The sequence below is a fragment of a genome, unplaced genomic scaffold, assembly GCF_019419815.1.
Source record: "Pyrus x bretschneideri cultivar Hongxiangsu unplaced genomic scaffold, Pyrus_bretschneideri_v1 Contig81, whole genome shotgun sequence".
Lineage (NCBI taxonomy): Eukaryota > Viridiplantae > Streptophyta > Magnoliopsida > Rosales > Rosaceae > Pyrus > Pyrus x bretschneideri.
The window spans coordinates 648934-719349 of record NW_025999822.1 but is presented as its reverse complement, the minus strand read 5'-3'; the positions used below and the strand labels follow the sequence as shown (position 1 = coordinate 719349).

Sequence of the window (70416 nt, the reverse complement as noted above, 5' to 3'; positions counted from 1 at the left end):
AGGCTCGTCATTTAACGCAAGCTCCAACCTTTGCATGTTACAATTAATCCTAAGACTAGGAATAACCAACATATAGACTCTTTACATTTGCTAGGAAATAACCAACTTAATTACACTTTCATTTTTCCTTATAATTTGCCGCCTTGGAAATGCATGAAGAAAGAATATATGATGATGACTCTTTTGATCACTGAGGATCCTGGTAAGTCTATTGATGTTTATTTGCATTCGTTGGTTGATGAGTTAAAAGAATTATGGGAAAATGGTGTATGCACAAACGATAAGTCCACTGGGAAGATGTTCACAATGCGAGCAGCAATGATGTGGATAGTACATGATTTTCTAGCATATACCATGGTCTCTGGGTGGAGCACTAAATGTTATTTTGCATGTTCAGTTTCTAAAGATGACGTCACGTCTGGTTGGCACGCTAAAAAAGTTTGCTATCTTGGTCATCGGAGGTGGTTGCTTGGACCATTAGTGGCGTGAGAAGGACAAAGAGTTTGACGGCAAATTAGAGCCTCGGCTTAGACCCAGAAAGTGGTCCCGTGACCAAATTTTAGAACAACTTAAACCGTTTGGATTTCGATCCTTTTGGGAAAACAATAACTAGGCCCTGACCAACAACAAGGTTCTAAAAAATGCTAGGAGCTAGTCAAGCGGCTTGGTGGGGTCTAGGCGGGCGCCTAGGTGGATTTAGGTAAATTTCTTGTATATCCTATAAATAAGTGCATATTGACACTTACAAAAAAATTATACTTGTATCAAATCCATGGATAAGATAATGAAAAAATGAAAAAAATGCAAAAAGAGTATCCAACAAGTCCAAAATTTAAAAACACATTAGGCATAAATGTCATATAACAATAGTGAGGAGTATTGTAGGATAACACATGTACAACAAGTTCACAATTTAAAACCACATAAAATGAAAAATAGGAGGAAAAGGAAATATAATAATGTAGACATGATTTTTTTTTTTTTAATTTCAAAAAAAAAAAAAAAAAAAAAAAAAAAAAAAAAAAACACCACCTAGCTGCCTAGCATTGCCTAGCCCACCTAGGGCTGCCTAAACGGCCACCTAGAGCCTAACCAATTTTTCCAACCGATTTGCAAGAAAACGCCTCGAGTTAAAACACTGATCAGCAACCTATCTGAATTGGACCCACAAGTCTATATTTTTTTAGCTCCCGTACTAGTCCAAGCTATAACTGAGAAATAACCTCGATGTTATGCATGTTGAGAAAAATGTGTTTGACACATTGGTGGGCACAATTCTAAATATTAAGGGCAAGATGAAAGACACTGTTAAAAGCCTATCTCGACTTGGGGAAAATGGGAATACGGCCTTGTTTATGGATGAATAGGGATGGAGACACAACAAGAAGGTTCCTTGCATTTTTTTCACTCAAATGGAAAGACATAAAAGAATTTTTAAAGTTTCTATCTTCAGTCAAGTTTCTAGATTGGTATGCTTCAAATATTGGTCGTTGCGTGAACGTTGACGGCGGAAAACTTTCAGGACTAAAGAGTCATGATTGCCATGTCATTCTACAACAACGCCTACTTCCATTTGGTATTCGACACCTGTTACCCAATGATGTCGTGAAGCCAATTTTATTGTTGTCCGTATTTTTTTCCCAATTGACTGCAAGGTCGTTGCAAAAATCAGACATTATTTAGTTGCACCACGACATTGTCCAAGTCTTTTGCATGTTCGAACAAATATTTCCTCCAGCTTTCTTCACAAGTATAATCCACATTATGATTTACTTGCTAAATGAGTCATTGCTTGATGGACCATTTAACTATCAATTGATGGACCCAATAGAAAGGTATAAACTCGTTATTCAAATGTTTATTCATCATCATACAACGTGTTTATCTAGTTTATTTGCTAACGGTGTTTTGTATTTTTCCAGGCTTCTCGGTGACCTAAAAAAAAGTGTACGAAATAGGGCTAAGCCTGAATTATCCATTATAGAGGTTTGGGTCGCATACGAGTCCTTTACATTTTGTGAAATGCATCTAAAATATTATCAGACAACTTTTAATTGTCCTCTCTTTTTGCCCAAGTCGCACGACCCTTTGGCGAACCTGTTCGAGGGGAGGCATGTACCAAAAATGACATGGAAGTTGCGCATTGGTTCATACTAAATAATTGTGATGAGACATTGATTTACCTAGAGAAGCATGAACAAATGATGAAGTGGGATTCTCCTTCACATCTATATGTGAAGAAGCACCGTGAATTGTTTCCTCGATGGTTTCTCGAATATGTAAGTTTTTTGCATTTGTATTGAATACGTTGTAGTAATTTCATCAATATATTCGAAGTGGGTAAAGCAAGAAGTTATTTTTTGCTATCGTGTCAGGTAAATCAGTTAAAATCATCTAATTCACTCGCTTACACTGAAGAGTTATATAACATGGCATGTGGTCTTATTCAAGCAGAATTGTACTCTGATTGCCATGTTAATGGCGTCAAGTTTTTGGGGGCTGAGCATGATAACAAGTTGTGTACGCAAAACAGCAATGTCCATGTCCTGGGTGGTGGCAAAAGTACAGTCATTAGGTTTTATGGCAAACTATCCAGTGTCATACCAGTGATGTACAAAGACCGTTACCAAGTTATCGTTTTTAAATGCCGATGGTTTGATACAAACCTACATAGGTAGGGAAGTGTTAAGAGGGACCATGGCTTACTCTCAGTCAACACTACCAGAACTTAGTACAATGACGACCCTTACATTTTGGCAAGTATGGCAAAAAAGGTTTTTTATGTAGATGACCCTAAGGTTGGAAGGGGTTGGAAAGTTGTTCAAAGGATTGAGCATAGGAATGTGTATGCTATACCGGACCGAGATTCTAGTTCTGATGGGGACGACATCAACATTGTAGACCAACGTCTTGAGTCTTCGATAAAAATTGGTGGAGAAACAATATGGGATAATAATCTTGTCCAATAACCATTTAAGATACCAGGCATTGCTGGTATCGAAATACCGATTAACTTAATTTCAATTGACCTCGATGATCTTCCCCGATACTATCCACCAGAGGCTGCGAACAAGGACGGTGACGAATCTATCGACAAGGAGGAATGGGACACTGAAGATGATGACACCAACGATAGTGAAGTTATTATAGTTCAGACGAGGATTAATTAATATAATTTTGAATTGATTTGTAAATTAAATGCAATTGTATTTATCATAAAATAATTTTAGTGAAATATATGTAAATTCATGTATTTATTTAAATGTTGGGTTTACCAAAAAAATCCCTTTTTTTTAATTCACACACTTATGCAACGAAATATATAAATTCACTGCGCAAGGTTTTTAATTTTACGTAGGGACACCATGTTGGGTTCTATAAATTCAAATTTTTATAAAAAATTTGAATTTTTTAAAATTATTACACATTCTTGCGCAACGAATACCAAAAAAATCGTCGCGAGAAGCCTACTTAGGCGACAAACTTTCATGTTTGGTCAAGCAATTTCTAATATTTGGCGTGCCGTTAAATTTTGTCTAGAAAAATTTAAATTTCCAGAAAAATTCAAAAAAAGCGCAACGACTTTAGGGTTTGTGTGACGGATGCCTTTGTCATGTGGAAAACTGAACGATGTCTACGCAACAAACCGTACGTCGCGCAAAGGTGTTCATTTTAATTATTTCAAACAACCTTCCTCATTTCCCCTCACTTTCTTCTTTCTCTTGCCCATGCACTCCCTCTCTCTGCCGCTTTCTCCCCCTCGCAAACGCACTCTCCTTCCCTCCCAGCCACTGTCCTCCTCTCTCCCACCCACCCTCCCCTTTTCTCACTTGCTTTCTCCCTCACTCAGGCCCAATCTCCCTGTCTCTCTCCCGCGCAACCCACTTTGTGTGTCCCTCCCTCTATCACTGTCCATCAATCCAGTCGTCGTCCTCCATTCTCAAGTATCTTGCTTTTCTTTTTCTTTTTTTAATTCCATTTTAATTTACCATTTAGGCTTATTAGATTAGGGGATTAAGGTTTGCCGAATAGGATTTCAATTTGGGATAAGGGTTTGCTGATTAGGTTTTCGATTTGGGGATTAAGGTTTAGAATATGGGATTAAGGTTCGACATTAGGGTTTCCAGATTTGGGAATTTTATAATTTGGCCTTAATTTGTAATTAGGGGGAATTTAATTAGAAAATGTAATTTGGGGGATTAGGGTCGGGGGTAGGCACGGATTAGATTAGAAAATGTAATTAGGGGTAATTTGTAATTAGGGTTAATTTTATAATTAGGGCTCAATTGAAATTAGGGCTAATTTGTAATTAGGGCTCAATCGACGATGTGGGATCTTATAATCCACCCCCCTTAGGGGCCTGAGGTCTTCGTCGGCACACCACGGCCAGGGTTAGGCTCTGATACTAAATTGTCACATCCCAGCCAGGGGTTCACCACATCCCAAGCCCGCTCCACCACTATAGCACGATATTATCCACTTTGGGCCCCAACCACGCACTCACGGTTTTGTTTCTCGGAACTCACACGAGAACTTCCCAGTGGATCACCCATCATGGGATTGCTCTCACTCGCTACTTGCTTAACTTTGGAGTTCCGAAGGAATCCGAAGCCAATGAGCTCCCAGAAGGCCTCATGCTAGGTAGAGATGGGAATATACATATAAGGTTTACAGGATCCACACCCCTGCGCGACATGGGATGTTACAATCCACCCCCCTTAGGGGCTCGACATCCTCGTGCACACATCACGGCCAGGGTTAGGCTCTGATACCAAATTGACACATCCCGGCCCAGGCCCCCACCACATCCTGGCCTCGACTCCACCATAGCACGATATTGTCCGCTTTAGGCCCCGACCACACTCTCACGGTTTTGTTTCTGAGAACTCACATGAGAACTTCCTAGTGGGTCATCCATCATGGGATTAATCTCGCGCACTACTCGCTTAACTTCGAAGTTCCTACAAAACTCGAAGCCAGTGAGCTCCCAAAAGGCCTTGTACTAGGTAGAGATGGGAATATACATATAAGGCTTACATGATCCACACCCCTAGGCGATGTGAGATCTTACAATCCACCCCCCTTAGGGGCCCGACGTCCTCGTTAGCACACCACGGCCAGGGTTAGGCTCTGATACCAAATTGTCACATCCCGGCCCGAGGTCCACCACATCCCGGGCCCGCTCCACCATCGTAGCACGATATTGTCCACTTTAGGCCCCGACCACACCCTCACGGTTTTGTTTCTGAGAACTCACACGAGAACTTCCCAGTGGGTCACCCATCATAGGATTGCTCTCGCGCTCTACTCGCTTAACTTCGGAGTTCCGATGGAACCCAAAGCCAGTAAGCTCCCAAAAGGCCCCGTGCTAGGTAGAGATGGGAATATACATATAAGACTTACAGGATCCACACCCCTGGTCGATGTGGGATCTTACAACCTGCCCAGGAAATATAACAAAATTCATTTAATTTAGGTAATTCAAATGTTGTTATTTGCTACTTTAACAAAAAAAAATGGAGAAGAAAAATCTAAACCTAGCTAAATGACTAATTAAATATATTTACAAAACTTGATTTTTATCTTAAAAAAGATGCGTTTTAGATTTTTGATCCCTTAAAAAATTGTTCACAATGCTGCTTACCTATGTGCTTTATTGTATATTACGGTTTGCAAGTTTTGGGATTTGGTATAAATGTAGAGGAGGTTTTGTTGAAATTTCGGTAAATTTTTAACTTAATGTTTGACGTTTGTTTTGTTGTTTTGCAGCTAAGAAAAACACCTAGGGACCTTGCCGATAGCTGAAGACGGGGCAAGTCACCCGGGTGGCAAACGATTGTATCATGATAGGATACGACGAGAGGCATCAAGCTACACCTACAACGGAGCAGCATAATGCATTGGCCCACCACATAGGACATGTCGTTAAGATCAAGTGCCCTATGCTATGGAAATTGTGGCGCGAGATCTCGACAAAGACGAAGAACCTGGTCCGCAACTGTTTATCTGTAAGTTCCTAACTTTGTTTTATTCAATTATATATCAAGTTCATATTTTTATATTAATTTTTTTTCCTTTTTCAATTTTAACTTTAATTTTAATTATGTTTTTTTATTTATTTTAATTTAATACTCGGTAAATTGTAGACAAACTACAATTTTGACGACATAAACGAGTCGATGGACAACTACCTGGACAGGTTGTTTTACGAGTGGTACAAGTTGTGGAAGAGCGACCTCCACAAACATGATGAGTTATTTGATGATCTGGAGGTCGCTCTAGATGAGGGTTGCCCACTGGAGTTGGAGGATTGGCTGGACGAGTGGGCGTGGCTCTACGGCCATTTTTGGGAGCCCGCCTATGTGGTACGTTTTTATATATGTATTACTTATTTAATTTTAATTGTTTTAAAAATTATTCCTACTTTGGGTTATGAATTTGTTTCATTATCTTTAAATATTACACTAATACTTTATTTTATGTTAATAGAAGAAGGCGAAGGCGAACAAGATCAACTGGGAGAAAAAAAACTCTTCTTCACCATTCTAGTTTGAGACCCTTCTCCTATAGGATGAAGGTGCGACGACAAGTAATGAGAGTTTAATATTCGCACTTCCAATTTCTTATAAATATTTAATTTATTTTCCGCTATCTTTATATTTTTTTTGTTGCTTTTATTCCTAGAGGGTTCTAAATTCCCCAAGATAGACATCTTTAAGGACGTTTATGTTCAGCTCGGGATGAGCTTGCCGAGTAGCTACACGTATGTACTTCTTTTCAATTTCCGATTTTAAGCTTCCAAAAATTACAAAATTGAATTTAATACTAATTCTTACCAATCCACTTCTATCGTATTTTCATAGTCGACGATGGTAGAGAGGAGCTAGACCGTCCTTCAGGAGTCTGACTCCCAGGTTCCCTCGGACACTCCTATCGAGTTCCTGGCTCCGTCCGAGGATGCGGGGTTTCAAATCTTGAATGAGACCTTGGATGCGACCCTTGGGCGAAGGTTGGGAAGTATTGTCGAGGGATGAGTCAAGCTCGTTAGCACGCTACTGGGGCCTTATCATCATCGCAACCATAAAGCCCTAGCGTCACTGAACTAACGTATGAAATGGCCGACCTAAAGAGTAAGCTCACGTTGATCGCTGAAGCTCTCAGCTCGAATGGCATCCGTCTCCCACCCAGAGTTACGATCCCCTCCACCTCTGAGCCATATAACCCATCAACCTCCGAGCCCGTCCACCAGCCCGACTTCTAGCTCGACCCGCACCTCAACTCGTAGATGACCCCATTTAATGACCAAATAAATTATAGGTTTTTTTTTTTCTTAGTTTTAAACTTTTTACTTGTACGTACATTTGTATTTGATATATAAATATCATTTTTTTTTCCTCCATTCATTATAGTTGCAATTTTAATAAATAAATAAATAAGTAATTATTATTTAAATAAATTATGGGAAAGAAAAAGAATAAATTAAATTAAATTAACAAAAATAAATAAATAAATTTGTCGCGCAAACTTATAGGCCACCAGACCTACCGTCCCATGTATTGTATCCCATCCATCTCACTTTGTTGCATCAGGTTACGCGCGACAAACTCATTTTGTTCCCTTAAATTCTGCGCGATAACATCTCTATCGTTGCGCATGTTCATTCTTGCGCAACAAATTTTTTTTTCTCATCACGCAAGGTCTGCTTTCACGACCCTTGCGCGACTGCGCAACGAACTTTTTGTCGCATAAATTCCATTGCGATGCTATGCCACTTTACGCAACGAATTGCCCTTCGTCGCGAAAAGTGTTAGATGTAGTAGTGTCAGTACAAATACCCCGAATGATTAACATATAGGCATTTGTTTGGTACGGTGAATTGGATTGTAATGGATAAGTAATTTATTTTTAAGGTATGCTAACAGAAGAAATGAAAAATTTATGACTAACTTGGAGATAGAAGATGGATTACTTAAGAAAAGTTATCTCTTGCAATTCTCTTCAAAATAGGAGAATTAGAGTGCGATACCGTCATTTTCTCGCCTACAACCCCTTAACATTTCACATAGGTTGCGAATCTAACGTCAAATTTACCCTCAAAGTTAAGTTCATACACAATTTCTTTATTGGTAAACCCTCCAATGTGTATCACATACAAGTAACGTGACTTAAATTGACATAAAATTGAATATAGTAACTTCAAATCTAATATTAGGGATGTAATTGGCAAATTTTTATAATTCAAAGATTGATTTTTCTAATAAAATAGTTTAGGAACATAATTTTCACTTAGGTGATAATTCAGGGATTAAAGTAGCAGTTCACCCAATAATAAAAGAAGAGAGAAATTTAAGAGAAGCAAAAAAAATGATGACATACGAAACTTAAAACAAACTATTTATTAACATCTAAAACTGAAGATAAAAGATATTACGTGTGCAAAAATCTAATCAAAATACGAAGAATTGCTCTTGAACCGGCATGTGGGACTCGAAATTCATATTCAAAAGAATTGTTAAGACTGAATTACGTTCCCTTCAGTTTTAAGCATGCAATAAAAGTGATGCGTTTATACTTTAACTGCCTTGTCATTTGCATCAGGTTCACTATTTTCAGTTTTCTAACATCATTTACTTTGAGTGATGCAGTCGTCTTTTTTCATTGCTTATGTCGTCACGTCAGGATGGACAAGTACTTCATCAGAACTCTTTCGCATAATTCCTCTGATATGGAGTCTGTTAAAAAGACCTTTTACCGACAGTAAAGATGATGAATTTGAAGTTCCAGCAATGAATTACCATAATCACATGCCAAGAGTTCTTTTCTTTGTACTTCTCGGCATCACATACTTCTTTCTAGCTCCACTGATTCTTCCCTTCCTCTTAGTGTACCTCTGTCTTGGATTCATCATCTTTCGCAACCAGGTCAGTAGATTTCAATTCACAAGTTAGAGGATTTGATTTGAATGTAGCGTATTGATACTCGGCAAAAATCGTTGTGCAGTTCATAAACGTATATGCTCCTAGGTTTGAAAAAATTTATGCGAATAATTGCTAAATGTATCAACCTCCACATGTCATACTGAAAATCTTATATTTAAATATGGATATTTTATCTTCAAAAGTTTTAGAAATTGGAAAATGATCATTTTCCTAAGGATCCCGCGATCATGACAGTTCATCATATATCGTGCGGTCAAAAATCATTTCAAAATTTAAAATTAAATATAAATAGCACATTACGAAAACTGACCGCATGATATACAATGAACGGTTACGATTGCAAGATCCCTAAAAAAAGGATCCGACAAGGATCCTTGTCCTTAGAAATAGGACAAGGTATAAATGGTAGTTTAACTAATATAAACAATATACTAAAAATCATACAAGACGTTGAAGAAAAAGTAAGAAAGGTTCAAACAAAATGGTTTGTGATAGGGAGGAAAAGTAAAGTTCAAAACCCACCAAACCTCAACTCTGATCAGTTTGGATAAGGGATCCTCGCCGGATCCTTTTTATGAGAATCCGGGGAATCCTGTGATCGTGTCCGTTCATCGTAAATTGTGCAGTCAATTTTCATTAGGTACTATTTATATTTATTTTAAATTTTAAATTTCAAATAATTTATGACCGTATGATATATAATAAATAGACACGATCATAGGATCCTCCGGATCCCTAAGAACAGATCCGGCGAGGCATCCTTTTCAGCCCATTTTGTCTGATTAAACCCTGGATTTGTTGGTCTTTTTCTTTTGGGTCTGGATCTCCAGACATCTTTGGGCCTTATTCTACTACTCTTGGACTTTATCAATGTACTTCTAAAATGCATGCTGCTTTCTACGGCCCCAAACTAGCCCAACTTAACTTTGGTTTAGAATCTGACCCAATATGAATATGTAATTGGGCTCCAGCTCAACATACTTTAGACCAATTTATCAGAAATCCATCACAAATAATTGTTGAAGTCAAAATATCTTGGGGTTTTTTGAAATGGGTCCAAAGTAACTAAAAATTTGACCTATTTCAAAAGTTAAAAGTCACTAAAAATTGGACCTATTTCAAAAGGTAGTCTATAAAATTGGACCTATTTCAAATTTTCCCAAATATCTTTAACTTCTCAAGTATGTTTACATTTTTTAGTCATGGAATTAAAGAGACTAGGTGTCTCTCGTCTACTACTGATGTAGTTCTTTGTATTCATCCAACTTTTTTATAAGGAAACTTTAACGAAAAGCTCTAGTACTGTTTACTTTAACGAAAAATCATATTTTTATGTTAAAAAGTCAATCTTTATACTATTCATTTTACCATTTATTTTGTTCTTATCGTTAAAACTCAAAATTTTCAAATCATTTTCATTAGTAGTATATTTTTTTTTTAAAGGATAACTAATTGTAAGTGTCGTTACACTATGATCGGTTTATTTTTTAAAGATGAATGTCACGTCCAGAATATCTCATATGCGTGACAGCAGCACGTTCCTCAAGAATCCTAAGAATACAAGGCTCACCTATCCAAGCATTGTATTCCCGAGTGTTTTCAAGATACGTTGAACCTTTTTTTGTTTATATTTGATCAAAGTATTTCAACAGCAGCAGAAAGTTTAAACAATAAAATAATACATGTTTAGGTTCAACAAACCTCAAGCCAGAAGCCTCGTTTATGTTTTACAAAGTACAAGAGAAGTGATCAAGTCTCAAAAGTTGATACACAACCAGATTTCCGAAAGAAAAAATAAATACTAAGAAGCTTATTGATCTGCATTTAGTATTATGGTCTAATCGTATTCATTTTCACTTATAAGTGAAAATGTTTTAGATTCGATTCTCGTCAAAGGTGAATTTGAATCACATTATTGCTAGCACATTATGAGGCTTAGCTCATTTCCTCATCCTCTATGATAGATAAATCGTTTTCTCCAAACAAAAAAAAACAAAAAAAAACACTCCTTGATCTGCTCGAAAACATGAAGACAGTGTAGTATCACACTAGTATGGGGGATTGGGATTATAGTTCCATAATGGTCCATTACTCACGAAAACAAACTTAAGACATTTTGTTGTAAATAAAGAAAAGATGAATGTTAAGGAGATTATTTATCATCTTATAGTTTCACGTTAACTTTTATGCCATCATTATAAATTAGGTTTTTTAATCAAAGTAGTTCTTGAGATTTGCATAACTCATCACTTTAGTTTCTGAAATTTGCAATCAATATAAGTGGTCTCTGAGTTTGTCCACAATCAATTATTTTGGTCCCTTCATGAAAAATAATATTAAATAAGGACCAAAATAACAAAAACACCCTCAATTTAATAAACAATGGGCCAAATGATTTGACAAAATTTGAGGGCATTTTTGTCATTTTAGCCTTATTGAATGGAGATTTTTCATGGAATGACCAAAATTATTGATAGCAGACAAACTCAAGAACTATTTCTATTAGTTTCAAATCTCAGAAACCAAAATAAAGAGTTATACAAATCTCTGAGACTATTTTGGTTAAAAAAACCTTATAAATTATTGTGCCAAAAGCATAAAATCTTAGGAAACAATGAAGAATTTCATTTTTAAAAGAGTCTCATTAGCACTTTTCATGAAAAAAAATGTAACTAATTAGTATTAAATGACGGAAACAACTTCAATTCCCATGTATCTGAATAACTGTAGTAGTTATGTCTTGGATAAGATAAGGATGATAAGGAGGAAGTATTAACATTGGACAAAACATTGAAATGCATAGTTTTACTCCACTAGTTAGTACCCAACCCCATGATTGATGACACGTATTTGATTCCTTTCTCATTATGTAGTGAGTATTTTTGTTTACCACCTTAAGTGTTTATTATACAACTAATTATCTATCATGTGTCATTTTATTTAGCTTTGGTTATTTTTTTTAAATCGAAAATGTAACATTTAATGTGAAAGTTAGCTAGAATTAAGTGAAATGATACATGACAAATAATTAGATGTATGGTGAGCCTACACTATAGCTATGACGGTGAGCCAAAATGCTCTCATACAAGTTTAAACTGATTTTCCTATTGTTATTATTGGACTATTTTTTTGTACCAAATTAGGTAAGATATGGTGTATAATGAAGGAGACTTTATGCTTTAATTACACGTCTTAGAGACGTTTTAATTGATTTTTTTAAATACTGTTTGCAACAAAAGGTCTGAATATAAACAGTAATGTTAAGGAAACTAAAATTTTAAACTAAATTTTACAAATTAAATGATGTAATTGTTGTTTATTAAATTATTACTTAAATGTTGATTAACATACTTATTTTTTATTAATGATACATCATTTGATTTAAAATTTTGATTTCTTTAACATTATTAGAATATAGAACCTTTGACTGTGTCATACAAAAGCTTTAGTTCTTCCAAGCGGAATGAGAAACTGAGAAAAGCAGCAGCCCCACCACGAAGTGTTTTTTCTAATTATGTACCGATCAAACGTCACTAAGGACTAAGCACAACAAAACATGAGTACCATATTTTTCAACCGCTACCGTACAAACAATTGTTCAGACGAGTCTACACGACCACAAGTCCATATACTTTTTAGCCAACTCGCTTAGACTTTTGAAAAATCATTCTGCCACCCTAGATACATTCATTGGTTTCCACTTTGATGCGTCAGGATTTGAATTGGAGCGCTCTTCAATTATCAAATTAAGACTTAATTTTACTAACGTTATCATATCAAGAGTTCGTTAGTGCATAATATTGAAGGATAGAATTTTAACACTACTTATATTGTTGTCGTCCTCTTCAAGAGCTAGTGCTCAAACTCCGTCAAGTGGTTAAAATTCTAAAGTGGTTAAAATTGGTTAAAATTTTAATAACTTTCAAAAGACCCCATAATTGTGGTTTTGAATCAAGCAATGTCACAACAAGGTTAGTCAGACAAAGTAGTCAGACAAAGTTGGCATAAACATGCAGACTGACTGATGAACAGAAAATGCAAAAACAAAAGCTAAAAGCAAATTGGAGGGAAGTTTCCTCTGAACTCTGAAGGGAATTGTTGGCTGGATTTCTCTATACTCACTGCCTCTTTTTTTTCTTCATCAAATTCCAGAAGGTTGGAATTTTCTGCACCAAAACCAAAGTCTCCTCTCAACAAATGGGTCTTTAAGGAACACTATTTTCTCTGGTCAGATGCTTCAAATAGTGGTTAATATCCACCCAAATCACATACAGTTTCTTAATATTTAATTCTTACTAATCTGGATCATTTTTCATTTGTTTATGTTTTTGGTCTTCAAATTTGCTTTTTGGGTTGTCTTCTCTACCTTGTTTATTGCTTCTCAACCTAACTACCTTCCTCACAACAATCTAAAAATTGTTTAATTATTTATATTATATTACCAATAACTACAAGGAGGAATTTTGGCCCCTTTCCTTTGTCTTAATCCCAAGGTCAAATCCTCAACTCTTTCCTCTTTCTTCAGAGTTCAGACCAAACCCTCAGCTTCCACTTCATTTTTGTGTTCTTCATCTTTCACTTGCAGCAAGCAGAGCAGGTACATCTCTCTTTTTTTTCCCTCCTATTTTTTATACTTATTTACTTTTGTTTCTTAAATCTCTCCTCTTATATGTGAACTTAATTGTCATGAATTATATTTGCATATATATTATTGTATTTACAGGTAGTTAATTGTTTATGAAATCATTGGTTCAGGCAGGCATGGATCTCTCTCTCTCTCTCTCTCTCTCTCTCTCTCTCTCTCTGATGACGATGACGTTTATGCATGTTGTTGTAATCTCAGAAAATTTCTGTCATGATGTTTTGACAACTTTGTTCCTCTGCAATTGCCAGCTGCCATGAAACAACAATTTTGTTTGTTTTTTGGGTTCCTTTGGAGTTCCCATGTTGTTTAAAAGTTTTCTTATTTCAGAATCCGTTCAGCTTATGTCAGAATTTGTTCAGCTCGTTCAAGGTTTTCTTAATTGCAGCTTGTAATTGTTTAGGCTCATACAATTTCAACAGTTTGATACAAGCGATATTGGGGGAGGGGGAATTGAGCTTGGGACCTCGAGCGCAAGGGTGAATGCTCATACAAGTCCATTGATTTTTCTTTCTTGCACAACTTTTTATACCTGCTATTATTGTTCTATATGTATGCCTTCAAAACGGTTTGGTAGACATTACTAATTTGATGTAGTATTACTTGTGTTTATGTCTGCGCGTAATTTCTATCTGTTGGGTCAATTTTGCTAGTTTCCAGGTTTAATGATTGTTTGAAAGTAATTTGCCCTCTACAAATTGTGATACAGAACTCGAATTGTGTGATAGAACTTGTCTTCCTCAACGACCGAAGAAGTAACCAAAAACCATGTCTTTAGTTCGGCCAGCAGAGCTCTCCACATCGTACAGAAATCCCAATTTCTACTCTCTAAAGGGCAGCAATGAAAGTTCCAGCTTGTCAGCTCAAATATTTGGCTCTGATAAGCCCAAGGTGGTGTATTCAGATGATCCCTACAGCACTGAGAGTTACGAGAAGTACTTCCTTGACTCCCCAATGGAAGAAGTTACACATCCATCCAGCTCCGGCGTTTCTGGGAGTTCAACTAACCCACAAGGTGCCTCATCTTACCAGCTAACAGCTGGATCAGTTTCCTCCTTGAATACTCAAAATCCATTTAGCACTTCTTTAATGTCCAATTTTGAATCAGATTACTTTGAGAGTCAAAGCCCCGATGCGGATAGCTTTGATGAAGATAAGATGAGATTGAAGCTTCAAGAATTGGAGAGAGCACTCCTTAATGACAATGCAGATGAAGACGATGGGGAGAGAAATTGCAGTAGTCAAAGCATGGAAGTGGATGGTGAATGGATTGATCCAATCCAGAATGAATTGCTCCATGACTCACCCAAGGAGTCTTCGTCCTCTGACTCTAATGCGAGCAGTACCAGCAGCAACAAAGGAATATCACAGGTTTCTCCACGGACACCCAAGCAGCTGCTTTTTGAGTGCGCTGGTGCACTCTCGGAGGGATATGTCGAAGAAGCATCAACAATGATAAATGAGCTCCGACAGATGGTATCAATTCAAGGAGATCCTACACAGAGGATTGCGGCTTACATGGTGGAAGGCCTAGCAGCTCGTGTGGCTTCCTCTGGAAAATTTCTTTACAAGTCTTTGAAATGCAAGGAACCCCCGTCCTCTTATCGCCTTGCAGCCATGCAAATCCTTTTTGAGGTGTGTCCGTGCTTTAAATTTGGATTTATGGCAGCAAATGGAGCCATCATAGAGGCATGCAAAGATGAAAAGAGAGTTCACATCATAGATTTTGACATAAACCAGGGGAACCAATACATAACCCTCATACAAACACTTTCGAGTCTGCCAGGCAAGCCACCACACTTGAAGTTAACAGGGGTGGATGATCCCGAGACAGTTCAGCGTCATGTTGGAGGCCTAAAGATCATTGGACAAAGGCTTGAGAAGCTAGCAGAAGCGCTGAAAGTTCCATTCGAGTTTCATGCAGTAGCCTCAAGGACTTCAATCGTCAATACCTCAATGCTTGGCTGCAGGCCTGGGGAAGCACTTGTGGTTAACTTTGCTTTTCAGCTTCACCACATGCCAGACGAAAGTGTTTCAACGGTTAACCAGAGGGACCAGCTTCTTCGGATGGTGAAGAGCTTGAGGCCAAAACTTGTTACAGTTGTAGAACAAGACATGAACACCAATACGACCCCTTTTCTCCCAAGATTTGTTGAAGCCTACAACTATTACTCTGCTGTTTTTGATTCCCTTGATGCAGCTCTCCCCCGGGAGAGTCAGGATAGGATGAATGTCGAAAGGCAGTGTCTGGCACGGGACATAGTGAACATTGTGGCGTGCGAAGGAGAGGAAAGAATAGAGCGGTATGAGGTAGCTGGAAAGTGGAGGGCAAGGATGACCATGGCAGGATTTACTTCATGTCCTATGAGCACCAGTGTGACTGACTCGATTCGGGATCTTAGCAGACAGTACAGTGAGAGGTACAAGGTGAAGGAGGAGGCGGGGGCTCTTCTTTTCGGGTGGGAAGAGAAAAACTTGATTGTTGCTTCAGCGTGGAGGTGATGATCTTCGGCTCCTAACTACTGCTATGCTTTCATTCAGTTTTGTACTTTGATTTTGTGTGGGGATCAAGACTTATGGCTATATATCGGTAATTTCGGAGTGTTTATAAATAAGGAACGTAGGGAGCTGCTAGTTTTCTAACACTGATAAACGATCTGGATGCTTGTAATAGAATAACTTTATATAATCTCCTATAAAATTTTGTGTGGACATGTCGCCAATGTGTCGATACTGTTTGATATTGCATTAGATTGACGGGGATTCTCAAATTTTGCAAAATAAAATGTGATTAAGATGGGATAGAAACAAAGACTTCAGATATAAATTTGCTTTTAACCAACTTAGCTACAAGTCTACAATCCCTCGCATCATTTGGTCGTTCTTAAGGAGTCATTTGACCAAATGACGATGCAAGGGTTGTTAGCTTGTAGCTAATTTGGTTAAGAACAATTTTACATCCGAGGCCCTGAGTTCAATTCTCGTGCCCCAAGATTGCTTCTATAAAAAAGAATGACCAAAAACTAGAAAAAAGTATATATACCATGAGTTTCCGAAAACCCCTGGAATGGGTATGCTAATAGGAGAACACTATTAATCATTTCTTTCTTCGTATATCAAACAATTAACTTCAAATATGATGGATCATCAAGATTCAAATTGTGAACACTAAATAAATTACAAGATCAGAAAATACAATTAGGACTTCCCTCTGGCAAGTAAGCGAGTTAAATGCTCCGACATTTCTACAACTTTCTCGTCCCCTCTTTTAAGAGATATGCTTGTTTTCTTCCCATGCATTCCTACTTACGTTTGGCGGGTTTTTGTTATCTGTCCAAGCCTCCCAACTAATCATTCCGACAATAATGCTGTTTGAAAATTGTAAGACACCAAACCGCCTTGCTCTTGCGAGCGAAGTGGTAAAAGCAGCCGGAAAGCTCAATTTAGTCCAGCTCTCCTCACCTAATGCTTGCTGGAAGTCACCCCTACTAGCCCTTGAGATTACTCAACTCTTCACACCAACAAAACACAATGCTACCTCAGCTTGGGCTTGGAGCTCTTCCAATACCTTTACAATGCTCTCACGGCACATTGTTGTTTCACTACGATCCATAAGCATTTTCTTTAATCTTTGTCCATGTACAAGAAAAGTTAACAGGGTCAGATGTGAATCGACTCTAATTAAGCAACTTGGCATGCAACAATCCAGATAAATCCATATTATTCTATAACATGTCAACCAAATAGCTTCTATCAAAGCTTTAAACTCCCTTGTAATAAGATGTCCTAACGACGTTTGAGTTTTCGAAAATTCACACTCACGTTTCATATAACAAATTACTTCTTATAAGTAATACCAACATTCAAAATCACTAACAATCTGACAGTGGCAATAGGTAAATTCCACAAGCAGAGTCAACTAGTCATCCATTGCCCTATAAATATATTTTCAAGGAACAAAAGAACAATAACAATGTAAATAATTAATAATTATCGAAGTGAAATGTAGTACATACCTAGAGACAGTTGCTATATCTCCATGACCAGTGCAGACAATAAGCATGGCATTAGTGGGCAATGCGGCATACAAGGTACGTATTCTAGTATCCAGTCGCATAAGAATTTCCTTTAGTTCAGACGTTAAGCTGCATCTAATACCTTTTTTTTTTCCAGAATTCTTATGACATGTAAGCAAGGATATCAACTCCGCAATTTTTCCATTCAATTTCTCTGCATCCTCTGCTTGTTTAGTGAAATAACGATTCAATTCAGAAAACTGGGTCCAGATGAATTGCACTTTCTCATTCCTTGCCTACAATCAAAAGTAAATGTTACATAGCCAAGCCAAATGATAAAGACGAGAAAATAAGTGAACACAGCAGTTACAAGTCTACCTCCTTTTGAGCTTTGGAAAGAGCTTCATCATCAGAGAACACAGGCACTGCATGGGATAATTCAGAGGCATGACGCTTCACAATGGAAATATCATCAATGATAGAAGAGGTATTTCCGCTCTCACTCAAAACAGTTAGGAGCCTTTTCCGTACCAGTGATGGTGCTGTACCAAAGTCAGGTCCTAATCCAGCAAAAGAAGCATTCTTATAACAGACATCAACAGATTTAAGGACATAGTAATTATCAGATGCAGAACTATACCTATTTACTATTAGTTATTTAATTACTCTTTCCACCTCAGGCTCAGACAAGGTATAAAATTCTGACATCTGGAAGCCACTAAACTTTTGAAACAACAGTGTTCTATTTTCCATATAAATTAAGAATAAATGTATGCTGGCAATGACAAGGTTCAATATAAGTTGTACATTAAGGAGGTGATAGATACCACAATAGTTGAGTTCCACTATTTTCCATAAATTGGTCAATCATACAATGTAAATGCAAAAGATAGTCACGTACCATGTCTAATCTTTAAAAGTGCCAGGTCCATAGCAGCTCTTGCATCTTCAATACTGTCATGGCCAAGCCCTGACTGCTGTATCTCTTTAGAAAGAAATTTCTGGGCAAGATCTCGAAGTTTAGATTTGTAAGACCTACCACGGGGGTACTTGTACAACACTGCAGTATCGATCACTAGATTGTGGGAGATTTTTAATGCTAACAAGTCATTTTCCAAGGAATGCCCCACTAGCACGGTCTCTTTGTGAACCAGCTTTAGAAAGTCCTCCTGAGCATGGAAAGCAACTGTTATAAATTAGAATCAAAGAATTTCTAAACGGGAAATGATGAAATTAATAGTGAAGCAGCATCTCACGAGTCACAACTATGGAAAACACGAAGCGCAAATGTAACACATTTATATATATACAAATAGCAAACAAGACCCAAGGATTAACCTGAATTTCTTTAAGACTTGTAGTCACCCCATCTAACATCTCACTTGTGATTCCGCTAAACCTGAACAGGAAATTGATTATTATTCTTTTAATCTTTTTAAAAGAAGCCTCTTGTCGTTCATACCGCAACAAATTCAAATATTAAATCTGCAATCAAATTACAGGGATGAAGCTTATCCAGAGAAAGCATCAACACTAAGAATCACCTTTATCCAGAAATAAATCATGAAAAGTGATGATTTCTTAAAGATTTACAACTTTCCCAGAAATGTTTTATTTCTCATAAAGTAGAAAACTACTAAAAGCCCAAGTGTGGTTGAGTTATTTACGTTTAAACTCACTCCACTTCGGGATTCCAACCTTGCAAAGAAACTAAAATTGATTTCGAGCCTGCTGCTAGGGTTGGGTCTTGTTGTAGAAGACACCTAGGGGATCATCATTTTAGGTTTTTGAGTTGAGATGTACTGGTGGGACTCAGTTGGAGAAAGAGGGGGTTTTTCTGGAAGAAACTTAAGGCTGCAGTATTGGATGGGATTTGAGTAGAGATGGAAGAAAAGATATGGACACAAACCCAGCATGTGATAGAGGGGTTTTTTTTTTTTTTTTTTTTTTTTAAACACTAAAATTGAGTTGCTTTAAAATATCCTTGGGCAGCTAAGGCAAATCGATGTAGGTTGCATAAAAATATATTAAAAGAAGAAAAAAAAAAAAGCAGAGCTGCCACTGCAGCGCCCCAGATCACGTGACAATAAGTATGAATTCCAAGAAGCAGCTCTAACTGCTTCAACACATAGAGCAACATATCAAAGGAAGGACTAATGAAAGCTAAAATGATAACATACCTGGTATTATAATCAGTGATAGGATTTGTTGGTTTAACCAATTTATCTAGCACAACCTGAGATTCATTAAAAGAAAAGTTCAAACAATGAGAAGAAAAGTTCTTTAGGTGGTAACACAGTCATTTATACAAAACCATGTAGAAGAAATTTAAGACTCTAGGGGTCGCATAAAAGTTTCAAAGCATTCAGAATCCCAAACACTAGTAAAAAATTCAGACAAAATCTTGATAAGCGAGAATTTGATATCATAGATACGAGGATTCAAAAAAAACCTATATGATTCAGATGTGGATAATATGTTGACCCTAGTGAACCAGAGATTTCTAGCTTCAAGATTGTGTCATTAGCGGGATGGGATAAGGTGCAAATTAGAAAGGATGCTGAAGCCCTGATATTTGGAAATGATAATCTAGCAACACTAGGAATGAGCATCTCCAGCAGTTTCTTTAAAAAAAAATATTTAGTTTAGCTAGTGTAAGCAAAAACCATTTTAGCTTAGCCCATAATTTAGTATCTCCAACACTACAAGCTCTAAATATTTTTATCTTTAAACAACCCATCTTTCTCATCATTCTTATCCTTTGACACCTCTCTCCAAAATTAATAAATTTTTATGTTTAGCTAGCTCTCCAAATTCTCTCTCCTCTTTAAAGTTAAGAGCAAACATTCACAAAAACTAAAATAAAGAGTGGGATATAGAGTCTCTTGCAGCTTGATTTCATTGGTTTGGCTCTTTAAAATAGCTATCCAAAGAAGTTTAAAAGTCTATCAGAGATGCTCTACAAGTGGACCAGAGAAAACCTAATGTTCAGGGATATTGAAAATGGTTTAGGGACTAAAATGAGACAAAACCTAAGTTCAGAGACATTAGCAAGATTTTCTCAAACAAGAAAGTTATGCATAAATCACTCAGATATTAAGTTTTATTCAACTGAACTTACAAGTTTTGAAACATTCAAGTATAAATAAGACCACTAAACCATTGCCAAGTCAGAAAACAAATGCAACTTGTCCTTTAAATAAATTCATAGAGAAAAAAATTGCATGAAACTTGTGCATCCTTACAGATTAACATCCAGTTCCTTTTGCACAATTAGGAAACAAAATAGTTAAAACTTACATCTCCTTTCATAGTCACCAGCGTTGCTCTTGTTAGCTCAAAACCCTCACTTGTGACACACTAACAAAACAAAATGGATCAACCAAGATGATATCAGTACATGGCTACTCTGTGAGAACAGAATAACAAAAATGAACTAAATTTACCACTATCCGAACAATTCAGCTGACATGTATAAAACAAGTTGAAAGGACGAATACACCTCAACAATGAACTTCCCACAAGATAACAGTTATCTAGTACTATATGTCAAGTTGTTAACAAACTTCTTTCTTATCTTCCGAAATTGATATTTAAGGATTACCATCTCGCAATCAAGTGCTAGCATTTGATAGTGGGATGATCCTGAAGGGGCCGGAAGAGTAGAAAGAAAACCTGCATTGATAAAAAATAATAATCAATAATAATAAGAGTTTAAGGAACTAGTTAGAAATTAAATCAAAGACAAATTCTAATTAATAATCTAAGCAGCATTTGTCTTGTTACCCGGCAAATTGAAGCAATATCCATTGTCTTCAAGTTGTTTTGTTGTAAGCGTGTAAAATGTAATAGGGAAAGGTGGATCTTTCATGAGGTCCACTGAGGATAGATCATCTAAACCAGAAAAACATGTAGACATAACCCAGAAAAAAAAATTAAAAGGATCCTCATGCAGTGTTAAAATAATTTTACAGGACAGATGGGACGCATACTTGTTATAAAATTAGTTTACAGCTTAAGAAACACAAAAACTGTATGGCTAAGCAATCAATACAAAACCGATATCCAAGATATGAGAAAGCTGGCAGAAATCTTGATTCTATTCATGCTGACAGAACTGATGTTGTATCAAGTGCATGAATTACAAAAGGCAAACCTTTTCTAGACTTCCATATGCAAAAACTTTTACGGTCTACTCCGATGTTGCACGCTGCAACAACCTTGACGCTACACTACAAACTTTTATGTTGTATGCATGCAAAGACTTGGTAATACTAATATGAGAGTGAAAGTTGACAGCAGGAAGACAACAACACCAGCTCTGGTAGCAACAAAAGTTGTTCTGCAAAATCTAGCCCCATCTAGATTGGCATGCAGCATTTGCTTTTGTAATTGTTAATCACAACATTGTAGATAGTTTCCTAGCAGTTCGAATCCAAGAGAGACTCTCCAAACATAGGACATTTTTCTGCTCTTACCTATTGGTAATGAATTGAACATGGATACACCCACTCATATTGATTCAGAAAAGTACAAGAAACTAAAACAACCAATGTTACCAAATGAGGATCGCTAGCCATAATGGAATGGAGAAGTTTATAAATACACAGAACTTCAGGTTACTTGTGGCTCTCCTAGTAAAGTATCCTTGATTTCCGTACAATTACTAACTTTGACATGCAAATTAGCAAAGTTACAATAAAAGCAAGAAATTCAGTATGATCGATGTTCTGCGAAGATGTCACATACCTTGTTTAGATGCCAGGTTAGATTTCTCCACAGTTAAACTACTTTCTTCCCTCTTTCTTTTCACTTTGCTCGTCAGGAGTGCATCAATCGTCTGCATCCCATCTGACATACAGCTAGCATGGGCAAAACATATAGCCATATATAAAGTGGAAGTACAGGGAAATTAAGGGCAGATGAAGCAAAATCACATCTGTGACAAACCTGAGAGCTAAAACTGGCCTTGGCTTGCTACATAAAGCTTTGAGACTCTTAAGAAGTCGACGATGTGCTAAGTACAATGCTGCATCCAGTCCTGGGACATAAAGCATAACCACTTTGGGAATGAGGGGCTTGTTCTGCAAAGTGTAACATTACAGTATTAATAACTATAAGAATTCATGTTTCTTTCAACTTCATGTCTATAAATTAAGCACGAAAGCCAACAAGATTGAGAAATATACATGGCTCCGTAACAGTTTCACAAATCTGCCTATTTGTGAGATGTTTTAAGATTATCTATGGTTAAAATCCCCACAACTATTAATGGATATAATATTTTTGTATGGTCAGTATCGAGTCTTCCACCTGTTTTTAGGAATACTGTTTGTTATGGTTTCATTGATCCATAACCATACATGCATTGGAATTATTAGAAAAGAAGATACTCCTTTTACCTTAATAAAAACCCATGACGGCATGAAACCTTCAGCAAGCACCCATGTCACCAGTTCTTGAACCTCCTGCATCACAACACAAACTCCATCACTCACTCACCCTTATTTCTGTGACAATAAATGTTCAAATCGAACAAAATTTCCTATCACCTCTCAGAAAAAGAACAAAGAGTTCATAAATTAGGGGTGAATAAGAGTACCCACTTGCAAATTCAGAGTTGAGTTGGCTTCCGGTGTCTTAAAAATCACCTCTGCTTTACTCTACAAGGGCAAATAAGATTAAATATAATGCACTAGAGTTCAAATGTTTCAATAAAAATCCCATCAGACCGCACAAAGTATTTCGATGAACAAGCATTACTGGTATAAACCAAAATCCAAGTGATACATACATATGTACATAATACAGCTAACTTAACCATCCATGAATCGAATCGAAAGCTATAAGTCAGCAGACTTGTTCTTCATACAAGAATACATGGTATGGCCAACATCACCGAAATTCGAAACAAAACTAAAGAATACATGGTATGGCCAACATCACCGAAATTCGAAACAAAACTAAAAGATTGCAACTTTCAATGCTAATGCTAATACAATTAAAGCATCAAATACTTTTAGCCGCAAAACGAATTCATGGCAAAATATAGAAGGCGATGAAATTTAAAAGAAAACAAAATTAGAGAGAGAGAGAGAGAGAGAGAGAGAGAGTACTTGAGGGCCGTAGACATCGAAGAAAGTGGAGCGGTTGCCATCATTTGCGTTGCTGCTTGAGCTCACTTCTTCCTCCGAAGCTAAAGTTTCGACTTTAATGGGGGAAGAAGGCATGGCCTCTGCGACACTGTCTCCGTGAAGCTTTACGAACCCAGAGAGAGGAGGACGGGGACAGTATAAACCCTTTTATATCTTTTGGGCCGACCCATGTACCCAAATAGGCTTACAATTTGAGAAGCCTTTTTAATACGAGTAAACCGCCGATTCTCTGTGAACTTTTACTTAGTTTTTGATTTTTACCTCTGAATTTTTTTTAATTGAAAAATTAAGGATTTAAACCAATGTTTTTGCTCAATTTCTCCTTCTTGTTATTTTTTCATTCATTCTATCTAAATTTATGTTAAATGAAAATATGTGCATAACATATGAGGATAATTTGGGCGCTTCTTTCTTTAAAATAATTAAAAACTCTCGATTTTTAAAATGTTGACTTGTGCAAATCCATGTGAATCTATAGTTTTTGTGTCTAAATGTCTAGTGATGTGACGTTTTTGTTCTCAAAGAAAGTCAAGTGGTATACACGTGATAAAAATTAACATTAATTTGGATTGAATTTAAAAAAAAAAAAAAAAAAAAAAAAAAAAAAAAACTATGGGTAGGGGAGATATCGGCAGAAAAAAAAAAGTTTAAGTTCTTTATTTTTTAAATTTAAAAGTTTAGGGATTAAATCAAGAATTAGGTGAAGGTTCAAGAAAAAAAAATGGGCAATTTCTCTTTTTAATATTTGGGTAAACCAACTAGGGGCGGAAAAAATTATCGAAAATCTTTAACTGAATCGAAAAATACCAATTCCAAATTAAAAATGTCCCAAATCAAAATTCTCAAAATTTTCGTTATCCCAAATTGATTCCGAAATTTCGGAATGTGATTCAGGATTGTCTTCTCGATATTTCGAAAATCTCACACCGAACCAAAAATATATATTATCAACTATTATTATATATATGTATACTGTTGCATTTATAATTTACTGGATAATTATGGTTCGATATAGAGAGAGAAGGGAGATGTTTAATTGTGAGATATGTACTATTCCACTTGATTGTGCCTTTAGTGGTAGGGAAGCTTAATTTCTTACCCTTTTAGGATTACAATTCTAATAGGATATTAACTACTAAAGCAAATATAAAAGATATCTCTAAATATGTTAAGATTTACACAATCACATTCTTATTTCGACTGCAACATATACATATATATATTATATATTATTTTTTTAATTATAGTTAAAATTAATCTGTGTTGTCCATTCATTGTTAGGGTTCTCCAGGCTCCAGCCTTCGTTCATTTAATTTCAATTGAAGCCACTCTCAGCCGTCATCCCGCCAAGCCCTCTCCTCCTCTCTGTCTCGAATTTGAAGCTCTGCTCAACTCCGGCCAGTTACCGGCCCACCACCACACGGAGCCACCGCTTTCTCTCTCCGACGGTGGAAGCTTCCTTCACCACAAAGAGCACCGCTCTCTCTCTCTCTCTCGCGATTCCCAGATTTCAGACACTCAAATTCTGATAGTCTTCGACTCTTCATCCAGTGCACTCACTGTGCACCGATTCTCCCCCAAATCAGGTAAACTTTGGAATTAATTTAAGGTTTGTGAAATTTAATTTTAAAATTCTAGATTAGGGTTTGTAAATTTAGGGCTTGTAAAATTTAATTTTCGAATTCTAGATTAGGGTTTGTAAATTTAGGGTTTGTGAAATTTAATTTTTGAATTCTAGATTAGGGTTTGTGAAATTTGTTCATGTTTTGGATTGGATGTTCATGATTGATAGCAGCCCTAATTTAATTTCTATATTTATGCTTACAGTTTACCATTAGGAATATAAGGAAAATTGATGTTCGAATATTTACAAAATTAATGTTTTGGATTGAATATCAACTGTAACAAGCTGAATTTATACTCAATCTCAATCTTAAACGTTCGATCGAACCCCTTTGTAATAAAAATAAAAGGTTGGGTCGAGAGTTCGGACTGGCCTTCATTGGCCGCATGCCAAATGATGATGACTCATTGTCAAAAGCACCGGTGATCAAAACAACCCCAGCACCAATCTATATTCTATTGTCATATATATGACATAATGACCGTAAAAAGATAGATTAAAGTTGAGCTTTCCTAAATCCTGTGAATGGGGATGAGTTTGGCAGGTTAAAGACTTTTAATTGAGGTTCATTTAGGAGTTTGGCAGGTTAAAGACTTTTTATGAATTTTTTTTTTTCGTTTCAGGAGTTTGGCTAGATTTGGCAGGTTAAAGACTTTTAATTGAGGGTCATTTATATGTTAATCATTTCGGTATTTTATATGTTTAATCATTTCGGTTTCGTAGTGTATTGAATTGTGCATGTTTTGATAGTTAGTACAGATACAGTAGCTATTTGCTCTAGAATTAAGTAATTCACTTCATCAAGAATCGCCACAAGTCCTTTAAATTATAATGATACAGTAGCTATTTGGTCTACAATACAGTAGCTGTTCAGATGAGATTAGTGGCTTGTTTTTCTTCCCTTTCTATAAGAAATGCTCATGATTTCATTTGAGGAGTTGAGTAAATAAAAATGTATTTTGATTCACTTTTTCTGTCATACAGGTTGTTGCCTCCGCAGATTGTGCTGGAGCCTTGGACGTCACCTTAGGGATCGCGTAGCGTCTTCAATTGAATCCATAAACAGGTATGTTTTCCTGTAGCAGTGACACTATTTTTAGTGCAACGGACGACACCATTTTTATCTCACTAAAAGTATAGTCTCTTTATGAATAGATATGAATTCTCTAATTCTTGATAAGAATGGTGGCTAAACTTTTAAATTGCCAAATATTAAAAAGAGAAATTGCAGATTTTTTTCTTGAACCTTCACCTAATTCTTGATTTAGTCCCTAATATTTTGAGAAATCGGCAATTTATCTAATCCTTGATAAAGTAAAGTCTCTTTATGAAGGTTCAAGACAAAAAATCTGCCATTTCTCTTTTTAATATTTAGTGCAGGTTAATACAAATCCCAATTCCTGAACTTCAATTTGTATTAGTTCTGCAGAAATGTCGAGATCACTGGTGCAGCCGGTAGGGCAGAAGAGGCTGACGAACGTGGCAGTGGTGCGTCTGAAAAAGCGCGGCACCCGCTTTGAAATTGCCTGTTACAAGAACAAGGTCCTCTCATGGCGCTCTGGCGTGTAAGCTCCCCCTCTCTCTAACTCTAATCTCTTTTGTTAGAAATTTGTATTTATATGCGAAATTAATATCAAACCAAGATTTTCTGCAAGTGCTTTTGAATACTGTGAAGAATAGTGTTGAGAAATGTGTAATAAATTTGCATAATAGTGTTTTGTTTATGCAAATTTGTTCATGTATATGTGAAAGTATAACTGAGAAAACGAAGAACGAAAATGTCAGTGAAAGTTTTGTAGTTTGAATTTGAAACATCTTGCAGGAATTAATATGTATATATGAAAGTTGTGATGTTTTATGTTGTGGGACAGTGAGAAAGATTTGGATGAAGTACTGCAATCGCATACCGTTTACACAAATGTTTCGAAAGGTGTTCTTGCCAAGACAAAAGACTTGAAGGCCGCATTTGATTCCGATGACCAGACCAAGATTTGTTTGGAGGTCAGGGAAACAAATTTGTTTTGGTTGTTAATCTGGTTGGTTAGTTTCGTAAATGTGTTGTTGAGTCGTAAGCTTTTCTTGTTGTAGATTTTGGACAAGGGAGAGCTTCAAGTGGCTGGGAAGGAGAGGGAATCTCAGTTGTCCAGTCAGTTTCGGGACATAGCCACCATTGTTATGCAGAAAACCTATAATCCTGAAACCCGACGTCCTTACACTATTAGCTTGATTGAGAGTCTAATGCATGAAATTCACTTTGCTGTAGACCCACATAAAAGCTCGAAGAAGCAGGTGATTGAATCTCTCTTTCCCTTCATGTTACATACGAATGTACTTGTTTGGAGTTCACTAGATGCATGCATCCCTGATAGATGTGGTTTTTGGCACTTTCGCTTGATATTTAAGTAGATTATCTTAACAGTTCATATGTAATTACGATAGATATGACAGATTGGTGGATTCTAAAATGAGTCTCCCAGCTTGCAAATTTTGTTTCACGGTGTCATGTTGTTGGAAATAAGTATGCACATAGTTTATGTGTGTGCACGTGCATGATGTTACTGTTCGGTGACTTATATGTATAATAAGTAGACTTATGTATGCATGTGCACATTTCCGCAGGGTGTTAACCTCTGTAGGTTATCCAAATATATGTGGAGGTATATCTGTGTGTGTGGAGTGCAACATATGGGATTTAGGTTATACTGTGCATTGTCTCATTGTGTTGAATATGTAGACTACCATTTCTTGTGCAGGCTCTGGAAGTTATTCATGAGCTTCAGAAGCACTTCCCAATCAAACGGTCTCCAATGAGATTGCGACTCATAGTTCCTGACCATGAATTTTCATCTCTTTCAGAGAAGCTGACCACCTGGAATGCTAGCATAATTTCTAAAGATCAATCTGGAAGTCAGATATCTACTGTAAGTTGAAGTACTTTGTCCGCCTTATTTTGCTTAGTAATGCTAAAGTACAATAGAGGTTGAAGTACTTTTTAAGCATTCTACTTACAAACTACCATTGTTGGAGTAATCATGATCTTCCTGTTTAATCTTGTGTTTTATGTTGTGCAGATATGTGAATTGGACCCTGGTTTTTATCGTGAATGTGAGGGATTGATGATGAAGTTGCATGGTAGATATGAAGTTCTTGCACTCTCTGTGCATGCGGAGGGTGACACTGTTATCGATCAATATGATGATCATGAGGATGAACCGTCACACTCACTCAAAGATTCCTCAAACATCAGTTCATTAAAGGAAAAAGAATGTACTGATCCTGACTTATCGAAAAAGGACTCGGCTGATCCTGTGCTAAAATTGAGCGATGATTTGCAGAAACAGAGCATCTCTACTGGGAGTGGAAATGCTGCAGCGGAGGGAAAGCAGAACAGATGCAGCACATGCAATGCATTCGTGGGCGATTCCAAGCAGTATAGGGATCACTTCAAGAGTGAGTGGCACAAGCATAACTTGAAACGCAAAACCAGACAACTTCCTCCCCTTACTGAAGAAGAGTGTGCAGCTGACATGGAAATGGACGACTACAAAGCCGATTTGAGGGATTATTCCTTCTAACAGACTTACATGTTAAAGTCGAAAGACTCGAGTTGATTGAGAAAGATCCGACTAGTTTTGGATAAATTTTGGTTAGAGCTAATGAATGATTTCGTAAACTGTTTTACAACTGTTTGTGAATAATTTTTTTACCCAATATCGTGTATTTTGGTATGTACTCAAACTCAAATCCAATGTATTAAGGCTGTGTTATCTACGAACTGAAAGTCCCTGGACACTGTATGGCAATGTTCTCTCATATACACATACGATTCTCGATTGCTTAGCCTTTAAGTCTCTCCAAAGCAATGGAACTTATACATTCGTAGTTGTATGCTAGCGAATTAGAACAACCTAACCAACGCCGATAACAATCAGAATTAACAGCGGTAACAACCAAACGTATGGTAGTTCTCCAGATAACAGCCACTCGCCTTAGGTCGTAATCTTAACAACGTAATATGACAATGTTCATACTTCATAATATAAATACATCCGGCTTATTTTGCAGCATATTCATAATTAAGCCAATGGAGCTTAATGCCGGGATCTTTCATGCATGCGAACATCTCTCTCTTGCCTTCAGACAGGAATAACTGAGTTGTAAAGAACCACAATTCGCTCCCGGTCTCTACCCCGGGTAAAGCTCCAACTGCTTGCATCACTTCGGCAATGCTACTGCCATGTGGACCACCCTGTGATATCGGTGTTACAGAACTACTACTGTCAACTGACTCCGCAGGTTGGTCATTCTGTTGTGACAATTTTGCAGCACCTCTCACCTTCCCCCTACCTACAGCGACAACTTTTACCTTTCCTTTCCTTCTAACTTGAGTCTCAGGTTCTTCAACTTTTCTTCGTTTCCCCCTCCCTGATGACCTTTTTATGGCTTGGGTCATCACAATTGGGATTGCCTGATCTGCATTGCCACTACCTTTGAGTGTAATGACATTATCCCTGTTGATTGTGGTGTTCATGAACATCCTATCTAGCTTCTCCTCCAACTCTGGATTAATGCCCTTGTTTCGAAATTTCGCATAATCACAATGCAGCTGGCATTTTAGAGAGATATGACCTATTAGAAAGGACTCATGATGATATAATAAAATACAACATTAAAAACCAGAGGGAAATTTGCAAACCTGAATTTTACCATGCCACCATTCCTTGGATGCATCAATGGTATTCTTGGCGGAATTCCACCCCAGACCAGATTCCTTTCCAATCAGCTCCTTCCACATTTTCCATTCAACTTTAAGTGAATCCCACTTCTTTTTCAGTTGTACGATGTCACACTCTTTTCCCGTCTCTTTACTGAAGTTCTCAACCAAACTTTGCCATCCAAGTTTGTTAAAGTGAGTGCGGGAACAATGTCCTGCCTGAACCTCCTTAATACACAAGTCACAGAATATACCTGCCCTTTGATCATTCCATATGGTTGCAGCTCGTGACCTAGTTTCAACATTTTCAGCACCCTTGAGCTTCTTGTTCTTCTTTCCCATCTGTGTGAATGTGTATATATACATGTATACAATTGTAATCAAATGTGTCTATTAAAAATATCATGTATATACGTATAACTGTATACATATGTATATAGTCAGAAAGTGATATGAGATAAACATTACAACTGTAAAGGTCCTTTCCAACGTTGGTTGTTTCTTTCTAAGTTAAACAGTTTTTCTTGTACTAAAGTCGCAATGCACTGCTTTGTAATAAACAAAATAATTATGCTCATCACATAATTGTTCCACCTTGCAATAACATTCGGCCCTGCGATCTCATTTTGCAATACTAGTGAAGGAGAAAAGCAAAAGAACTAATCACACCGTCTAAGATGGACATCTGCAAAGTGTTATAAACTTATGATTGGTTTCAACGAAATCTTTTCATTTTACTATTCAAGACTGGTGGCTTCCTTCTAATGTCTAGGACACTTACTTCTCTGCAGGCTCATGACAAAAAGACCTGAGCTATGTACTACGTCTGAGCAGGGAATTGCTCACGACAGATAGTGTTAACATAATATCTACTATTGCTAGATCAAAAAAAGGGCCACAGGTAGGGAAGGAAAATAAGTTCTTGAAAAGAAAATAAGGCATTTATTTCAATTCAAAGATGAGACATATTAACGTTTCATTAAAGGAACTCAAGTGTTAGCATGAACTATTCCAACTGAATGTGATTGCTTATGGTTTATAAGAGAGTGGAACTGTATATACCTTTATCTAGCTCATGCGTTCTTGAATACAAGGGGGGCAATTTCACTTTTGAATTAACCACGCTTGAACATTGTTTCTTGCTACTCTATTAAGTGGAAAATTAAAGTAAAAGTAGCAAAGAACTTTAACCCTTTTTTTTTTTAATCTGGACAGATCAGTTCTTTAACTTACTGCTACCAGAAGGAGCAGTAAAAGTTTTTGCCGAGCAGTGATCAACTATACTAGCTTTATTCACTTTAGAGAACAAGCATTGCCTATAAATATGAAGATTTTTCTGAGGCCATGTATTTTGTTTCTCGACTGTCCAAGTTGAGAAAGGGATATACGAACACATAATCTACAGGAGCCATAATTTACACCAAGATGAAAACTAAGACTTCATATGAGACAGATATGATCTTTATGGTCATGTAACATGTCCAAAACCACAAGCAGTATGATCTTCCTGAGATCTATCGCATTGCAAAAGTACTTTTAAATTTTAACATACTGTTACAACAACATTAACCATGCACAATTCTTTTTAAGGACACAAAAATACCAAGGTACTCACATTTGTTGGGTCCCAAGGATAGATGAGTACGTTCTTCGAACCAGAAGAATGGCCACTTCTTTGGCTCACTTACCTAACATTAAAAATCAAATTCAAAATTATAAGAATCCCTATTCTGGAACTTTCATTCTAAACACTAAACCAACTCTAAAGCATCCATCATAAAAGAATCCAGATATGGTGGAAAAATCCCAGAACAGTCTTGGGTCATCAGCATTTATTTTTCTTTTTATCTTGAAAATGTTGGAGACACAACTTCAGAAAGAAACATTGCATAAAATTAAAGGGAAAGAGAATAAAACTGTACTCAAACTTATTTATAAATTCGTATTAACTGTAATATCTCAGTGAAAGAAAATTGGTCCAGGGGCCATGGCACTGCTCGACTTGGTTCCTAATGATTTCTTTACAATGTTCCTTCTACGTATAACTAGCACAACCAAAGAAGTATTTGCTAAAGAATTGCAGAAATCTGGGACTTAAGCAAAAGCAACGCACCAAAATTTCAAATTTCCATAGTTTCATCATACAGGGGAAAAATACTGAAACTTTTGCAAGTCCTTATGCCTAATATCTAAACAAGCCATAGTTTCTAAACCTCAGAGGCATTTACTTGCTAATGAAATTAGCTTCTAATCTAAACCTCAGAGGGGACTCAAACCTCGAGTTGTTCTCTTCTTGCTCTAATCTTTAAAGCTAGGAAGTAGGACCCTTTGTAGCATGAAACAAATTTCAAGTAACAAAATGTGACAATCACATCCTGCAGGGGAGAGGTACTGGAAATCGACACTTGGTATTTTTATGTTCGTTCTATATTTTCTTATGGTATGAAACGAGACTGCCATTTTAAAATTAAAAGGTAGGAATCGTTTAGACATCCCCCAAGTAAAAGGCACATGAAATATGGTATTGACTTCAGATAAGTAAAAATTTAGTTGGACTGTTGTTCAGAGATGTACATATTGTATAAAACCCAATATTGCACACATACAAATGTTATTGTTAAATTTGTGATATCCCCATAAAAGACTTCCTATTTCCCAATGGCTTTTTGTTTTCTATTTTTGTCTTTGAGCTCCTGCTTCTTGGGCATTTTTGAATTTATTGGTACCTACCAAATAGAAGAGCTCATCAAAAGGTTTTAAAAACAGCATAGCTATGAAAACTTTGTGATGCATAAATGCTAACAGCCTTAAATTTTAGTGAAATTTTATTTTGCACACAGAATAACAATCACATTTGGGAGGGAGTAATCATAGGACCAAAACTAAGCTGAGAATGAATTGGATTACAACTACTAAGATGGAAGATGGAAGATGGATAGCCGTTGTATGCAAGTTTTCAAGAAAATGGTATTGAGAATCTGATAATTTGGTAGTGAGTAATCCGAGGACCAAAAAAAACCGGAATTGTTATTTTTGACAACACTTCTTTATTTCAATTTCAGGCCTTTCCTAGCTTAGAATATTTCTTAAGAACCAAATGTAGTTATCGTTCTTAGAAGATGCAACTACGAGACAGAGGTCCACAGCCGAAGGGGTAGAGGAAGACCTAGGAAAACTTTGGAAGAGACTCTAAGAAAAGACTTAGAGTACTTGAATCTAACAGAAGACATGACACAGAACCGAACGCAATGGCGTTCTAGGATTCATATTGTACTAAAGTCGCAATGCACTGCTTTGTAAATAACAAAATAATTATGCTCATCACATAATTGTTCAACCTTGCAATAACATTCAGCCCTGCAATCTCATTTTGCAATACTAGTGAAAGAGAAAAGCAAAAGAACAAATCACGCCGTCTAATATGGGCATAAGTGTTATGAACTTATGATTGGTTTCAATGAAATCTTTGCATTTTACTATTCAAGACTGGTGGCTTCCTTCAAATGTCTAGGACACTTACTTCTTCTGCAGGCTCATGACAAAAAGACCTAAGCTATGTACTATGTCTGAGCAGGGAATTGCTCACTACAGAATAGCGTTAACATAATATCTGCTATTGCTAGATTGAAAAAACGGCCACAGATAGGGAAGGAAAATAAGTTTAAAGTTCTTGAAAAGAAAATAAGGCATTTATTTCAATTCAAAGATGAGACAAATTAATGTTTCATTAACGGAACTCAAGTGTTAGCATGAACTATTCCAACTGAATGTGATTGCTTATGGTTTATAAGAGAGTGGAACTGTATATACCTTTGTCTAGCTCATGCTTTCTTGAATACAAGGGGGGCATTTTTACTTCTGAATTTACCACGCTTGAACATTGTTTCTTGCTACTCTATTAAGCGGAAAATTAAAGTAAAAGTAGCAAAGAACTTTAACCCTTTTTTTTTAATCTGGACAGATCAGTTCTTTAACTTACTGCTACCAGAAGGAGCAGTAAAAGTTTTTGCCGAGCAGTGATCAACCATACTAGCTTTATTCACTTTAGAGAACAAGCATTGCCTATAAATATGAAGATTTTTCTGAGGTCATGTATTTTGTTTCTCGACTGTCCGAGTTGAGAAAGGGATACACGAACACTTAATCTACAGGAGCCATAATTTACACCAAGATGAAAACTAAGACTTTATATGAGACGGATATGATCTTTATGGTCATGTAACATGTCCAAAACCACAAGCAGTATGATCTTCCTGAGATCTATCGCATTGCAAAAGTACTTTTATATTTTAATATACTGTTACAACAACATTAACCATGCACAATTCTTTTTAAGGACACAAAAATACCAAGGTACTTACATTTGTTGGGTCCCAAGGATAGATGAGTACGTTCTTCAAACCAGAAGAATGACCACTTCTTTGGCTCACTTACCTAAGATTAAAAATCAAATTCAAAATTATAAGAATCCCTATTCTGGAACTTTCATTTTAAACATTAAGGTAACTTTAAAGCATCCATCATAAAAGAATCCAGATATGGTGGAAAAATCCCAAAACAGTCTTGGGTCATCAGCATTTATTTTTCTTTTTATCTTGAAAATGTTGGAGACACAACTTCAGAAAGAAACATTGCAGAAAATTAAAGAGAAAGAGAATAAAACTGTACTCAGATTTATTTAAAAATTCGTGTTCACTGTAATATCTCAGTGAAAGAAAATTGGTACTGCTCGACTTGGTTCCTAAAGATTTCTTTACAATGTTCCTTCTACGTAATAACTAGCACAACCAAAGAAGTATTTGCTAAAGAATTGCAGAAATCTGGGACTTAAGCAAAAGCAACGCACCAAAATTTCAAATTTCCATAGTTTCATCATACAGGGGAAAATATACTGAAACCTTTGTAAGTCCTTATGCATAAGATCTATACAAGCCATAGTTTCTAATGGATGTCCCTTCTAATCTTCTAAAGATCCATGCAATCAAGTACACTAATTATAACAACTGGATGCTTCAAAATCTCTCATCCAATAACAAATACATGCAGTACAATACCACAGTTTGGTCATGCTATCTGATCAGAATTCCGAAATGACGTCCACTGACATGCTTCCTAATATGGTTGCTCTTGAAACTTTGATTGGTTTGTCCAGTTAGTGGATATCTAGTGCATCAGATGGGCGATGACAAGGAGAAGGTACTTCTGCATCCTTGTTTTCAACTGTTTTGGTGGAGTTAAATTCGATGATTTAAGCAAAGACATGGTTTATATGTCACATATAAAACATATTGAAGTTCAGTTGTACAAGTTGTAGTACGTGACTGAAGGGAAAACCAGATGAATAGGTGGAGAATATTACTATGAGGCCTTCATCACTCTTAAAGATCTGACTAGTCTCATCAGATAGTCTTCATCATCTAGGCAAGAACTATTTGTATTGTAATGGACTGCTTAACCAAACTAGTAATAAATTTACAGTAAGAGAAAGAAGAAAAGTGCAAAGACTTTTAAACTTTAGAGGTTTAGGGAAATCATCTCAGATAAATACAAGTAGCCCAACAAGTAATGGCAAATACTGATATATTTCTAATTATTATGCATCACAATGAGGGCGAACCTTGGCACAACGGAAAGGTAGCTTCTTTGTAACCCAAGGTCATGGGTTCGAGTCATGGAAACAACCTCTTTGCAAGGACGATAGACGTTATCCCCCCACCAAAACAACAAAGTGGGAGCCTTGTTGGCTCAGGGTCGCCTCTTTATGTATCACAATCTATTTCAATTCATTTGTCTGCTTCTTTCTTTGGCCAATGAAAATTAACAAGTGATGGTCAAAACTGATATCAGCACAATTACATGTGTGCACAGATGATTAACAGACTGACTGACTTTTATCTTCTTTATAAGAAACAAGAATAATATTATTAAAAAGCAATGATAATGTACAATCACACTGACAAGTAAACACACTGCACTCAAAACAACAAAACCCATCAGATTTCTTACCATAATACAAACCCCGTTTAAAACTAAACTATTACATAACTGCTGCTATCCAATCTGAATTGTAAAAGAAAGTGGAACAACCTGCATATGGATGAAACTAAAGCCCAAAGTCAAGATCAAATGAAACTCCACCCCAGCCTACTATAATTCTCAAAAATCCACTTCTTACTATCCAACCAAATTACCTAATTAACCATCAGCACACACCAGTTCAATGCCACTTTTACCTTTTTCCCACCAGCCACCACCTTATGCCTCTCACAAAAGAGAGAATAGCATCCATCCAAAATAACCCAACCCAGATGTACTTCTTTGAACAACCTTACACATATTGTACCTCCACATTGATTATTGGGCAGATGGTATTCAAAAGATTAAAGTTTTATAGAAGTATACTTTTTACACTCTACCATTGAATGTCTTTCAACAAAAGTACAGCAAATGACATCATGAAGAAAAACTAAAGTGCCCGCCAAAATACCCCATGAACTACGAACATAATGGACTATATCAAATTACCGTGTGAGCTTTCCTGCCATTGTAATGTCCCTCCAGAACTTTAGATTATATCCCAGCCCCAGGCCACCAAAAACAGAGCACAAGTGCGTATGAATCACTTGAAAGTAATGACTTTATTTAATAACATCAGTCTAACTTATCCCAACTTTAATCTCCTTGAAAGTAAAGATATTTGAATGCTCCGAAGTCTATCGGCAACAAATGGTAGAATGCATGTTGCTATGCAAATTAAAATGGCTGAAAATAATGAGTCAATTGCTTCCTTTATTGATCTTCAAAAGCTATCAGAAATACAGCACAAAAGTCTCAATCAGTTATATCAAAACAAAGTTTAGCCTCATCCCAAGGACCATTGATCTCAAACTTGTATTCTTGCATCCGTATAAGCCAATACGGACAAACCACAGTTACAAAAATCAACAACCCTAACAACATCACAAAAAGTAACAGATGCAAGGTATAAACAAGAGTCAAGGTCGCAATCATCAGACCAAAAGAAAACCAAAGGTGCAGACAGAAGGAATACTTCTTGATACAGTAAGTAACCAAAGGAGCGAAAAGGAAAACTTGCAAAGAGAAAAGCATGATAGCGAAAACAAGCAGCCTTGACCTAAGGCACGAAGCAATGAATACTGAGGCCACCACTGAAGCATTCAAAGAGATGCAACTCGTCAAGGTTGGATTGTGTAGAGCCCCGGGAGCTCTTACGGTGGACCCAGAATAGTCATGGAGGAAGAGATGGAGCACAATGAGTGACACTGTTACTGCCCAAATGGAGTTTGAGCTGATGGATGTGGTGAGCGTTTGATAGATGGGAGCTAAAACATATAAGCCACTGATGAAAAAGGAGATATTGAGCAAGTAACGAAAGAAGAGACTAAATGAAAGCATTTCTTTAGTTAAAAGGAGAACAAGAAACCCCAATCCAAGAAGCGTGACATCGAGAAGCAAGAGCGAATTCTCATTAAGAATCGATCTGAGAGTGTAGGTCCAAACCAAACCAACAAGAGCAACAATGCAGAGGTATTGAGATATCGAAACGGAATCCAGCATGACTTTAAGAATGTCCCTCTTAACAACATTGGCATTCATAACCATATCTTCAAGAAAAGAGTCATCCGTGTGATTGTCATCAAACCCAGGTTGCATCCCTCCATACGCCACTTTTCGCCATCTGGGTCGCGTCGGAGACAGGATTTCACTCATGAATGCATCCATCACACTCGTATTTTCTGAGCAAAAACCAAATCTTTTCACTCAAAATCCCGCCTTCAAACTCTAAAGTGTCAAAGTGGGGTTCTCCTCAACGATCAATATTATAACAAAACAAGTATGTGCAATCTGGACAATGGTGAACAGAATATGCGAAGCCAGACGCAAACAAGAGAAGAACAAAACTCAAATTTCAGAGTTGAACAAAATATGGAAAGCATTGTATTTCATATGGGAAAAAAAAATGAAGGTGGTGGAGAGAAAAAGGAAAGAAAATACCTTTAGAGAGGAAAAGTCGGAGTGTTGGTTGTGGATGAATGCATCTCCACCGGGAAAATCTCGTCAGAAATGAACAAGTCTGTCTAGGTTGGCGCTGAGTTGGGATTCTCAGTTTCGCAATGTTCACTTCGTTTCCTTCCGCCAACCAGAAATATGAGCATGGATTGATTGATTTACCAAAAGTAAAAAAAAAAAAACAATTTTATTCAGTAAAAACTTAATGAAATCTTTCTTAATTATATGTAGCTATAAAAATTATTTTTTTTGTTATTTGTAGTTTGTTTAGAAATGCTTTTTAAATAAAAATAAAAATAAAAACGTTTTTAGTTATTTTAAAAATATTTTCAAACGAACTACTAAATAAAACTTATTTTAACCCTTTTATTTAGAACAAAATTTGATATGAATCCAATTTGATTAATGAATTAATGGGTTTTGTTCATTTCCTTTGATTAATAGGTTTAGTCCAGTAATTAGGCTTTCCTGTTAGATTTTAGTGTGATGATTCATTTAATTCTTTTTTCAATATCTAAAATACTCTTAAAGTTTTTTTTTAACCTCAACAGTCCAAGCCACTTAGTACCATAGTTTGCATTTGAAAGATTTTAAATTCGATTTCAGTGAAAAATTTCAAATATTTTAATAGAAACACTTATGAGTCACTAAATTGGTATCGCCCGGGATTTCAAATGCTAATAAATCCTCTAGTCGGAGTTTAAACTCCGGGGTAAAATTTACATACGTGGCACCATCAAAACGGTTGTGCTTATTTTAAGGGCTGGGATTTAAAATCCGGTAAAAACTGCTTTCCATTCCCCCACATGGAGTCTGTTGTCAAGAATCACGAATCGAGATAGCTTGCTGAGCAAAAGCACAAACAAAACGAAGGCCTTCACTGCATCTTCATCTTCATCTTCATCCTCCAAATTGCCGATTAAAAATGGCAACTTTGGTTGCAATGCCCAAGATCCGGATGAAGATTAGAGCTTTCCCAGCAGATGTTTTCCCTCCATTTTTCCCTCAATCCCACAACAAATCCTCAGTCTTCCATGGGAGGAGGAGGAGTTTCTCGGTCTCTGCTAAGTCGACCCAACACCCAGTACGCGTACGCTTCGCTCCTTCTCCCACCGGGAACCTCCACGTCGGTGGAGCTCGAACTGCGCTCTTTAATTATCTGTTTGCCAGGTTCCTTCCTCTTTTTGTTTCCCGTTTGGTTTCAGGTTTCGATCCCGAAACGTTTCGGGTTTTTGCTTACTTGGTTGAGCATTGATGCGATATGAGTATCTGTGTTGTGTTGTGTTGGGTCAGGTCCAATGGAGGGAAGTTTGTTTTGAGAATTGAAGACACTGATTTGGAGAGGTCTACTAAGGAATCTGAGGAGGCTGTCTTACATGATCTCTCTTGGCTTGGCCTCAATTGGGATGAAGGTATTGTTAACTTTTTCTTGTTTGATTCTTCTCCTGTTCAAATTCCTAAATTTTAATCGAACCCGGTTTTGTGCTCCTCTGTATATGTGAAAGCATTTGGATATTACTTGAATTATAATGCCTTATAGTTTGAGCTTTGAGATGGTAGGATTAGTACCTTTCTCAACTGGGTTTATCTTGTAAGTGTCCAACTGGGTCATTTCATTTTTCGGTTAACTTTGCAGGACCTGGTGTGGATGGAGAGTATGGACCATACCGACAATCAGAAAGAAATTTGTTGTACAAACAGTATGCTGAGAAGCTTGTAGAATCTGGTCATGTCTATCGCTGCTTTTGCTCTAGTGAGGTGATTCCCTTCTATAGTTGAGTCTTGAAACATGTCTTCACTTGCCAATTTATATGATCAGAAACTGCCTAGAAACAAAACTATGCTTGTAAGAGATTTTCAAATGGAACTTCGGAGTATTAATCATGAACGGATTTATTACTTTTCCTTGCCTTTTTTTTTTTCTCTTTTCCTTCAATTTATTCTGTATGTCTTGTTTTTGGCTAAACGAGTGCGAGTTTATTGTTCAACAAAAAAACTTGCTTCATATATTTTGTCGGGCTTTTTTAGCATTATGAATCCTTTTCTTTTCTGATTCTGAATCCCTTTTAAACCACAATGCTATTTTAAGTAAGCATTCTTAACATTGTTCTATTCAGGAACTAGAGAAAATGAAGGAGATTGCAAAACTAAAACAACTGCCACCGGTATACACAGGGAAGTGGGCCAATGCAACAGACAAAGAAGTACAAGAAGAGCTGGAAAGAGGAACTCCATACACATATCGTTTTCGTGTGCCAAAGGAAGGGAGTTTAAAAATCAATGACCTTATTCGAGGCGAGGTTAGTTCATCTTTTTGTTGTTGTTGTTGGGTTGGGGGCGCTTAGGAACTCCTAGTATGGTAAAGTGTTCCGTTCACTATCAAAGGAGGGAACTTCTAAGAAATTTTAATTAGCTTCAACCACTATCAAACTTTTATTCAAGTACGTGTATAGAGTGTTAACTTTATATGTTGTCATGAAGGTCAGTTGGAACCTGAACACTCTTGGAGATTTTGTAATTATGAGAAGCAATGGTCAACCAGTGTACAATTTTTGCGTCACAGTTGATGATGCGACTATGGCCATCTCACATGTTATTAGGTAATATGAACAGCCTATTTAACATTGTTAGATGTGCTTTTTGCCAACCTGCGTAGTTTCTTCGTTCACTACTATTGCTTTTTGGATTTTTGTTTGATGATTTTTTGTACATCCGTTTATTAATGTGGTGTGATCTCTTAAAACTTGCATTCAGAGCAGAGGAGCATTTACCAAATACTCTAAGGCAAGCATTAATATATAAGGTAATTTTTTAAACTCATGCCCTAATTTTTATTACTGGTAGGGTTTCAAATATCTTTCAACATTTACAGTGAAGCTGATATTGCTTTATGAATACCATTGTAACACAGGCTCTAGGATTCCAAATGCCAGACTTTGCACATGTTTCCTTAATTCTTGCCCCTGATCGGAGTAAGCTGTCAAAGAGGCATGGTGCAACTTCTGTAGGCCAGGTGGTTATCTATAAATATGCTTATTGTTACTTGATAAATATGTTGGACTACAGGATGTTTCATCCATGGTTTCCTAGAGGTTGAGCCCCACCGTTCTCTGTTCTGATTTCCTTTATTTAAGAGTTTCTTTGTCAACATTGATTGATAAATAGTCTTGACATCTAATAACTAGAACACAACAGTACAGGGAGATGGGCTATCTACCCCAGGCAATGGTGAACTACTTGGCACTGTTAGGTTGGGGTGATGGCACTGAGAATGAATTCTTCACCCTTGAGAAGCTAGGTTAGTGTACCCTTTTCTTTAATTGTCACTTTGTCACTCTCTCGCTCTCTATCATCCTCTCCTCAGAAATCTCCTGCTCACCTTCTGCATGCTGTTTAATTATCCTTTGTGTTTTGTTTGACTAATTTCTTACTTGAATATTATCATGCAATTCATAGTTGAGAAATTTACAATTGGTCGCGTCAACAAAAGTGGTGCCATTTTCGACTCGACCAAATTAAGGTAATTTTGGCTTTTAATCTACTATATACCGAGAATGGTTGCTAATTATTGCTTCTATGTACCATTCCCCTCCCTGGAGAAGCAGCTTGAATGAACATTTTGCAGTTGCATGGTTGTTTTGCATTATATCCCACATCTAGATTTTTATTTTTATAATTTTATGATTTTAATGTGGATCGTGTCTGAGAGAATTTAGGCTGTTTATTGAATTCTTGAATTAATTGCGTTGTTGAAGAACTGACATTTTTTATTGATATTTTCCTCTAACATATGCTTACAAACTAAAGGTGGATGAATGGTCAACACTTAAGAGCACTTCCATCTGAGGAGTTGACAAAGCTTATTGGTGAGCAGTGGAAGAATACTGGCCTCCTTACCGATTCAGAGGGCTCATTTGTTGAAGTAAGACTCATTTATTCCACATTTTCATTTTGCAGCTTACTTTTTGTTTTCAAGATTGATTCTTCCGCATTGCTGTAGATGATACTTCTCTTACAAACAGAATTGTTTGTGGTTTACGATCTTTTAGAATAGATCTGCTGTACTGAGATAGTTCTGTTACAAAGAGTGGATGCATATGCCTCCAGAGGAGGCTCTTTACTTTCTGATGATTTCTATGTTAGTTGAAACTCTCCTTAAATGAAAAGGCGTGTACTGCTTTTGTTATACGTTCAATTTGACTTCTCTAGAGATATTCTATATTCATGAAAAGTGAAGCATGTGTGCACTTTGCAATTTTGCAGGAGGCAGTAGAGCTGCTCAAAGATGGGATCGATTTAACACCAGATTCAGATAAAGCCCTCTCCAACTTGTTATCTTATCCTTTACATGACACCTTATCCAGGTGATTTTTAATTGCACTTAAACTCTGGCTTTATGTTTTTATCATTCTGCAGCTCACTGGAAAAATCAACTTGTGAATGGTACTGTGAGAATTTCCTAAGCATTTAAGATATAATTTTCTGTAATCGAATATGAAAAAATGCTTGTCCACTTGTCAATTTTGATATGTGTTTCCTCACTTTTCGGATAACCATTGATTTCCCTATTGAGTGGTATTTTTGGAAATTATGTTTTGAATTGGGTGAAGCGAAAATGACTTAGAGTGCTCTATATGAAACATTGGCATCAAGCAACAGCTGAGTATTGTAAAAGTATACAGTTGGATTTATGATCAATAGCTGACATCGCTCTTTGGAACCTAGTTGGGCTAGGCCATATTATATCTTGTATAAGATTGTGCTCTCACTCAGATGGGAAAAGATATGGATTTATTTCAATGGAAGGGTGGAAATTCCTAAATCGAAGGTTTCATTTAGGTTAAGCCACTTCTAGTTGTATAAATTATGGCTTGCTGTTCATAATATTTGGTTTTCTTGTAACTTGTAAGTTATTTTTGATGGTAAGCTGGGGATGGTTGTTGGCTACTGATGTTAACAGAGTGCTGTATGATAACTAGATTTTTTCTGTCCTGGCTGCAGTGCTGAAGCCAAACCAGTCTTAGAAGACAAACTCTCTGAGTTTGCTGCCAGTTTTATAGCTGCTTATGACAGCGGTGAGCTCGCTGGTGCACTTGAAGAAGGCCATGCTGGTTGGCAAAAGTGGGTTAAGAGCTTTGGCAAATCACTGAAGCGCAAGGTGACGTCATTTTCATTCATTTTTTTTCACCTTTGGTAAACATTTTTCCATTTCTGGGAAATGGACTGAAAGTTTTGTTCATTTGAAATTCTAATTGCAGGGAAAATCACTGTTTATGCCTCTCCGAGTGCTGTTAACAGGAAAGTTCCATGGCCCAGATATGGGGACTAGCGTGCTTTTACTGCACAAAGCGGGAAAGTCTGGTATTATTGCACCTCAAGCCGGGTTTGTGACAATAGATGAAAGGTTCAAAATATTGAGGGAAGTTGACTGGGAAGCATTCATCAAGGATCAGCCTCTCCTGGAGACTGCCACCATTGTATCAAACTGAGAGGACGCAGTTTTCACCGGCTTTTTTTTTACTTTGGCTTCAAAAGAGGGTAACTATCGCATTCCTATTGTTAAGAAAACACGAAATCTTTACTCAGTTACATGAATTCCACCCACATCTGGGTGTTTCAGTGCTTGCTATGAGTCTTATAACAAGTACTTTGGTTGTAACATAGACAATGAAGAAAGGCCAGACTTAAATAGAGTTTTACGAGGTCGTCTCCTTGGTCGTGTGTTTGCTCCACATTGAATTATGTCTTTATTTTCGTAAGAAATTTGGTGGGATGATGGTACCAAATTGGGTTCTAATTTGGTTGGTTTTCACTTTTTATCAGTTTCGGTGACTCTGTTAGGAAAAGATAGCGTCTTCCCATATCAGCACAATTCGGGGAAGCTACAAAGCGCTTCACAGATCCAATGGAGCGATGTCTCCTCGTGTATGTGCTCGATTTCCGTCATGTTATATATTTGTGAAACAGGTACTATACCAATAGCTGCATAAAAGGATCTGAACACAGATAGAAATTATAGAAAGAACAAGCTTAATCTACTGCTGGATAACTTCAATTTTTTGAATTTGAAAACATGTTCACTTGCCAAGTTACAAGATTGAAAGTTTCCCAAAACATAAAAATCTGCTTAGAAAAGAATTAAAACAACAACAAAGTCTTATTTCTCTTATTTGACTAAGTGGAGTCGACTATATGAATGTTTGAACACCACAGACGTTAGATTTGGTTTTGCTCTAAGGCTTTTTTTCATCCAAAACTATGAAAAAAAACTGAAGCTGAATGTTTACCAAACATAAAAACAGCTCCCAGCTTTTTTCAGAACCACCTTAGTACCAAATCAGGCCTAAGTTGAGTCTGACTGTATGAATGCTAGAATACCACAACACTAGATTTTGCGCTAAGTCTTATGTTAGCTCCATGCCTCTTTTGATTTTCCCTACTTTTACTATTTTTATGCCTTGCTTTCATAGGATACAAGATATAGAAGTTGTCATTTAGATGTCCAATTTTTGTAGCTCAATTCGAAGCAATCTCTCCCAATATTGCTTGTATCAAACAAACAAAAAAACTAGGGATCTTGGTACGTATACTCTTCAAACTCCAAGCCTCTCTCTCCTATCCCATTAGTAACTAGTGCATCAACAGTAAAAAATTTGGCTACTATGAGTCCCTAACATGGTGCCCGAGCCTGCACCAAAAACCTTGGATTTGTTTGGTGTCAAGGCTCCATAGTTTCCGGCCAACCTACGAGCCTTGACAAAGGAACCTGATACAGTGAAAATCCGGCCGATGGTATCATTTTATCCTTTACGCCGGATTTGGTTGACGACTCCACTGTTATTGTGAAACCCCACCCCCATAATTAAATTGTAATTTCGTTTTGCCTCTGAAAGTTTATAAAAATGTGCAATTTGGTCCCTTATCCTATTTTAATCGAGACCCTTTATTTGGATTCTCTTCTCCCCCGCGCTGCCACGCGGCAGCCCCCTAACTCCTCTCTATCTCTCTCTCCCCGGATCTCATTCTCTCTCTCAGCTCTCTAACCCTCACACCTTCCTCTCTCGCACACCATTCCCGTTCGACACACGCACGCCGAGGAACACCACCACCCCGACGTCGACAACACCACCACCTTCACCATCGTGTACTCTCCCTCTCACTCTCCCTCGTCTTCGTGAAGCACAGGACACCCGGAGCTCACTCAAAAACCCAGGTGCACCCTAAGGCTTTCGAGCCCAGATCCTGGCCATTTACGACCCTCCCACTTTGAATCAAAGGTGAGAAAACACTTTCCCTCACCTTGCACTTCATTTTGGTACATAAATCATAGTGTAGGGAGGAGTGTTGGCAGTGACTAGAGCTCGGAGGGCTCTGGCCTTCTTCCCCAACGAGATACCAAAAATCTAGGCCTTTTGGGCCATGCCAAATTTGGGCCCTAGGCCCGTTACTCTTAAAAGCTCGGCCCGTTTTCTTTTTAATTTAAATTGTATTTATTTGTTTAAAACCCAAAAACAATCGGGCCAGGCCTAAGTGCCCAGCCCAATTAGAAACTCAAAACCCTTTTAGGTCTCAAGCCTTAAGGCTAGTTGGGCTTAGGCCTTCGAGCCTTAGCATCCAGCCGACCCAAAACCTAAACCCAACCCACCTAAATTCCCTAAGCCCAACCCCAAACCAAAACCCATAGGGCCCTAACTGGCCCAACCCAAACCCTAGGACCTAACCCGGATCCAAACCCGACCTTGTTAACTCGGTTTGACCCGACCTGTTGACCTTTGACTTTCACGTTGACTTTTCTGATTTCGTCCGGAACCCTTCCTAGGCTAATTTTGATGTCCTAGACCCGATTTTTACGTTCGTTTTCCCAAATTCAACTGTTTGAATATAATTTTAATAATTGTAACTTTTATGTGTTTAGGTGCAATTACTAGCGGCTATTCTGTTATTCCTATTTCGTACTGCTCATCTACGACGGAGTATTTGTGAGTGGACTCCTTCTAAAAATGTATATTTTATTGCTAGATATGCATACATGAAAATCATGATTTAATGATAACGTTTTATGAGAAATTGATTATCATGCTATACTAAGCTTATTTTGGAATACCATATTTTCTATCAAACCCATGTTCTAGTAGAATATCTGATGAATGACAATACAATACTTAGAACATGTTTTCATACATTTCTTTATAGTATAGATGATGGATGATTTTATACTATGAAGTTGCTTTTGAGATATATGTACCTATGTTTGGAAAGATTATGTTCAATGGTTTTGTACTTACCTAGTGGTCCTTATTCCGCCTGTGGGCAAGGTTTACGTGTTGGCATAGGGCCTGAAGCAAATTCCTCTGGCTACGGCGCAGGGACAGGAAGCAGGCATAGGGCCTAGAGTTGAGAATGGACACATACACTAGTGATTACACTTTTATGAGATGGCTTTTTGTGGTGTTTTATGGCATGCTGGGGTTTTCAAAAATCTATCACATATTATGCTATTAGTTTTCATAGAACTTTGGGGGTTGGTATGTTGATAACTGTTTCAATATTATATATATATCAACTTGGTCCGCTCATATTTGTTTTGTGCCTCCAGCAAGACATAGGAACGTGGACTACGATTCGACGTACAAGGAATCCATACCAGTGACATCGTGCTAGATCCTCTTTCTTTGGCCTCTATTGTAATAGCACTCTCTATCTTACCTTCTGTTGTAATCTGATTTAGAATATGCTATGAACATGTCATGCATCTTTACGAATTTATTGTTGACAGTCGAATATTATTTTAAGTATATTAGTATTCGTATGAAATTTATATGTATGATTTCACATGTTCCTTAGCATTTACATTCAAAAATGGCTTGCGTCATCTTCAGGATGTCACTAGCACTAGCACGTGACCATCCCGATGTTCTGTGGAACATCGGGATCGGGACGTGTCAATTATAGTGTAATAAATCATGGGATTAATTTACATTTTTTTTATACAACAATAAATTCACACTATTTAAAAATTTCTATAAAAAAATATTTGTATTATCACCCATAAATATAAGAGCATTTAAACATCTAAAACAAATTATATGAAGTAAAGAATTTTGCTGTACGTGTTGTGAAACATGGGTTTCAAATTAGATCTAGTGAAAATTTCTTATTAACATTAATGTTGATAAATAAAAATCTTTATAATAACTTAAAACGAATATCGCACACACTTCTTTTGAGAAAGATAATCGAATACAAGATAATAAGTATGCTTCGGAGTGGTATTTCGACTATATTATTGACTGATTTTTTTTAGTACGTAAGAATCTTATATACATAAAATGTTTCACGTATAGTAAGAATCTTATATACATATTATGTTTCACTTATAGTAGAGAGGTGACCAATAAATATGATACAAACACCCTTAAAAAAATAAACATTGTAGAAGTGATAGTTCACGTAGGATTGTCAAAAATCTGAGTGGATATTTCGTTTTGATTTTTGGGTTTTCACTTGGCCATCCAAGATCTTGAAATGAAATTTGGGCCAAGAGACATGGAAAAAGAAAAAAAAAATTAGTGTATGGACGGTTACATCTGTCACATATTTTTGAAGTGCATAAATTTAACTTTTTTGTCAATTTTACAGTCTAATTAGGTATTAAGTGTTAATGTGGCATAGACTTGACCCACAATTGAAGCACTTGTTTACCATCAGTTCCAATGTTTAGTACTTTTACTCTTTAACTTTGTTATTTCTTTTGACGAAATAGGAAAACTAATGAAAAGGGTTTGAAATCTTTGAGTTTTAATGATAAGAACAAAATAAAGGGTAAATTGAATAGTACTAATATTGACTTTTTAGAGTTAAAGTGGTTTTTAATTAAAATGAACAGTATCGGAATTTTTTTCGTTAAAGTTCTCTTACAAAATTGATGGTCACTGTGAATTTAAAATATGGGTTCAATAATGTCACATCAACACTTAACATCTAATTAAATGGTAAAATTATCGGTGACTGTTAAATTGGTGCAACCAGAAATCACGTGGTGTAATGGACTAAAATTCATTTTACAAATAACCCCGAAATCTTGTGGTGCAAAATGCAATTAGCCCAATTTACAGGAGATATTTTTGGATGAAACCGAAGCATTGTTCATCATGAAACGGCAGTTAGTTTTTGTTTATTTGGTTAAAATTAAATGGGCCAATCCTGCCAAAGCTGTCTGACGGATAATGACCATAGATTTTAGGGCGGAAGATGAAGAAAAGGAGCCGCCTAATTGATGAGATATCTATGGTCCACCCATCAGTAAGATCAGATGAATTCTAATAATTTTACTTTTGGTCCTTTATTTGGATCTTTTTCAAGGCGATTTTTTGAATATTTGTAAAATGACCATTTAACTTGACGTTCTTATATTACTCAAATTACAATTTTATCGTCTACTTTTATTATAATATATGAAATAATACACCTCTTGACGTATTACTAATGCCAATAAAATTCTCGCAGTTTTCTTGCATTGAAATTTTCGAGTTTTGGAGAATTTTTGTAGAGGGCATCAGTGGGGGCATTTGGACGGTTCAGTACATGAAAATATTATCCACATACATCTCAGCACACTTAGCACCTTACAATCTTTGTATAATATCCACACTTCCAAAAATATTCAAAATTATATATACAAACCTTTAGCAAATAAGAAATTCTCAAAGAAAGAAATTCGTAGAAATTTACAGAAAAACAAAAGCCACATTTCAGCAAGTTCCATTGTTTCACTTGTGAAATTAGAGCTAGCTAGATAGCTCCCACATCAGATAAAGAAAGAAAGAGAGAAAGTAATGGCTTTGGAGAACTGCTTGCAGCTGAGCACAGTGTGCACTACAAGAGTTGGTGCTGCTGCACAATGCCACCATCCATTTTCTTCCATGGGCAAGTTTGTTGTGCCGATTTGTAATGGTTTGAAGAAATCTGCTTTGAAATTCTCTTCATCGTCTTCATCGTTTCCTCATTCCAGCAAATCACAGAAATCCCGCTTCATTTGCAAAGCTCGTGAAGCTCTCAATGAAGGTAACTCTAGTCTTGTAATTTCTGCGTAGCTGCATATATATATATATATGTGTGTGTGTGTGTGTGTGTGTGTGAATATGGCGATTAGAATAACAAATAGCAACACATTTAGGATAATGGACAATTAGAGGGGTATTGAAAGCAACAACAATCATTAATCACTTAGAGCTACCCAAGCCAACAAGGCTCTCCATTTTGTGAGGATTAGAGGGATGGGAAACGTCTATCAGTACACAGTCTTACTTTTACTTTGCAAAGAGACTGTTTTCATGACTCGAACCTGTGACCTTTTGATCACAAAAGAGCAACATTTCCATTACGTCAAGGCTCGCCCTCAATCATCAATCATTACAAAAAGAAATTTGTTGTACATTCTTTCTTGTAGTTGATTTGCAATGTTCAACTACACGAAATTCTTTAGTGTATATAGTTCATGTGTAGACTCATGTTGGTCATTGACCAATTATTTTAATAAAGATGTATACACTCATCGCACAAGAATTTTTCATTCGCTACACATCTAGATGTTCTTCACTTAAGTTCAACTATTTGTATACAAGTCAAAACCAATCCCCAAATTACTACTGGGAGAAAAGAAAATGCAGATTTACCATATATATATGTATATATATAGTACGAAGAGCATGCATATATAAATGGAATTAGTGAGTTGACTGAAATGTGCAAGCTTTGCATGCAGTTCAAGTGGTGAATGATTCAAGTTGGAGTAGTCTTGTGATTGCAAGTGAGAACCCAGTTCTGGTGGAGTTTTGGGCACCGTGGTGTGGACCGTGCCGGATGATTGCGCCGGTGATCGATGAACTGGCAAAGGAGTACGCCGGGAAGATATCTTGTTTCAAGCTCAACACAGATGAGAGCCCCAACACTGCCACTCAGTACGGTATAAGGAGCATACCAACTGTGCTCTTCTTCAAGAATGGGGAGAAGAAAGAGAGCGTTATTGGTGCAGTGCCAAAGTCCACATTGTCTGCAACCATTGAAAAATATGTAGATCTTTAATCAAATCATGTATATAATATAAGACTTCCATTCTTGTGCTCATGAAGCTGTTCTTCTTAATCTTAACTTCTCCCTTCGAATTATTCATATAATTTCCATTTTTATTGTATGCAAGTTTTTCCCACAAATTTTCATTGAAACAATCTCCTAGAATATTCTCTTATGTGAAAATTCTAACTTTTAACAAAATATTACTGGTGTTGTTATTGACAATCTAAAATAGTCAACCCGCTCTCCGATGAAGAAGCATAGGAGAGAAAATAACACTTTAGAAATTATTTGCAAAATGATTTTTGAGCGTCCCAATAACAACTTCCAAGATTAAAGGCGGTTAGTAGTCTTAGTTGTACTAACCACTTCCGAGTGAGAGGAATTTAGAACTTCATACATTAGCAAAAGTATGCGTTACTAGATTAAGAGATAGCTAGTAGATACATGGTTAATCAAAGTTGAATTAAAAACTCTGTAAACACTTATTGCTAAGCACTTTTTAGATTTGGAGCTCGTTTGTTTACCATTTTGTTTTAGTTCTGTCTTAGAGATAAAGAGAGAATATGTGGGTGAAATTGGTCTATACAGAATAGTTGAAGAATGATGCACAACTAACGTAGAAAATATACACAAACTGAAAACTAAACACCAAAAACGAAACTATTACTTTCATTCTGCTTTGTTTTCACTTTCACAATTTTATTTTCATTCATTCTTGCCTCTTCCTGAATTGAGATCCTCCCCGGATCTTTATGTCCGAAGCCGACAGACCCGGAGATCTAGAACACTCATTTTAAACCCTACAGTTCTCATTAGGCTATTACACTGACCCATCTCGCACAAACCAAGGGTCCAAATCTCTCCTATTCAGCAACTCAAATCTCTAAGTCCACATGACTTAGAGATTTGAGTTGCTTAGCATGATTCCACATGTTCCTTAGCATTTACATTCAAAAATGACTTGCGTCACCTTCGGGTGTCGACCAGCACGTGACCATTTCGATGTCCCGTGGAACATCGGGATCGGGGCGTGTCAGTTATAGTCCTCATATGTAACTCTAGTCTTGTAATTTCTGCGTACCTGCATATATATATATATATATGTGTGTGTGTGTGTGTGTGTGTGTGTGTGTGTGTGTGTGAATTTGGCGATTAGAATAACAAATAGCAACACATTTAGGATAATGGACAATTAGAGGGGTATTGAAAGCAACAATATTATCACTTAGGAAGGATGGGGGAAACATCTATCATACGCAGTCTTTTTTACTTTGCAAAGAGATGTTTTACGCTCACAGTGACCCGTCAGCAACATTCCATTCGTAAGGCTCGCCTCATCATCATCTTACAAAAGAATTGTTGTACTTCTTCTTGAGTGTTTGCATGTTCGACTACACGAATCTTTAGTTATATAGTTCTGTGTAGATCATGTTGGTCAGGACAACTTTTTATAACTTGTAACACTCATCGCACAAGAATTTTTCATTCGTACACATTGATGTTCTTAAGTTCAACATTTGTATACAGTATCCCAATACTACTGGGAGAAAAAAATCAGTTTACCATAAATTATCTATATAGTACGAAAAGCATGCAATATAATGAATGTATTGACTGAATTGCAGCTTGTGAGTTCAAGTTGAATGATTCAACGTTGAGTAGTCTGTGATGCAAGTGAGAAGTTCTGTGAGTTTTGGCACCGTGGTAGTGCGATGATGCGCCGGTGAGATGACACTGGCAAGGAGTACGCCGGGAAGATGTTCAGTCAACACGATGAGGCCCACATGCCACCATACGGATAAGGAGATACACTGTGCTCTCTCAAGAATGGGAGAAGAGAGACGTATGGTGAGTGCACTCAATTGTCTGCACCTTGAAAAATATGAATCTTTAATTTCATGTATAAATAATAGACTCCATCTTGTGCTCATAAGTGTTCTTCAACTTAACTTCTCCTTCGAATTATTCGTAAATTTCCATTTTTTGTAGCAAGTTTTCCCACAATTTCATGATCTCCTAGAATATTCTCTTAGTGAAAATTCTAACTTTTAACAAAATATTACTGGTGTTGTTATTGACAATCTAAAATAGTCAACCCGCTCTCCGATGAAGAAGCTTAGAAGAGAAAATAACACTTAGGAAATTATTTGCAAAATGATTTTTGAGCGTCCCAATAACAACTTCCAAGATTAAAGGCAGTTAGTAGTCTTAGTTGTACTAACCACTTCCGAGTGAGAGGAATTTAGAACTTCATATATTAGCAAAAGTATGCGTTACTAGATTAAGAGATAGCTAGTAGATACATGGTTAATCAATGTTGAAGTAAAAACTCCGTAAACACTTATTGCTAAGCACTTTTTAGATTTGGAGCTCGTTTGTTTACCATTTTGTTTTAGTTCTGTCTTAGAGATAAAGAGAGAATATGTGGGTGCTATTGTTCTATACAGAATAGTTGAAGAATGACGCACAACTAACGTAGAAAATATACACAAACTGAAAACTAAACACCAAAAACGAAACTATTACTTTCATTCTGCTTTGTTTTCACTTTCACAATTTTATTTTCATTCATTCTTGCCTCTTCCTGAATTGAGATCCTCCCCGGATCTTTATGTCCGAAGCCGACAGACCCGGAGATCTAGAACACTCATTTTAAACCCTACAGTCCTCATTAGGCTATTACATTGACCCATCTCTCACAAACAAGAGTCCAAATCTCTCCTCTTCAGCAACTCAAATCCCTAAGTCCTTGAGCTCCGTACAAAGATCAAGGATGTCCAGATATTCACTGCCACCAATACTCGTGATATTCATCGCCCTGTCACTTAAAGCAGGTCAACGAACGAACTTACATGTAACCAAATCCAAGAAAGCCTAAAAATACACCATCACGGTAACAAATTACTTTCGACTTTCTTAGTAACTAATGACTTTTGACATGTATGACCGAAACCCCAGCTCCCATCTGAAATTTGGAAATAACAAAAAACCATGCCCAACGAATACGTCAGAAATACAATTCTAGGATTGGAAGAAAAAACGTTTTTACTACGAGAAAACGACGTGTCGTATGCTTACTATGATGATATTTCGAAACGCACAAAAAAAAAAATTTGAAGTACATTCGGTACCACAAGAACATGAGCCTCATCAGGCACAACCAGCCACCAAATTTCCTTCTTTTATATATAAATAACAGATTAGTACACAGCGGGAGCGAAAGCCCCTCTCAACTATTTCATTCAATCGATGCACTGCCATCTTGGACGAGGCCAGAGGCAACTCCTGCCATTTCTCACGCTGCGCAAGCACAAGCGGCTAAATCAAGAACCGGTGAAACGAGCCATCAACATGATCAATGGAGCCTTTCAAGGAGAATGTTTCCAATCAAATTGAAGATTATTAAATCCGTTCACCGCTCCAAGCCCACTAAGTAACTGGTTCCCCAGATCCTGTTGTTGATGATGCATACTTTGTTCTCGAGCCATTGATGCCATTCCGACCCTTCCATTCATAACAGAATTATTTCCCATTGCTGCTCTTATTCCATTCGCCATGCAAGGCTGCTGACCTAGTCCGCCACCCATACTCCCAAATCCAGCACCGCCAATTCCTGAGTTATTGTTAGTCATGCCATTCAATCCTGAGTTGTTTGCTGACAAAATCCCATTCATGTTTTTCACATCGTTGCCCAAAGAACCAGCACCAACCATACTACCTGGGCCGCTAAGCTGGTTGGACATCATCATTTCCTGTATAATTTTCTGGACAGAGCTCTGGGAATCACTTGGATCAGCCTCGCCCGAAAGGGTTGGCTGTTGCATGGATATATTTGCTGGTGAATTTGCTGCACCCATGTGATTGGCAGGTGTCATGACACCTTGAGATGTTTGAGAGGGATTATTTGATGAGGGTATTGGTGACTGGAATGGAGAAGGGTTTGGTTGTGTTTGTGGGATTGTACTAGAAGAACCAGGGGATGGAATCTGAACAGAACCTCCTCCATATGGACTGTTTGCGTTATTCATAGAACTTTGCTGTCTGGGGTTCATAGAATTCTGATGGAGGAGCCCAACAATGGTGCTTGCAGAAGTTGATGTGGATGCTGTGTTCAGAGCATTATTTACACTAGCAATACCATTACTGGCAGCAATTTGCGTAGCGGCGGCCTGAACAGAGCTTGGATCTCCATGTGAATTCTGGGCGATCGTTTGTTGTTGCTGCTGCTGCTGCTGCATTTGCTCCTCGGACTGTTGTGCTTGACAGTGAAACCCAGATGAAGCACTCGTCCTTCGAGGAAACTTGGCCAAGCTCTCTGAAAGAAAACAATAGTAATGAACTACTGCAACCCAATCCTATACTATGACGGAGCTGCTAACGTAGAATGAATTGTAAGTATTGAGCCTAGCGTAATAACTTGTAACACTATAATGAATTGTAACTACCATGTGGCCCACAATATAATTCTTTAAACTGCCATGATATCGTGCAAAGAAACAGTTTTAGGGATCAGAACACAAGTGCAATAATTTAGAGTATATAAATGTATGTCTGTAAACATATTTATAAGGTAATTGTAAAAATCACAAATCAGATTGCGGGGGCCCTATGACCTATGGTACTAAGAAAAAATGAATCACCCCAATCACTATCACAACTACTATCTAGAATCTAGAGCCCAATTAAAGACCCAAGTTTACATCTTGGTTTAAATTATTAAATGGCAAGGGACTACCTGGATCCTGATTGAACCAATTCAGATTTTCTGCATTTACCGGAACACGTTTGGGATAATTTCATCTAGATTTTACAGTTGCAAGGGCACAAATATTTAGATTCAATATTCTTTAGCTTTTTCTTCATTTCCTATGTTACAATTCCAAACATTGATATGGGGTATGAAGCATTTGGGAATTTCTTCAAACAAAACTGTGACGAAGAGTACAAGAAAAATCACTCCTATGCACACAAAAAATGTATATTGTAGAAGCTTGGTGATCCAGCAGCAGCCTCATTCACTCGCACAAAGATAAACTTTCAGTCTTCTTTGTGTCTCTAATCATTGTTGTTCACCAGGACACTCTTTCCTCAACACCCTTCCCCTATCTCATAGTCTTTTTCTAGCATAATTTCAGCAAAAAACTTTATATATTTCTTGGCTGCTTTTCTTTCTACTTATCCGTTCTGAACCTTCTGTTATTCTTACAAATTGTATTTCATTTTAAGCCTCATGTCCTAAGCAGATTACAAATTTTGTGAATGCCTATTACCGGAGCAAACAAGAAAGAAAAGATCACACAGCTAGGTCGCTTATAACTTTTTACGTTCAGAAACTCAAGATTTTGACTTGTGTCAGCCTGCATTGTAAATTGAGGGCAAGATAAATACCTCTATGGTTTGAAGTCCAAGTTACGAGTAGTCTAGGACTACATCACCTCTTTAATTGAGTCGATACTTTAATTTCCAGCAAGCATCCTTCTCGCTTTCCACAAATTTCTCTCGTCAAGATTTGACAATCTTATCACATTAAAATCAGTTTACGTATACTAAATCCTTGTTTCTTAAAACCAAGACTTGAAACCCAACCCAAGTCCAAACATAAGCAGATTTCTCCCAATCTGTCTTTTACTTCTAGGCATCAGGTCATTAGTTCTCGTACTGTTCTTCCATTTAGTTATGTTTACACTTCCTTTGATATCCCAAGGAATAGAAATAAACTGAGATCTCATTTGGTGTCTAGGATTGGGTTGGATAACCCACTATATTCAGGGTACGTTGATGGAAGAAATGAAAAACTTGTGTCCAACTTGAAGTTAGAAGACGGATTACTTTTTCACAAAACTTGGCCATTCCCGTCCCACCCAAAATGGTAGGATCAGAAGGGATGAGTTTCTCTCATGTTTAATCCCCTTATCGTTGTTACACATTCATCGCCACCAAGCTTCGAACCCTATCCTTGTAGGTACCACCCATGCAAAAGCACTTAACCACAACCTTCAATATACCTTGAATATAATGTGTTATCCAGTCCAACCCAATCCTAGTGACCAAATGAAAGTATTAAAGCTTAAGCTTTACTGCAAAGCTAAGTACCCAATCTACTCCAATGTAGGCTCATTTGTTATTCTTAAGAAATTTATACGTCTTAGTTGTAAAAGTCTTTAACTCATTAAGTCTTGTTAGTGAATAAGTAAATTTTTCTAATTATTGATGTAGCGTTATATCTCTATAAAGTAAAGACTATAAAGAAGAAAGGAGAACAGAAATTTGTATAATCATAGTAATTTAGTTAACATAGCAAAATCAACTTACCCATAGGTCCAGTCCCTGTCTCTCGGCTGTAATCAATCAAGTCTTTCATACTATTAACTACTTCTGATATCTGCATTAAACCACAAAAAAAGAAACATTTAAAAATAAAAAATAAAAATAAAACATCAAAATGGGCAATCAGGCTACAAGAAACCTCAATTACATATCTGAAACAGGAACCCAACTCAGGAATATAATTTGTTTGAAATATATGATATTACACTTCATGAAGAAGAGGCAAGATGTTGGTAATAAATTTTTTTTGAAACAAAGGAATTTCTGGCACAAGCAGTCCAATTACAAATACATGGCATCTGTATAGAAAAGATAGAGAAAATGAGAAAAATCATTCCAAACCACCCCCACCCCCCCCACCCCTCCCCTTTTGTTTTTCCCCCCTTTTCCTCGTGCGTCCATGCAAACAACTGAAACTTCATTTTAGGTGGACAATACATCTAACATAGGAGCAAATAATTATTTTAACAGGTTTAACTATGACCATACAATTTATATCAGGAATATGATCCCTGGGCAGCAGGTTGGTGCTAAACATTGGCTGTAAAGCACAAACAAATGCTGCAGCACTATATGCAAAATAGAAGGTGTATCTCAAAGCCAATGATGATACATAAACTTTGTAGAGATAAAAATAAGAAATTACCTGAAGACACCTTACGTATCGCTTTGTATAACCTAAATCATTTACTAAAGGCACTTCCAAGGTTTTTGCCAACTGTCGCGCTGATGATACAAACCTAAACCAAAATTACACAGGAGGAATTAAACAAATATCATAAATTCTAAACCGACCATATATTTACTTAGACATTTGAACTGAAAAAGACAAATCCACCACTGCATAGAACAAAGGTTGAAATGTAGGCAGGTGATTTCTGCACATAGGCTCACTGTATCAGTTAGATCTGTATGACGAAAACACAATAATTGCACAATTCCTCTGTAGTGTCTCTCCTGATACAAGTTTATTTTTTTCCGGAGACGTCCTGATATAAGTAATAAAGAACATACAATTTTGTGACATTAACAAAATAAATAGATGGGGCAATGTGCAGCATTCATCTTCAAGAAAAGCATTGACTGCTGATGTCTCTACTAGAAATGTGAGACTATTCGTATGAATAGAGAGGTACAGAGCAAAAGAAGGCATAAGGACAATCCAACATTCACTCATCACAAACAAGGCATGAACATCAATTATAGCCAAACTTCTATAAAAGAAAAACCATTTGAAAGCCCAAACCTTGTCAGGCAAAAACACCACTCAAATATTTACAAAAATGAGATGGAGAGATTAAGAACCTACATATTACAGTTACTTTGTATCTCTGGAAGAGATATATTTGATGATGTATTTTGAGTAGCAGCCTGGTATTTTTGAGCTGCAGCACCAAGTTGACTAACCTGCATAAGGCAAGAAAACATTAGATATGCAAAGTAATATATGATTGGTAAATATACTCAAATTAGCCTCACATGCAACAGATAGGGAATGTCAAGAATTTTGCTAGTTTGGTAAAATCGAGATTAATGTCCAAAAGACATAATCCAGCCCACTCCGACCTTAATCTCAGACGTTTCTAAGTCATTTATATAACATTACTAAATAATAAATATATACTTATATACTCAACTTTTTAATCAAATTAGACTGAGAGTTGAATTTGAGCCAATGTATTTTGGTATGGTCTAGAAAATTTTCAGCTCTAAAAGTCAGCATAAGTACTATCAGTAAAGCATTCGGCAAAAGCACTATCTGTAAACAATTTGGCATAAGCACCTATCCTTTCTGTTACATGACCCAAAATAACAAATTGACAATGGGTCGACACTTAAGAGGTGCCATGGAGGCTTGAAAATCCAATAAATATGCAGCAACAGAATGAGATTAATAAGAAATGCATACAAATGAGAGTTACCCATATGATACTTCAAGATATAAACATTAGCCAATTCCAAATCATACAAATCCAAGAAAAGACATTAAACCAATCCACTGTGGAACATTTGGCTGATGGTGCATCCTATGAAATGCTCTTTACTTACAAATGCAGTTGCTCCTTGAGCAAATGGTGGAACAGTAATAAGTTTAGGATTCAATATTAGTTCTCAATATTTTCATATACAACTAAGTCCTATTTCATCCAAATAATGTACATATTCTTACACAAAAAGAGGTTGAATATATAAATTTGGAATTTTTTCGATTTTCCACATGAAGAGAACATAAACTCCCTAGTTATGAAATCATAAGGGTAATCAATCCATAAAAAATCAATGTGATTACTCAACCCTGTTCCTAGAATTTAATGTCAAGCACAGGATAACCCATCACCTAATCGTGTTCAATCATTTAAGTGTCCAGTTGTCAATGACTTGACAAGGGTTCTAAATAAATCAGTAAATTATATTCTTTGTTTTGAAATATTTCATAGAAAGGAAAAATAAGTTATATTCATAACAATAACGGAGAAAAGAACCCATCAAAAGTATAAATTTGATAGTAACCTGAGGTATCAGTAATCTTCGAGGGATAAGCTCTTCATGGCGCCTTGCACAAAATTCCCAAGAGCATATCTGCCAGGAACAGGAGAGACAGTTGATAAATACCTGGTGGTGCTAGAAGGTAAAAGGTGTTACGAAAACAGTATTTTGTCCAACCTTCAGATCTGGAGAGAAAACTATCCGAAGTTGGCCATCCCGAACAACACGAAGTTGCTCAAAAACACTTTCTTGTATTGCTTTAGCATAGTCCAACACAATCTGGCCAGATGAATTATGATACTCGCGCGGCATATCAACATAAAGAAGCTCCTCCAATGTACCACTTTCATACTTGATTTTAAAAAGCCGGGGAAGAACCTCAACAGTCGCTTCTAAAAATTTGATCAGAATAACTCAGATGCCAGTTGTAAAGAGAGAAGAACATGAAAAAAGCACCTACATAGAGCATTAAAACAACACTGGCGTCTATCCAAACAAGATATGACATTGGCACAAAAGATGGTATTTAAAAGAGATTGCATATTACCAAAGCCACGCCCAGGCTTGCGATTGCATATTTCACAGTGCCATACATCCTGCAAAATATGGCAAATATTGTCATGATGTCAAATAGCTCAAGATTCATGTAACACCAACCAAAAGTGTATTTTGAATAATGTAACAGCTACTATGACATTGAGGACACTGTCCTCAAATAAAGTGATCTCAAAATGAGATGTGGATACTAATATCCATGTTGCATGTATTTTGCAATTAACATCATTTTACTAGTACAGATACCAAACATAGATGGGGTTCACCAGATTACTATATCCTAGATACAGACCTGAGGGAAAACGCCAGTTGTTTGTCGGCCAGTTCCATACATAGAAACACACCACTTCTTCTTCGCATGGGGTACAAAATATTCAGCAACAAATTTTCTCCAGAATTCAATGTTGTTGTCCTATATAAAAGGCAGGCATTATCACTAACTATAACAATCATCCAACAAGACCAACAAATTAGGCATGGGGTTATCTTACTTCAGGCCTGTGCTGTTGCTGATACATATAATGTGTCAAACGCCGAGCACACATTCCAGGCTCATATACTGGTTTTGCAGGAGATCTCATAGGCAGATTCTGCTGCGGAAACTGCTGCTGTAACTGGGGGCGTTGTTGAGGCATTGCTTTCAAGAATTGCTGCTGCTGGTGTTGTTGCTGTTGCTGGTTATGTTGCTGCTGTAACTGCAAGAACCTCTGCTGATGCATGATGTTCATCTGGGCAGCAGCATTCTGAGAAGACTGCCTTGACATGTGGAGGAGCTGTTGTTGCTGTTGTTGCTGTTGTTGCTGCTGTTGATGCAAAAACAATGACTGATCAGATTGCTGCGGTTCCAATTTTACAGGTGGCAAGCTTCTCATTGTTTGAAGTTGTTGGGGTTCCATTTTCACTGGACCAAGACTCCTCAAAGACTGCAACTGCTGCTGTCCATGTTGATCATTTGTCAATTGGGGCTCTAACTTTACCGGCCCAACACGAGCTAAGCCTCCTCGAATAGCCTGAAATTGATGCTGCTGCTGTTGCGTATTGTGAGGGGCAGAGAACTGTTGCATTGGCTGCTGACCATGCTGGAAATGCTGTGTTTCAAGTTGCTGCTGCTGTTGTTCCATCAACAGTTGGTTACCAGAAGGGTTTGAAAATTGTTGCCCTTGCCCTTGCCCTTGACCTTGACCTTGACCATGACCATGACCAGACGTACTGGGATTAGCCATGTTTGATGCACCATATGACGAAGAAGGTACATTGAAACCCATTCCATTGCCAACACCAGAAAGTGGATCAGATTCAGCACCAGTATCCATACCTCCATGTTGGTTGCTACCAGGACCAGAAAGCCCCGGATTCGAAATTCCATTTCCATACGACTGATTAAGGAGAGAAGACACATTGGCTACATTGCCAAGCATATTACCGTATTGAGTTCGTGGTGAGGCAAGCGATGGAAAAGCCGACTGGGAACCTTGACCTCCCAACATTCCAGAATTTGAACGCAAAAGTGAAGGCGAAACAGACTGGGCACCACCAATTGGAGTGGGCGGCCCCGAAGGTACCATATTTCCAAAATCACAAACTAGAAACACTCGGTGAAAGTACTAAATCTATCTAAAACAACGTGAATTCCACAAGCCTAGATTACATAACAAGATGCAAAAACTCGGGTATGGAGCTCAACTCTGAAAGCATTGTACCCCTACATCCAAGGCCATAGGCTGAGGAGTCTTTATTGTGCACCAACAGAAAAGGGTAAGCATTGTGTCTTGGGCATGTCGTGCTCGGTTTTACCAAACACAGGCCAAATAACAAATAAACCAATTACCAATGAACAGGCTCTAATTCTGAGCATTCTACAATCTCACTATCTTCACCAAGAAAGCAGCCTCCGACCGGCTTCCACATGAATCTTTGTTTATTACACGAACTTTCAGATCCACCATAACCTCAGCCTTCGTACAAAGAAAGCTAAATAACAAACAAATCAAACTCTCTGCCAAAACCAGAGTAGAAATCTCAAAATTTGCCACCCTATCAACCAAAACCACCACCAATAAAAAACCTGAAATGAACCAAATCACCAAAATTCACGAATTGAACAAAAACCCCCACAAAATGAACAAAATTTGAACACAACCCATTTAAGATTATCCCCACAAGTTAAACCCAAAATTCCACACCCAAAACCAATCTCAAGATTTCCAAAGTTTGCAAAACTAAACCAGCAATAGTAATGAAAATGCCAAAACAGTAGGCTAAAACAGCATCGATCGGACCCAAATCAACCACTTCAACTAGTGAATAAAAATCACAAAATAAACACACACAAGAAATAGTAGATTGTACTCACCAGTAGAACTTCGAACGGTAAGACACAAGGAAAGAGAGAGACTTCCCAAAAACCACCAAGATTCTAATGCATAAAACCCGGAATTTTGATTATTCACTGAGTTCGGCTTCAATTTTATTTGAATTGAGTGGGGATTCTGTTCCCCCTTTTAGGGTTCCGTTTTCTCCCAGTCGGGTCTGCGTGTTGGCTCTGAGCACTAGTCCTGTCTTTCGGTGGTTTTAGCTTTACAGGGAGATTAGGGAGCTGTAGAGAGAGAAAGAGTTCGTAGAGAGAGAAAGAGTTCGTAGAGAGAGAAACAGAAGGGGGAGAGAGTCTCTGTGTCCTTGCGGACGTCAAAATTGTATTCGATTCGATTGAATTTTCTTCATTCTTTACCTTTTTCTCTTTCTTCTTCTCTCTTCTTTTCTCTTTCCTTTTCTCTCTCTCTCCTCTGAAACCAAGTCAAATGCTATTCTACCACCCTCCTCTCCTCTCCAACTTTCTTATGTTATACCATGCCTATGTGTATATATAGACAGACATACATGCATGTATCATGTCATACCATCTCACTATGTCATCATCATTATCATGATACATGATCCACTACATCTATGTAATTATTAAATGACACTCTTTGCTGCCTTATTTACGAAGTTGCCAAACTCCAAATGTTTTGATAAAATTAGGGTTTTATCACAAATTAACCTAGCTCCTTATTTTGGCCGTTCAAATTCAAAACTGATCAATTTCGTCATTGAGATTCGGTGTAGCACATCAATTTGATCCTTCTGTTAAGATTTCAACAATATTTATTAATGTGCTGATATGGCAAATGTACGGGACTCACAAGTCCAATAAGATATTGTCACGTGGATGATACCAAAAAATAAATTTATAAAAAGTGTTAAAATTTTCAAAACTATTAATAACAATTTTTTTAAGGATGCTACTAGGAAGATCAAAATTTTAGACCAAATTTGCAAACTAAATGTGTCATTAATAGAAATAGCACGTTAATCAATGCTTAAGTAATAATCCACATTATTTGATTTAGAAATTTGGTCTTCCTAACATTATTTTTCTTTTAAATAATAATAATATGGTGACCTATGCTCCTCCTCCTCGTCCCAATATTCACCTCCGGAACCTTCCTCTTCTTACATAACTCATGAAACAAGCATGTAAAGGTTCTTGGGGGCCCTCCGAATATTTGGAAGGGGTACTTTTTGTACCTACCAAGTGTCTGATGTAATGCATATTAGCATATCTCGATAGCACTCAGCAGGTTGCGACGACAACACTCGACAAATGTTCTCGATATCACTCATCATATTACTTCAGCAAATGTCAATGTTTATTGACATATGCTCAACATGGTTCGGTTGACTACAATAAGTCACCAAGTATTCGATGAAATGCATCCATGAATAAACTGAAATTTGTTTACGCATTTCGTACTATGTTTTTATCTAAAAAAACTTGGGCCTTTAACATTGGGACCTCCAAGATTCAAATTCTAAATTTGTCACTACTTGTAAGTAGGACGTCTTAGATTAATCCCGTAGATGACGAGTTTAATACTAATTATTACTATCGGCTTATTATGCAACTGAATCTGAATCTCCTATCATTTAGTGTAAATATAAAATTGTCCTTGAAAAATTAGATTAATTAGGATTGCCACCTTCACTAGCACAGCTTATTTTAGGCCATGTAAGATGAAGCACAAATAAGGCCAACTCAAAACAAGACAAGCCTATCCCGTACAACAAATGCCCTCATATAATTTTTTTTTTTTTAAGATTAATGTTAGGGAAATTAAATTTGTAGATAAAATTTGGTAAACTATATGACATGAAAGTTAGAATTAGATTATTATATAAGCGTTGATAAACGTGTTCATATTTATTAGTGACACATCATTTAATTTACAAATTTAGTTTTTCTATCATTACCCTTTTTTAAACATTTGTTTTGCTGGAATAACTTTCGTATATAACAATTATAGTAATAAAATATATATTTATATGGTAAATAATATTCAAAAAGGTCTCATGTAAAATGTAGAAACCAGACGTAAGGAGAGTTTTTTTTTTTGACAAATCAAAGCCTCCTTGTTCAATTAGGTGCCGCATCATGTATGAATACTGTTTATATGCATCTATGTACGAATTCTTTGGGTAGAAGAAACACATAAAGCAAAAAAGTGTATACAAGGACAAGCAGCCTAGCAGGAACCGTCATTTGATATCCTCTATCAGTCTCGATATTTTTATCTGAAACGAGTTCAACATGAATGCAATATTTGAAACTATTAATACAAAGTCATATAAGGAGAATATTAAAAGTAATTCTGCATTATAATTTAGAACGTCGTGATATCAGATCAACTTGTTTCATGAAAGAGTCAAATACAAAACGACGACAATGCCACTTGTCCGTCATAACTCATAGGGACAGATATCCTCATGTATGGGATACGGCCATGTGGATGTGGTGATTTGCTCTTATAAATTGAATCATTTCCAATGATGAATACAGCCCACAGTCCACACACATCATACAATATCTCCTGCCCCTCACTCAAATTGACATAAATATCCATCAAAATTATAGAAAACTTGACGAAACTGGTTTCCTAACGCGAGGGCAAGGACGTGAACAAACAACGTCCTACAGATCATACTGGGGGCATGCGGAATTCATCCATAGGTCGGCCACTATTGGCTAAGGCCACAATTAAAATATGTTTTTATTTTTTTATCAGCCTCATACTTTTTTAAGGTAGATAAATAATACGTAGCCTATCAGGAATTGGCTCCTCTCCTGAGCAGAGACCATGATCCTCTTAATTCATTAATACGGACCATTGAAATTTGATTTAACGGCTACAAATAGAGAGTTTCTCTAAAAATTATAATAATTGTAACCGTTGAATTTTGATCCAACGGCCCATGTTAGTAGGTCAGGAGGATCCAATTCCAAAAAGAACCGACATATATAATCAACTGTGCTTCAATTCTAGTTACATTTAATTAAACTAATTTCAGTGGCGGATTCAAAAATCCAAGCGAGAGGCGCACCTTAAAAAATCCAAGCTTCTTTTTTTTTTATTTTTTTTTATCATAACTTGTACACAGCAGCTTCCATCGCCAAATCATATCAACCCATAAGAAAAAATTAATTAGACATTCAATTTCAAACAAAGAAATAAAATGACATAATTTATAAGTAATGAAATTAAAACTTTCAACTCATCAAATTAAGTGCAGTAGTACTTGAGGCCTGAGCTGATGAAATCCCCTCGTTCATGATATTCAGATTAACGTTAACATCTTCTGTAATCTCATGTAAGCTGAGTACCTACATCCACATATGATATAATTAAAATACAAATTCATAATATAATATATCTCAGTCCTACAAAAAGTCTGTATTGAAATTGAAATTGAATTCCAAGTAGAGACAGCACTCACCACGAACCAGGGCAATAGAGTTTCCTATATATGTTTGAGTCGCCATTGTTCGCATATAAACCATCAGGACCTATTCATTTCTTCCTTCAAAGTCAACTCAACCATATAAACAGATGGGAAATATAAGTTCTCTGTACTGTTTGTTTCCATAAAGATACAAGTAATCTCTTGAAATGATAAAAGTATCTAATCACACATAGGACTGTAGAACATAAGGTATGCGGTTTTACTACAAAAGAAATCGGTGTCATGAATGAAATCATTTAGTGTATATTAAAATTTACTTTGTCAATTTTTATAAATAAGGTTATTGTATTCTTCAACATGATGAAGGTTTTTTTTAAGTGAGATTTTAATAGAGACTTTTTGTGTGAAAGAAAAATACATTTTTCTTAATAAATAACTCATAAGTTGCATGCTACTTTTTTGTTTTGTTTTACTCGAATACAACTCGCTATGTATAAAATTGAAATAAGAGGATTAGTTTACAAAAGTACCTCTGAATATTTTTAAGAAGTGGAACAAACTTGTGATTAACTAATTAACCCTCTTATTAGGAGTAAGGTTTACCCTCCTTACCCAAGTGCTTGGGTGTGTTTAACTTGTCTTCAGTATTGGGGGAGACTGACAATGGATCTTTCATCTCTTTGACTTATTCTCCATGCAACCAATCAATTTAAAATTTTGATTAATTTACAAGCTCATGCTATAAGGCTGGATGACCTTGAATTTATAAAAATTGTGTAATGGTTTTGCTTTAGGTTAGATTGGGGTTTAAGTAGGTGTGAGAAACTTAAAATTTGTATCCGGAAAAAAAAATCTCGAAATTTAAAATAACAGAATGGCTTAGTCTTTTAGTTGTTGGATGAGCCTTGAGTTTAACATTATGAATAAGATAATATAAATAAAAAAAGAAAAAAGAAATGAGGTGCATTGTTTGATATGAAAATATAATTATATGTAAATAGTAATAATTTTAACAATTTTCATTGTATTCTTGAAGTTTGTTGGAGACCTTTTGATCGAGTTTGATTTGGGCTCCGGGGAAAACTCTTAGCTCCTGTAGTTCGTTTTTGGTATCAAGTTTTGAGATACATCGAAAGAATTAATTAGCATGTTTTAGGAATATCCTTGTTGAATCAATGGCTCAAAGACTGAATAACTAAGATAAGTTTGGCTTGCTTAAGTGAGGCGTGACATGGAATCTAAAAGCTCATCGATTTAGCTTGAGAGAGAACTTATCCACAACCTTAGTTTCACACAAGCTTAATAAATTTTCGTAACCATCCACACACTTGGCAAACTTCGATATGTGGCTTGGACCCACTTTAGCATGTAATGTGGTTGTCAGGATGTGTCCACAAAGTCAATGATGTAACATGGCTTGGCATGCTAAATATGCATGGATTTTCATGGGCTTGGTGTGATTATACAAATGTCTTATTTATAAATTACTATTTTATTGACATAGCATGATCGTAAATTAATGTACCCCTCAATTTCTCACTTTCGCATTAATTTGTGGCACCTTCACGATAATCAAGTATCGACATAGAATTGAGCTTGCTTGTGAGATTTTTGGGCTGTAACAATGTTGGATATTTATTTAAGGTAAATTAGAAGATTGAGATTATATAATCATCTCTGAAAAAGAATGATGGTGTTATGATGCTATTCGTACACTACTTTTACCTTTTATACACTCTTCACAATTTCTAAGCGCTAGATCGAATAACTAAAAAGTAACCAAAAAACAAAAATTAATAGAAGTTTATGAAAGGTAAAAATAAATATATGGATAACAGCAAATAACGGTTTAAAGTAAAAGCGTTGATGCTTATTTTAAAGGGTATATTTGCCATTTGGCTCCAAGGGCTTCCTTAATCCTTAGTTGGAAGTTAGTGATGACAGGTAGACAACAAGAAACCCTAGGCCTGCGTAACAAATTAAACTTGTCGTCACTTATCAGAAATTCATACATACTACATAAATGTCATCATGCATGACATATAGACATGCACACATATCTACATGTATTATTGTTAACATATGACATGCATGGGATATGTAGGCTCAAATGAGTCGCATCGTGTAATCCATACATGGCTTTGACACCGTTACGTTGAGGGGGAAAAGGCAATAACGCCCGTTTAAAGCTAAATATCAGCTTAGCAGCTGACAGTTGGAGTCTTAAGACTTTAATCAGCAATTTTTTCAGTGTACTCGAAACATATTTACAATGCTATTATTTTTTTTTAAATGGTAATATTATTTGTTTTTTAATAATTTTTTTTTCAACAAATGATATTATCTTTATTAATGAGGTGAGAAAATGCTTTAAGTCTCATAATGGATTGATAATAATATGTTTTAAATCGTCTTTTGAAAGAATAGAACTTAAGACCTCTCACTTACATATGAACAAAATATTACTAGATCTTAATAGTAAGTGACTTCAATAATATATTTTAGAGATAAAAGCATATGACAGTATCGTTCACTTTTATTACAATACATAGGAGAGTACACTGATGTATTTGATAGTTGATACTCAAGAAACCCTAGCTAACACCATGTAATAATATATATATATATATATATATATGTATATATTTATATATATTAATGTTATAGTTGTTTGAGTTGCGATTGAGTATATTCCACCCTAGAATGTTCAAACTGCACTTCTGCCCTTGCATGCAATAACTCACCTTCCTATTGGCCGATATTTAATCAATCGGTTGCCTAGCGAAGGACGTGCATTGTGTCACTATCTCATGCTAGTTGGTTGTTGTTTCCTTTCAAGTGCAAATATCAAGATAGTATAATGGCACAAGTAATAATGTCGAACCACAATGATTGATTAGACATCTACAAATTATTAGTTTTACGTGAACCTTAACTAAACAATAAAAATACAAATTGAATTTAGATTTTCCAACTAGAAACTAAAATAACTTAAAAAAATACAAAAGATAAAGATAAATGATAGATCGATTCAGAAATAATAAAAACAGAACTAGGGATACCGATTTCATCATTACAAGCCAATTCCATAAAACTTAGGATACCGATTTCGCCATTGCCTTATTTGCTTAGCTCGCGATGCATGGGGACATCAATTATTTTCTCCTTTTCTTTTTTAGAGGGAAAGAGTGAGAAAGGTTATATTTTTGCATTTCATTGGTGTATTAATAGCTACATTAATTAATAGTTTTATTTGATTGGATATTAATTATATGCTCACTAACTGTATAGTTTTAATTCTTATAATGGATCAGCCACAATAATATGGTTTGAATTTATCTATGCAAAAATCTAATTTAAGATATCTGATCTCTTACTTATAAGTGTTACAATTGAATGAAAATATGGCTAAACTATAGTATTATGCGGTGAGAGTTATCGTGATATGTACGTATCATTTATCACATCTAATTGAAGATGCCCACTTATAATATTAAGATATGAACTGATGAAAATGTGCCACAGTCGGAAGACAGGTAGAATCTAAACTTCCTAAAAAATCCTATCACATATAAAACATTTCTTATTCTTTTTATCAACTTTTTTTCGGAAGACTTTTATCAATAAATTATATTTCACTAGAGATTACGAAGTGACCTGCTATACCTCAAATTAAGGGAAATGAAGGACATTACTTTTTAAATACATTTGTGTATTATTTAATATGATAAGTAATGTGTACATCCCACTAATTAATAAATTTATTTTATTAAATGATGGTTGTGTGCATGACTTATCATGTGAAATGATACACTAATATAGTATAATAATATGATCTCCCTAACTACATTCCAAATTAAAATAACTATGCAAATAACTGCTAGCTAAATTTAGCCTTAAAAAAAAAGGCAAATTACATTTTACCTTTTCACGTTTAGATGAAATTGCAATCTCATACTTTTATTTTTATTTCATTTCAATTTCATACATCATTAAAATAAATCAAACATTAAGTACTCCACAATGAAAAGTCAAACATTAAGTATCCATGTGGAGTTTGTTATTAGGTTCATTCTTTTCTTTTTAAGAATGTATTCATGTTTTTTTAGTTTGAAAAATCTATCACTGTTTTGCGCCACATTATTTTTTTCGGTGATTTGATGAATGTACCCATAGTTAAATATGTATCAATTATCTTTCTTATATGTACATAAATTTTTTATGGCAGACCATGATCTTGTAGTGGCTTATAAGTTGTAAAGTTGTGGACCGGCCTTCTTCCTAGGCTAGTGGTTAATTGCGCTAGCATGATTTCTGAGGTTCTGGGTTGTGAGGCTGGTATTGCAGATGGCGTGATATTTTTAAGTTTCTAATCTATCTTAATATTTCAAATCCCACAAATTATGTGTTTTATTTAATATTTCATAAATATAGGTAATTGTAAATTATGATTTTTAAATTAAAAAAATAAAATAGGTGATATGAAAATACATTTAATACTAATATGGTATAAAAGTCAAGGACCTTGATAAAAAACTGAAAACTAATAAAGCTTCAATCCAAGAAGATTGATGACTAGAAACCGCATTCAAAGTGTGTGTGTGAGCTCGTGTGTGTCCATTCAATGAACCTCATGGGGAAACAGTTGGAATGGGCATCGTTTCCTTTTGATATTGGTAAAATGGATCACACCACACTGTCCAAATACTAGCATAAACAGAAAGTATTTAACCATTTGATTAGGATCATGAGTATTTCATTTTGTTTTATCGATAACCTATTATTTATTTGTTATGTTATATCAATTAGATGACTAGATTATTTCTGATTTCTTGAATGATAATGTTCTAATTGTTGTAGGCATAATTTACTGAACAATTATGGAGACCATAAAGAGAGAGGGTGCGGCATAGAAAGAGTAGTGAGAGATGTGTAATTGTGAGGTGTGTTTTATTTCACCCCATTGTGCTTTTATTTATAATAGTAGGAAAGGTTAATTCCTTACCTTTTAGAATTACAACTCTAATAGGATATTAACTACTAAAAGGAAAATTCAAAGATATTCCTTACCTT

At 36.4% G+C, this 70416-nt stretch overlaps 7 protein-coding genes and 1 long non-coding RNA gene across 34 annotated transcripts; 5 read left to right on the top strand and 3 right to left on the bottom strand.

Moving 5' to 3' along the window:
* The first annotated feature begins 12909 nt into the window (after positions 1 to 12909).
* On the top strand, positions 12910 to 16295 carry LOC103957897 (scarecrow-like protein 1). 4 transcript variants are annotated; one of them, XM_048575864.1, is made up of 3 exons: positions 12910 to 13536; positions 13985 to 14060; positions 14291 to 16295. In XM_048575864.1, the coding sequence occupies exon 3, from the start codon at positions 14350 to 14352 to the stop codon at positions 16081 to 16083; it is 1734 nt and encodes a 577-aa protein (XP_048431821.1). In that variant the 5' UTR covers positions 12910 to 13536; positions 13985 to 14060; positions 14291 to 14349; the 3' UTR covers positions 16084 to 16295. The 4 variants fall into 4 exon arrangements, with proteins under 4 accessions (XP_048431821.1, XP_048431822.1, XP_009368394.2 ...); XM_048575865.1 differs by lacking the exon at positions 13985 to 14060 and adding an exon at positions 13663 to 13698; XM_009370120.3 differs by lacking the exon at positions 13985 to 14060 and having other exon boundaries at positions 12916 to 13536; positions 14291 to 14596; positions 14690 to 16295.
* A 366-nt stretch (positions 16296 to 16661) lies between these two features.
* LOC103957896 (small RNA degrading nuclease 5) lies at positions 16662 to 23868 on the bottom strand. Its single transcript, XM_009370118.3, has 14 exons — positions 23714 to 23868; positions 23204 to 23260; positions 23000 to 23065; positions 22548 to 22681; positions 22347 to 22459; positions 21384 to 21491; positions 21202 to 21272; positions 20898 to 20957; positions 19778 to 19833; positions 18936 to 18996; positions 18499 to 18766; positions 17976 to 18157; positions 17598 to 17893; positions 16662 to 17210 (listed from the first exon to the last, which is right to left on the bottom strand). Exons 1-14 carry the CDS (start codon positions 23825 to 23827, stop codon positions 17087 to 17089), a joined length of 1710 nt encoding a protein of 569 aa, XP_009368393.2. The 5' UTR covers positions 23828 to 23868; the 3' UTR covers positions 16662 to 17086.
* A 1255-nt stretch (positions 23869 to 25123) lies between these two features.
* Positions 25124 to 29216, top strand: LOC103957892 (ribosome maturation protein SBDS). Of its 2 annotated transcripts, none has more exons than XM_009370112.3 (7): positions 25124 to 25338; positions 26361 to 26442; positions 26806 to 26941; positions 27248 to 27377; positions 27465 to 27665; positions 28130 to 28297; positions 28448 to 29216. In XM_009370112.3, exons 3-7 carry the CDS (start codon positions 26808 to 26810, stop codon positions 28949 to 28951), a joined length of 1137 nt encoding a protein of 378 aa, XP_009368387.2. In that variant the 5' UTR covers positions 25124 to 25338; positions 26361 to 26442; positions 26806 to 26807; the 3' UTR covers positions 28952 to 29216. The 2 variants fall into 2 exon arrangements, with proteins under 2 accessions (XP_009368387.2, XP_009368386.2); XM_009370111.3 differs by having other exon boundaries at positions 26798 to 26941.
* A 108-nt stretch (positions 29217 to 29324) lies between these two features.
* Positions 29325 to 38263, bottom strand: LOC103957894 (phosphatidylinositol N-acetylglucosaminyltransferase subunit C). Of its 22 annotated transcripts, XM_048575909.1 has the most exons (8): positions 38107 to 38261; positions 35708 to 35891; positions 34452 to 34524; positions 32697 to 32816; positions 31706 to 31778; positions 30349 to 30432; positions 30073 to 30244; positions 29325 to 29982 (listed from the first exon to the last, which is right to left on the bottom strand). In XM_048575909.1, exons 6-8 carry the CDS (start codon positions 30393 to 30395, stop codon positions 29431 to 29433), a joined length of 771 nt encoding a protein of 256 aa, XP_048431866.1. In that variant the 5' UTR covers positions 30396 to 30432; positions 31706 to 31778; positions 32697 to 32816; positions 34452 to 34524; positions 35708 to 35891; positions 38107 to 38261; the 3' UTR covers positions 29325 to 29430. The 22 variants fall into 22 exon arrangements, 21 of the variants coding, with proteins under 21 accessions (XP_048431866.1, XP_048431863.1, XP_048431865.1 ...); XM_048575906.1 differs by having other exon boundaries at positions 30073 to 30382; XM_048575908.1 differs by lacking the exon at positions 32697 to 32816.
* Positions 38264 to 39031: 768 nt separating this feature from the next.
* LOC103957891 (glutamate--tRNA ligase, chloroplastic/mitochondrial) lies at positions 39032 to 44176 on the top strand. The gene is made up of 14 exons (XM_009370110.3): positions 39032 to 39291; positions 39415 to 39533; positions 39758 to 39879; positions 40239 to 40421; positions 40603 to 40721; positions 40876 to 40924; positions 41033 to 41134; positions 41317 to 41419; positions 41578 to 41641; positions 41929 to 42043; positions 42385 to 42485; positions 43123 to 43279; positions 43380 to 43659; positions 43945 to 44176. The coding sequence occupies exons 1-13, from the start codon at positions 39047 to 39049 to the stop codon at positions 43608 to 43610; spliced, it is 1710 nt and encodes a 569-aa protein (XP_009368385.2). The 5' UTR covers positions 39032 to 39046; the 3' UTR covers positions 43611 to 43659; positions 43945 to 44176.
* Positions 44177 to 45099: 923 nt separating this feature from the next.
* On the top strand, positions 45100 to 46955 carry LOC125473299. Its single transcript, XR_007255211.1, has 2 exons — positions 45100 to 45398; positions 46037 to 46955. It is a non-coding gene; the product is annotated as an uncharacterized LOC125473299 (long non-coding RNA).
* Positions 46956 to 48800: 1845 nt separating this feature from the next.
* On the top strand, positions 48801 to 50333 carry LOC103966287 (thioredoxin M-type, chloroplastic-like). Its single transcript, XM_009379436.3, has 2 exons — positions 48801 to 49185; positions 49886 to 50333. Exons 1-2 carry the CDS (start codon positions 48957 to 48959, stop codon positions 50203 to 50205), a joined length of 549 nt encoding a protein of 182 aa, XP_009377711.1. The 5' UTR covers positions 48801 to 48956; the 3' UTR covers positions 50206 to 50333.
* A 3025-nt stretch (positions 50334 to 53358) lies between these two features.
* On the bottom strand, positions 53359 to 62387 carry LOC103966286 (transcriptional corepressor SEUSS). 2 transcript variants are annotated; one of them, XM_009379434.3, is made up of 10 exons: positions 61919 to 62387; positions 60057 to 61630; positions 59858 to 59977; positions 59558 to 59606; positions 59188 to 59402; positions 59035 to 59103; positions 57833 to 57930; positions 57170 to 57263; positions 56509 to 56578; positions 53359 to 54511 (listed from the first exon to the last, which is right to left on the bottom strand). In XM_009379434.3, the coding sequence occupies exons 2-10, from the start codon at positions 61128 to 61130 to the stop codon at positions 53565 to 53567; spliced, it is 2736 nt and encodes a 911-aa protein (XP_009377709.2). In that variant the 5' UTR covers positions 61131 to 61630; positions 61919 to 62387; the 3' UTR covers positions 53359 to 53564. The 2 variants fall into 2 exon arrangements, with proteins under 2 accessions (XP_009377709.2, XP_018507668.2); XM_018652152.2 differs by having other exon boundaries at positions 60057 to 61536.
* Positions 62388 to 70416: the final 8029 nt, after the last annotated feature.

Coding starts and splice junctions, on each gene's coding strand:
- LOC103957897 (XM_048575864.1), top strand. CDS start 14,350: ATGTCTTTAGTTCGGCCAGCAGAGCTCTCCACATCGTACAGAAATCCC.
- LOC103957896 (XM_009370118.3), bottom strand. CDS start 23,827: ATGCCTTCTTCCCCCATTAAAGTCGAAACTTTAGCTTCGGAGGAAGAA. Junction 22,682..22,999: donor CGTCATGGGTTTTTATTAAG/GTAAAAGGAGTA, acceptor TACACTTTGCAG/AACAAGCCCCTCATTCCCAA. Junction 21,492..22,346: donor TAACCTGGCATCTAAACAAG/GTATGTGACATC, acceptor TTTCTGGTTTAG/ATGATCTATCCTCAGTGGAC.
- LOC103957892 (XM_009370112.3), top strand. CDS start 26,808: ATGTCGAGATCACTGGTGCAGCCGGTAGGGCAGAAGAGGCTGACGAAC. Junction 26,942..27,247: donor CTCTCATGGCGCTCTGGCGT/GTAAGCTCCCCC, acceptor GTTGTGGGACAG/TGAGAAAGATTTGGATGAAG. Junction 28,298..28,447: donor CTGGAAGTCAGATATCTACT/GTAAGTTGAAGT, acceptor TATGTTGTGCAG/ATATGTGAATTGGACCCTGG.
- LOC103957894 (XM_048575904.1), bottom strand. CDS start 37,833: ATGGATGCATTCATGAGTGAAATCCTGTCTCCGACGCGACCCAGATGG.
- LOC103957891 (XM_009370110.3), top strand. CDS start 39,047: ATGGCAACTTTGGTTGCAATGCCCAAGATCCGGATGAAGATTAGAGCT. Junction 40,422..40,602: donor ATGACCTTATTCGAGGCGAG/GTTAGTTCATCT, acceptor GTTGTCATGAAG/GTCAGTTGGAACCTGAACAC. Junction 41,135..41,316: donor GTGCAACTTCTGTAGGCCAG/GTGGTTATCTAT, acceptor AGAACACAACAG/TACAGGGAGATGGGCTATCT.
- LOC103966287 (XM_009379436.3), top strand. CDS start 48,957: ATGGCTTTGGAGAACTGCTTGCAGCTGAGCACAGTGTGCACTACAAGA. Junction 49,186..49,885: donor TCGTGAAGCTCTCAATGAAG/GTAACTCTAGTC, acceptor CTTTGCATGCAG/TTCAAGTGGTGAATGATTCA.
- LOC103966286 (XM_009379434.3), bottom strand. CDS start 61,130: ATGGTACCTTCGGGGCCGCCCACTCCAATTGGTGGTGCCCAGTCTGTT. Junction 57,931..59,034: donor GAAGATTACTGATACCTCAG/GTTACTATCAAA, acceptor TGCCTTATGCAG/GTTAGTCAACTTGGTGCTGC. Junction 54,512..56,508: donor GACAGGGACTGGACCTATGG/GTAAGTTGATTT, acceptor GTTTTCTTTCAG/AGAGCTTGGCCAAGTTTCCT.